The sequence below is a fragment of the Sminthopsis crassicaudata genome, chromosome 5, assembly GCF_048593235.1.
Source record: "Sminthopsis crassicaudata isolate SCR6 chromosome 5, ASM4859323v1, whole genome shotgun sequence".
Classification (NCBI taxonomy): domain Eukaryota; kingdom Metazoa; phylum Chordata; class Mammalia; order Dasyuromorphia; family Dasyuridae; genus Sminthopsis; species Sminthopsis crassicaudata.
Window position 1 is genome coordinate 174686209 of NC_133621.1, and position 72089 is coordinate 174758297.

Consider the following 72089-nt stretch of genomic DNA (forward strand, 5'->3'; position numbering starts at 1 on the left):
AATATTAATTTTTGTTCCCAGAAATCTTAACTCAGAGAAATATTTAGAAAAAAGCTCAGTTGTAAGCAGAAGTCAAGTAGAAGTGTTAAATTTGTTCCATTAATGGATTAAAATTTTAAATAATCAGCCTGTAATGATGAAAAACTTCCTAACTGCTATATAAATAATCTACCTATTAGAAACTTTCAAGAACACATGTCTTTCCTTATTACTGAAGAAACGGAGGCAAGTGGGTCTCTTGAGCTGCTTCTTAGATATAGTAGGGCTAAAGTTGATTAACAAACTCTTTTTTTTTTTACCACAGAAGATGGAAAGAAGAGCAGTTTACAGAAGATGGGTATGAGTATAGGCAAATCATCTAAACTAATATTAGGTTATATTATTTGCCATTCTGAATGGTTAATAAATAAAATAAAACAAAATAAAAGCATAAGACTGCTACTTACAGGGAGATAAGGCCATGATAATTGGCAATGGAGAGAAGAAAAAGCTATTGAGTTTTTATTTTACTTCTTCTGGCAAGAAGAATGATCTTGGGACATCAAGTTGGCAAAAGAAACATGGTTAAGAGAGAAATAATACTTCAGCTAAGTCAGGAGCTAGTAAGATAACACCTAGATGCCATAGAAGACTTTATTACCTGACTAATTTTTATGTCCTTTGGTACTGAATTGTCAGATATGATCTTTAGAAGTTAAAACTATAAGCCAATACGTTTGACTTTGATTCATACAAAATTTCCAGAATGAGTCATAAGAATATATAATGTAATTCCAGAAAAGAAAGTGAAGATTGCACTGATCAAATAAAGCTTCCCTAAGAACAGGACATTCTAGATTATTAGCTGCATTTTGTTTTTGATGGTATCACAAAGAATAAAATCTACTAATAAAAATTTACCTAGATTTTAGCAAAGTATTTGGTAAAGTATCTCATTATTTTTATGGAAAATATGAAGAAATCTGGACTAGTAGTATGGTCAAATGGATTCTGAATTGACTCAAGGAGGAGTCAATGATTGATTGTCATACAAATGGAAATTCTCCCATGGAGCCCCTAAGATCTGCACTTATCCAGATGCTGTTTAGCACTTTTATCATTTGTATAAAGGCATTGAAAGAAAGCTTATAGAAAATACAGATGACAGAAATCTAGGAGGGATAACAAAAAGGATGTGGGGGAAAAGCTGTATCCTACCATAGGATGACAAAGTCAAGCATTTTCAAAAATCTGGAAAGGTTAAGAAGATGCAAATCGATAGGAAAAAATGTAAAAATTTTCAGTTAGACTTAAATAATTAGCTTCTTAGGATATTTTGCTATTGTTCATTCATTTTAGTCATATCCAACTTTCTGATCATATTAAGTGTTTTCTTGGCAAAGATATTGTGGTGATCTGCTATTTCATTTCCCAGCTCATTTTATAGATAAGGAGACTTGCAAATAGGGTTAATTGATTTGTTCAAAGCTACACAGCAAGTAAATAACTGAGACTTTGGACTCAGGTCTTTCTGATTCCAGATTTGGTGCTTATAGTTATTAAGTATGATTATATAGAATATTGTCAAAAATAATCTAGGGTTTTAGATAGGTTGTAAACTCATTATAACTTTTCAAACTCATATAATTTTTTTTGTGGCAACCACAAAAGTTTCCAGGAATAAAGAGGGGATAGTTTCTCTACAGTCTTCCAAGGTCAGATATCAGGAATATTGTGCTCAATTTTGGGTGCCTCAATTCAGGAAAATCTCCCAACCAATCAGAGCTATCCAAAAGAGGAATGAGCTGCCTCAGAAAGTCTTTAAGACTTGGGAGTCTTCAAGAAGAGCTCAGATAACAATTAACAGGATGTGTTTCAGTGGGTATTCCTACTTAATGTTGACTAGACTAAATAGATGTATAGATCCTATCCAACTCAGAAATTCTACTTTATAATCTCCACAGTCTCATCATTGTTGGATCAATTGCCCACATTTTTGACATGACTTAGAAACTTCTAATATTTCAGCATAGATTTTAAAAGAAATAGACATGCTAGTCCTTGTTCACATGTATTAAATTTGAGTCCTAGACAAACAATAGATGTTCAAAATATTGAGTAAGAAATTGAATTTAAGGAAGAGGGGAAAAGTTTCTGGTCATGTAACTACAAAAGAGCTGAATAGTATAGATTTCAGTGTACCAAAATAAAAATTACATTTAAGCTGGGACCAAGAGTGGAAGTTTTAGATCAAAAGGACAATTTTAGAAAATCATGGTGAGAGAATGAGAGCACTAGTTTATTGAAGAAATCATTTTACTGTCTTAACCAATGCTCCAAATCTCATACCTATAATCTCTGAAAATATGTAGTCATTTATCAGTTCACATATCCGCCAATTTGTTCATTCTTTCTTTCACCTGACAGTCTTATTCTTCTTTCAAAAAAAAAAAATAAGACATCAAGAACTTTGCTGACATGTGGAAACATAAGATCTTTTATAGTGAAAGAAATCTAAAGATCTGGTATGAAATGATTATATAATCAGTTAAAACAAAAAATACTAAAAAGTGAGCATGATATCAGTGACCTCTTTTATGCTGGATTTCTTCCTGTAGTTTGTTATTCATCATAATGGACAGTACAACTTGCATAAATTACATCAAATGAATTTAAAAAGATAAGGGTTGTCTGATGACCTCTAAACTCTCATAAAATATAATGAAAAACCATTGAATTCAGAATCAAAAGGGCCAAGTTTTTGACATTTATCTGCTGCATGACTTTGGGTAATTCAGGTAACTTCTCAGGATGTCAAATGAGGAAAATATGTATCATAGATACCTTGCAGGGTTGTTGTGAAGAAATGCTTTCTAAACTTTAAAATACTCTACATTTTGAAGAAAAAAAAGATTATTATAAAGAAGCAGTGTGACTTAGCAGGTACATAGCTGATCTGTGTTGAGAAGATTTAGATTCAAGACCTGAATCTGGCACATGCTGGATTACTCCCACCATCTGCTGTATTTTCTCCTACTTTCAGGCTGCTGAATGATGTGGGAGAAAAATGTGAAACAATGTTTACTGGATCCACTACAATTGAATGTTACATAATCTCAGTGTATCAAGGCAATCATTTTCTACCTCTCTAATATAATAGACTCACTATCTAAGTCACTGCAGCAACTTTTCTAAATCTTTTCATCCCTTTTCATATCTCCTAGAGCTCTCCCTCCAACTGCCCTCTCAACTGAAAACATTGCCTCTTATTTGAGTGGAAAAAAAATTGAAGCCATTTGTTGAAAGTTCTCTGATCCCTTCTCCTCATCTCCCATCTTAATTATGACTTTCTGACACTATTTTTACCCCTATCTCACATGATGAGGAGGGCCTTCTCCTTTGCTGAAACAAACCCTTCTATATGCACAAGTGTTCCCATCCATACTGTCACTTCCAACAGATTTCCTTCTTTATCATATCCACTTTCTCACTTATCTTCAATCTCTTTTTGTCTGTTGACTAGTTCTACTTCTTAAAATCACACTGCTGTGTCCTGCAGCTTCAAAGCCCATTCTTTGATTCATCCATCCTGATAGCTATCATCCCATATTTCTCCTTTTTAAAATTGTGAAAGCTGCTTACAGTTGATGTTTTCATTTCCATCTCTTTATATGTCTCCCTCTTTTTGTGTCTCTTTGCATTTTTCTGTATGTTTGAGGCTTTTTGTATCTCTCTGTCTCTGTCTCTGTCTCTGTCTCTGTCTCTCTCTCTCTGTCTCTCTCTCTCTCTCTTTTTAATCCTGTTTAGTCTGGCTTCCAACCTAATCATTCAACTGAAAATGCTCTTTCTAAAATTACTAGTAATCTTTTAATTGGCAAAACCAATGACTTTTTCTTATACTTCATCTTTCTTGATATCTTTTCAGTTTTTGGCATTCTTGATTACCCTCTTCTCCTTAACATTCTCATTTATAGTCTTCCAACCTAACCCTTCCTTCTCATTCTCCTTTATTAGATCTTCATCCAGGTTATGTCTATTTACTGTGTGTACCTCCAAGGTTTTTGCTTTGGCCCTCTTGTTCCTTTTGTGTTATTTCACACCATCTTTCCTTAATTCCCATGGTTTCAGTTATCATCTCTATGTTGATGATTCTCACATTATTTAGTGCTAAGCTTTGCCCTCCTCCAGTTTCATTTCTTCAGCTGTCTATAGGATGTCTTAAACTGGATCTTCTATAGGCATCTTAAACTCAGTTATTTCCAAAATTGAATTCATTTCCTTTCCTACAACTTCCTTTTTCTAACTTCTGCATTGTCAAGAGCACTAATATCCTCTCAGTCTCTAAGACCTATAACCTAAGTGTTATTTTTTTTAATCCTCACTATTTCCCACACTACATATATTCAATCTTTTACCAAATGCTATAATTTTTCCCTGGGCAACTAGGTGTCACAATGGATAGAATGTTGGAATTGGAGTAAAATACTAATTTTTATAATTTTAAATTTAGCCTCATACTTCCTAGTTGTGTGTCCTTGAACAGTTAATTTAACCTTGTTTGCTTCAGTTTCCTGTAAATTTTCTGTAAAATGAGCTGGAGAAGAGAAGTGCAAAGCGCTCTATTATCTTTGGCAAGAAAATTTCAAAAAGTCCAAGTAGAGCCATGTGACTGAAATTATTAAACCACAATGATAAATAAATTTTACCTATGTAATACCTCTAGCATATGATTTCTTCTCTCCTCTGACAGAACTGCTATTCTGGTCCATGCCTCATCAGCTCATGTCTGGATTACTGCAATCATCTGCCTGTTGGTTTTTCTACCACAAGTCTCTCCCTGTTGCAGTCTATACTCCTCTCAGATTTCATATTGATCTTCCTAGAGATCAATTTTGAGCACTTCATCTCCCCCTTCCCAAGCCACTCAATGAACTTCAGTTGATTATTCTCTGTAGCTTTGTAATTCAAATATAAAGTCTTCTATTTGGTATTCAAAGCTCTTTGAAAGCAAACCTCCTCCCACCTTTCCAGACTCATTTTACTTCCTCTCTTCTAACTCACCCATCATAATTGATTCCAAACTAATTGCATTTTCACTTGCTGAATCTCAAGCCTGGGACTCTTTCCCTCTTGATATCCACCTTCTCGCAAATCTGGTTTCTTTAAACTTTGGGTAAACTCATCTTCTGCAAGAAGACTTTCCCAGTCCATCTAGTCCCCTCTGCTTATTATCTATTGTTTATATGTGGTTGTTTGCATGCTGTCTCTTCTAGTAGAATATAAGCTCTTTGAAAGCAAGAAAAATTTCCCCCCTTGCCTTGTATCTCTAGTATGGCACAGAGAAATTGCTTAATTCATGTTCATTGCCTGACTGACTACAAGAAAATATTCTCTTATTTGATTCTTTTTTTTTGGGGTGGGAGGAACCATATATGTGATACATTTTCACATTTTAGCTTCTACTTATATTGATGTTCTGAAAGTCACTAAACTTACTGTGGACAAATTTGAGCTACATAGAAAAAAGTCATTATTTTTGTTAAGTTTATAATATAGATTTTTTCTATTAAGAAAAAATTTCCCTTCTTTTAAATTATTTCACTAGTATATATGCATGTTAGGAAAGTGTGTAATAATCTACGATTTTATATATTTGAATAGGAAAAATATAATCTCACATTGAATGTGTAATCCTTCTAGTTTCCCTTAATTCAGAGTTTAGGATTTCTTGAAATCTTCCATTAAACAGTGAGTGACTTCATTGATAATTCAGAGTCCAAAATCAATGCATGTAGGAGAAGGACATAGCTTCAACCTTTCCTGATTCAGCTAAACAACAAGTTTGGAGAAGATCCTACCCAAAGTACAGGTAGAATTTATCATTTTTAATATGAGACATAGAAATTCAGGAAAAGACTCAGAGAAGACTGGGATGCTTCTGCCTCCTTCTGTAAATGAGCTGTCATTAGCTGGAAGAAATAAGAGACCCAGATGAGTGATGAACACATCTACGTATATATACACAGCTTGATTCATTTTAAAAAAACACAGCTTTTATTTCCCCCCTCCCAAAGGCACTACTTTAAATAGCTCTTAAGATAACAAGTGAAATGTAATTGATGATCTTATTATTTACTTTTCAAAAAAAATTGTCCACAGAATTTAAACAATTCTTGAGCTGGACTGTTCAGTCTGACTCCTGTATCAGTACAATCTGATGCCAAGCTATGACTTAGCAGGCGATGCTACGATTCTATGAACAAAGATCATTAGTATAACTTGGCTAGCAAGAGCTTGCACAATTGTCCATGTCTTGCTATTTCAGTCAGAATCAAGTTTTATAAACTCCAAATTCATCTCTCCTTGACACACCTCTCAAGAAGAGGGAAAAAATTTCTCCAAAAGAGCACCTTAGACAATAATATTAAATGACTTGATTGCGCCTGTACAGCTATCATTCCTGAAGTGGAAAAGATGCTTTTACAGTGGACGAAGGAAGTTTCCCGAAGTGACCAAGTCCAAACAATTTTAGGCAACCTTACCTTTTGATATCTTATATATGAACCACTCCCTCCCTGTTTTCACTCTCTGAACCCAGAATCCCTTTTCACAGAGGAGTAGCAAAGATTAACTGTGTTGCTCCTGCTTACTCACCAACTGAAGTTCCTTTTTGTGACTTTCATTGTGAGCTCTTTAAAAAGCCATACAGTACAGTGACAGACACTATCATATTCAATTGGACATGCTTTCTGCGGATTTGTTAAGGATTTACTCTACACATTTGTAGCATTTAGTTGCTATGGAGATGACCTCAGTAACAGCCTTTAGGTTGGACCTAGACATTCCTTTCATTTCCATTTAATTTGATTTGACTGCAAAATGTCACTTCCATTGCATTGATTAAGCTTCATTGCTGCCACAAGCCCTGTTAGAAAGGTTAAAGGGCAGGCCAGCCACTGTCATTTTGCTCCCCTACCGTTTTCTGATATCAATACAGATGGGCTTTGAAGATGAGAAACTCCTTCACTGAATTGATGCACGACTGATTTTCCTTGCCCACCTCCCCTATAACCTCTAAAACACAATAAAACAAATTAGCCTCAGTTATTTCTAATTGCTAGAAGTCATGCTTAAAGAAACAGAAACAAAAACAAACATTGTTTCTATTATAACACTAAGAACTTGTATGGGATATAGTAGCTTGAATGTTTTGTAATGCAGCTCTCATCTAAATTTTTTTTTTCAAGTATATGCTATTCTTATTTTAGAGTGGAAATGGGTGAGGATTAAATTGGGAAATTTAGTCATATGTTTGAAGGATTGTTGAGAGATTGTAAGGTGTAAGAGTTAGAGAGCTAACCTCAGAACCGCAGTCATTCCTTTGACATATACTGGCAAGTCTCTAAGTTTCCATGTCTTAGGAAATTGTTCCTCTTATAGGTTACAGAAAAGGCACTGCTTTGCATGGGTAGAGGGAGTTATTATGAATAAAATCACAGATTTGGTCCATTCCCAAACATTTGAAATAATTATTCTTCTTATTTGAAAAAGGTATTGCTTTCTGGGATTAGAGATAAAGAGTTCTAGGTAATACTGTGAAGGAGAGAATTTTGTCTTTGATATGCTTGTTTACTTCTCCCTTTCAGTATCTGTAAGAACCCAGGATTCTTATGCCTCTAATAAGAGAATGACATAATCTTATATTTAGGTGTTAGTGCCTTATACTTTCTAAAGGAAAGTGATTATATTTAAAAACAAGCAGAGAGGATATTCTATGAATATTAGAAGGCAACACTTAACTGAATTGTAAAAAGTAGTGACTCAAGGCTAAATTAGGGAGACATTTTGAAAGGAAGGTCTGCCAAGCCTCAAGTTTCCCCTATTGCATGTTACTTTCTCCATAAAACTATTTTGGAGAATTTCATCACAACAAGGGAATGGTTTAACTGAGAAAACAGAGGGAACAAGTATTTATTAAATATCTACTCTGTGCCAGGTATTGTGCTGGCTTTTAAAAATTAATATAAACAAATTAGTATTAATCTTAAAAATATATATAATATTAAATGTGTAAAAGGATTAACATAATGTTTGGCATATAATAGGTGAACAAGAAATGCTTATTCTTTTCCTTTTCTCTATTATACCGCTCTGTTCTTATGATGGCATTATGATGATTCCCCAAACAGTTGCACAGAGAAAGTGGCCCAGTACAGGAGAAACTGATTTGAGGATTTATTGATATTTTCATAATGTATTTAAATTTCTTAGTTGAACTGAGAATTAGCTTATACACAAAAGTTTTTTCTGTGTGTTCCTGGTATATAGTACAGGGTCCTGAACCAATTCAATATTCAATAAATACTAGTCTGATTGGATTTAATTGTAGATGTGTAAAAAAGTATTCTGAGATTATTAGGCTACACTTTAGAATTACTGGTTTAATACTCATTCCATCCCCTGATGCCAATTGTAACTCCTCTATGGCTTACTAGTTTATTTTCAATTGAGACAGTCAAAAAATTCATTGCTATGTGGCCAAATTGGTGATGAATCTCTCTAAATTTAGCTAGGTTGATCTTCATACACCACCAACAACAGAACAAAAACCAACCAACAACCAATAACAATAAAAACAAAAACAAAACAAGGTGAATGAAATCAGAATTAAACTTTGCATTAAATTCACTATCATGTTCAGGTCAAATGGTATGGGTCAGGCAAGAGTGACTGTGTATTGTGGACTGGGAGAAAGGCCAACACCAAAGTTACCAGGGGAGAAGAGCAAATTGGTTGATATGGCAGGCAGCTGAGGGTCTGAACCATGGCATCAAGGCAAGCTCAGTTGGTCTGTCAAAGACAATGATAAAGACTTTGTGATTACATGGAAGTAAGTCAATGCAGATGAAGGAACTAGGGTAGGGTGAAACATCGATATGAGCCAAAAGGTCAGAAGCCAGGTAAAAGAGAAAGAAAAGCAGGAGGAGAGCTTGTACTGAATGACAGATTTTATTATGCTCATATCCTCTGATATATTCCTTTGACTGAAGAACCAGGCACAATATTGGCCATTCCCTACCCACTATCCCCCCCCCCTTTTTTTTTTCTAAAGTAGTGCTGTCAGACATCACAATTTGCAAAAACTACTTCACAAATACATAATAACAATACCACCTCAGATCTTAGAATTTTTTTATTTTTTTTAATGAGGAAGCAGGGTATTTATTTTATCTCAGGTAAAAACTGAAGATTATAGTCTGAATTTTTTGGAATAATTTTATGATATGACACATATCCACCACCTCCTTAATTGTTTTGGTAATACTGAAAACCTTGCCTAACACAAAACTGTCCTAAAATTAAACAACTAAGACATAATAGCAAATAGATAAGATGTATTGTTTTATATTCTAGTACAACAAGGAAAAAAAAGTTTCATCTTTAAATACAGGAAATAATTAGTTTACAGTAAGACATGTGTCCCTTACATTTCTTCTTTCCATTTGTAAAATTCACAAACTGTCATTTTTGTTTTGTATAGAAATCAGTGGCTGTCTTCTTAGAAACTGTTGCAGTGCAAAAATTGATTGTGTTAGGACAAAAAGATACAAAGAAAATAATTTTCACAAAAAAAGTAGCCAAATGTTCTATCTTACTATGAGAATTGATCCCAGAAGATGAGAAAATCTTATATCTATATAGTCAAACAAGAAATATCACCAGCTTTAAAATAAACACAGATTAACTAAAAAGTTACACAGATTTTTTAACTGTATTTTTAATGCCTATTGGTTAAGAGATTGCCATCATTCTTTAATATAATCATAATTATAATACCTCAAACTTATTCAATATGTACAAGTTTGCAAACAATATTCTGCATCAGTTCTGCATTTGTTTGAGAGAATAGCCCAATGAAGTATGCATGGATAATAGCAAGCAATATCTATAGTGAAATCCCCAAAATCCATTTTTTTCAAGTTAGCATGAAAAGTAAATCATTAACATTATTAGCTCCTTCTTTTAACTGATTCCTTCCTTAGCATCTTTGTCACACATCTGGATCGTTTATTAGGAAGCAGACATTTCCTATGCCGGGACTGAATGCAGTGATTTGCACTTTAAAATGTGGTGTTGAGAACTCTATTTGGAACGTGTTGCTGTATATCAGATTGAGCTTTAATAGTGTTATATTTCAATCTATAAATAACTTTGCTTTTCTATCAGACATTAAAACAATGTATGGTATGTGGCAAAAAGCAAACTGCCAAATGACTTCTTAAGTGCCTTGTTAAGGCACGTCATTATAAATTTTATATACTGGCTAAAAGACTATAAAAATGGATATTATGCATATTACATTTTTAGCTTTACTAATCTATCAGCATAAATGATTTATTTTTATACCATGAAGTTAGAATTGCTAATCACATTCTATAAAGGGTGACATGATTTTTGTTTTAATTTGTATTCTGTCAGATTAACAGTTAGATGAATCATAAGGGAAACTAAATGTCAGGTAATGAGAACAAGGTGGGTCATTGTAAATGAGACCCTATCCTTAATAAATAGAAGAAAGAAAATGGAGGCAGTATGACTGAATCAAAAAAGGCTTGTCTACTATAGCCTTCCCAAATATTTATTCTCTTGAGAATAAAGTTTCTGGAAACTGCCCATTTAAACATAGTAGGAATGATGGACAGAATTAAAACTTGACCAGACCTGTGCTCAAATAATATTTCTTTCCTATACCATTTAGTTAATATCCTTTTTAGGAAGTCAGGGTATTAAGAGAAGAACACTGCTTATTTTTCTTATGTTTTTGTTAGCTTCCTGACAATTCAAATATGAGACCTCAGTTTTTTTTTTTTTCTGGATTTCAGTTTCCCCAACTATAAAATGAGGAGTTTTGACTAGAAGAAGACCTCTTAGCTCTCTTTTACCTGAATGATTTTTGTATGTGGTAGGTAGAACCATATTCCCTCTCAGTGTGAGAAGCCAGAGATATACCAGGAGTTCTAGTACATGGCCTAATTATTGTAGTGTACAAATAACCTACTTCAATAACAGAACAGTAATCTGCAGGGCAAATGGTTTAGAGATTTTTAGCCTCTAAAATGGATTATTGTTTAATAATGGAAGTTGAATTTAACCTCCTATTTTTGAATTTAATCAAAATACTTTAATCTGAATTCTTTGCTAAGCTATGTGCAAGATGAAACTTTATTTCAATTTAATCTTATTTTCACTGATGTCTTTTGTTTTAATATTACACCCATTTCCAAATCTTTGTCTCTTTTGTGCCTAGACTTTCTAGTGAGACATTGCTTAGAGTCGAGAATAAAAAAAAAGAGAGAGCTAAAGCAATTTAACAAAATTAACTATTAGATTTATCATGTGTGACATAAGAAATATTCCATATCCAATTCCAAACTTATACTAATCAATAGTACCTCATCTTTGCAATGGATGGAGGGATACACATTTTCTTAATTCTTCTCCAGGGCCAAGTTATATTTACACAAGATTCAGTTTTGTCTTTTTCTTTCTATTAATACTGGTTTAAACTCTTAATTATTAATACTGGTTTAATCTGTCAGGTAGAACAGTGGATAGAGATCTAGGTCTGGAATATGAAGAGTTCAAATTTAGCTTCAGTCATTTATTTAATTGAGGCAAGTCAATTAACCTTGTTTGCCTCAGTTTCCTCATCTGCAAAATGAGCAAGTGAAGGAAATGGCAAATCATTCTACTATCTTTGCCAAGAAAATTCCAAATAGGGTCATGGAAAATAAGACATGACTAAAATGACTAAATAAGAAATCATGTATGTACTATTTTCAGAAAAGAACAGTCTTTAAAAATATGATTTCAAAGGATTCTTATAGTTGCTTTTTTATACATCATAAACTAATTTTGTCCTGTGGAATTTCATTTGTAATTATAACTGAAACAAAAAGTGCCTAAGTACTGTACCAAGCATTAAGAAAAAAAATCAGATAATAATCCAATAAGCCAGCAAAAAGTCAGCAAACTTTTGAACTTCAAAAAAAAAAAAAAAAAAAAAAAAAAAGATTCAGTTCAGGTTCTGTTGCAGCTTTGCATATAGGATCAAACAGGCCCTTCCTGCATCTACACCATTTTGCCCATCTTTAATTAGCTGCTTGTCTTTCAAGTTTCAGGATAGCATGCTTCACAGATGACGTGCTGTGTATTAGCAGCCTGGGCTGAGACCCTGCAGTGAAGCTATTTTATGTGAGTTGAAACACAGGCACTATATGGATGAGACCATCAAGAAGATAAAACTAATTCTAGCCTATATTTCAGGAAGTCCAAGTGTATTCAAAATATCAGTGCATTCTTTCAGTGACAGTATTAGAAGGAATAACCCCTTAGTGCCCTGAAAATGGAATGTCAAACAACATATAATCATCTTCTTTATGTCAAAGAAAAGAGGGATAAGTGAGAGAGGAAGGGAGGGGGAGAGAATGAAGGAGGAGAGAGACAGAGAGAGAGAGAGAGACAGAGAGAGAGAGAGAGAGAGAGAGAGAGAGAGAGAGAGAGAGAGAGAGAGAGAGAGACAGAGAGAGAGAGAGAGAGAGAGAGAGACAGAGAGAGAGAGACAGAGAGAGAAAGACAGCGAGAGAGAGAGAGAGACAGAGACAGAGAGACAGAGAGACAGAGACAAACATACAGAGAATAGAGAGAAAAACAGAGAGAGAAAGAGAGAGGTAGGTTTCTCTTTGTGTCAGATTTTTGATGTCTTAATATTCTTTTATGTCTAATTTTGTAGAAAGTGATAATAGAGTTCCTGTCAAATTAGAGGTGATGGACTTTTTAACCTATGTCATGGGAAAAATAGTTATTATCATAAACATAATTCAAATAAAAGTTTATTTGTAATGCCATTATGCTGTAGGGTGCATTCCAAGCATATAATTGTATTCATTATAAATATTAACAATTCAGAATGTCATTAGATTGAAAGAGAAACATTTTTTTAAAGTTTCAAATGCTTGTGTGTGAGTATTTAAACCATGGCTCCTCTTCAGGAGGGATCATTGTTTTTAGTTCTTAAAAACAAAGCAAAACAAAACAAAATGGGAGTGATTATTGCAAAGAGATACAGATTTGAGTAATAATATTGTTAGCTGAAAGGTAGGAGGTGATTTCCTCTTGTCATTTCTCATCTTTTACATCAGTACTTATGAACCAGAAAATGAAACATACATATCAAGAAATTGTCTAGTGAGAGAAGGAAAGTTCAAAGAGATTTCAGGAAGGGACAAACATTTAGTTGATTTTAAAGAAATGTCAATGAAACAGTGACAGTATTTCTGAAACTTGTTTGGCCATCAGTCAAAACTGCATCCCTGAATACAACTCTTCTATACTAAGTGGGAAAGGAGATGAAAAGGAATGCTATTATCAATCTGCAGGAATTTTTCTAGACCTTTAGTGAAAATCATTATTGCTTAAGTAGTTATTTCAGTATATTTTCTGTAATTCAATGATCAGGAGATACATTTTCACACATTCTAAAAAAAAGTATTTACAGTATCTATTAGGATACTTTTTGAGGGGTGCATAAAATTATATTACCCATTTCCAACAATAGAACCAAAGAAAGAGGAAAAAGACTTAAAAACAGATAACACAGAACCTTGAGGAAAAAAACACATTTCTTCAATATCACCATTTCCAAAATTACCAAATTGGGTCACTGGATAATTAGATTAATTCAGCTACTCTTTGATTTTATTTGGAAAAAATATTTCTGCTCCTAGATATCCACAGGATAGCATAAAATGGAAATACCTGGCTTTTTATAACTAAAGAGCTATTATCATCATGCTGAATCAGAGAGAACTAGACACTTTTGGAGTATCGACACCTGGAACCACTTTGTTAAAAAGGCATGGCTTGGTACAGCTAACTAAAGGTCACAGAGTGGGAGTAAAAATTGGCTCTTGTTTACCCATCTTAGCCGGCTACCAGTTGGTTCACTTTAATTGGCTATCATGTCCACTTACCAGAAATTGGCTCTGTTTCACAGCTGTTGGATGTTAGAACATAGCCACTTGGAACCAATTTATCTGAAAAAATATTTTGCACAATGTTCTGTCTGCCAGAATATTGTTTCAGATTACCATTCTTTCATAGAAAAATCACTAATTGTGCATAGTAATATCAGCAACATGAGTACAGCTCTAGGACCTGAGAGTCTTGGCTGATTACTATATAAACAGATAATTCCTAAGTACAATGTAAGAATAGCATCATAGGGGGCTGAATAGTAATTACTGTAATTGAATTTAGAGGTACGTTATGACAAAGGGAACAGGAGCAGACTTAGAATTAGGACAATTTAGGTTCTTTTTTCCTGACATATTAGCTCTGTAACCCTAGAACAAACCATTTGACCCTCTGCAGAAAAGCTGCTGATCTTCATTGGAAAAAGAACCTTCACTAGGAGTTTTCTACCCCAGTGAAATCAGTTTTGGAATATGATGACTATTATGAGCAGCTAGGTGGTACAATAGATATGATTCTAAATTATAAGGATTTAGATGCTAATTAATTATATAATCAGAATTTCAGGATGGAAAATGGACTGAAGATCTTGTCTGTATCTGAACAAGAAATACTATCACAATATGGTTGATGAGTAGTTCTGTGGCCCTTGCTGAAAAAGCTTCACCTATTACCTCCCAAGCTAGCATATTTAACATTGTGATACTATGTTAGGAAGTTTTCCCTTATATTGGGCTTAAAGCTGTAATGTTTTCTAGAGGCTATTTCATGGACCATTCAGAAATGTTCACTATTCTAGGAAAACTAACTATAATAGTTTAACTTTCCTTTTAAATTCTGTAGATGCCTCATGTCCATATTATTCATTTGGAATATGTGGCTTGTGTTATATTTTTCAATATTAATAACATGAGAGATGAAAATATATTGTAAAAAAATTAAAAACAGACAAGTGGAAAACTTGGGTTCTGGTCCTACTGTGTCACAATATGGCCAGGTAACCACAAATAACTTATTATTATCCATGTTGTTAGTTTCAGAAAGATTAACTGCTCTAATAGTTGCAGAAATTCAGGATTTCTTGTTGTTCATCTAACTTTTTGTAACCCCATTTGGAGTTTTCTTGGAAGAGATACAGGAGTTACTGTTTCATTCTCCAGCTCATTTTACAAATGAGAAACTGAGGCAAACAGGGTAATGACTTGCTCAAAATCACATAGCTAATAAGTGTCTAAGGCCAGATTTGAACACAGAAAGATGAGTTTTCCTGATTCCATCTCTAGTATTCTATATAATACATCATCTACCTTCCCAGAAACTGAGGCAGATGAGGGTTAATTTGCCCAGAGTCACATACATAAAGTGCCTGAGGCCACATCTGAACTAAGACCTTCCTGATTACAGGCCCAGTACTCTATCCACTGAACCATCTCACTACCTCCTCTGTGAGGAACTATTACTGCCAATGGATAAATAGTCATTAAGTGCATACTGTGTACTAGACACTTGGGAATTTTAAAACAAAATTGAAACAGCACCAAGATTCAAGGAGTTTATATTCCAATGGGAGAGAAAATGTACATGTTCTGTTCATTTATTAATACTGAATGATATACCTGAATCAATACAAGGTGTTTTGAGGATGAGCCTATAGTTGGGCAGAATTATTCAGGAAAATCTTCATGTGAATGGCACTTGAACTGTGTTTTGAAAGAAATGAAGGTTTCTAAAATGGAGAAGTGAAAAGGGGCTACATTCTGGGCTTGAGGCCAGTGGAAAGGCACAAAAATGAGAGATGAATCACCATGTGTGTGGAACAGCAAGCAGGCTAGCTTGGTTAAATGGCGGGATATGTGAAGAGGAATAATGTATAAGGAAATGTATTAAGGGGCCAAATATGCCTGACTTCCCCTTCTAGAATTCAGTTTCTTGAGTGGTAGGAACCATGGTTCATACTGTTAAAGAATATGTTATCTTAAGCATTAAAAAAAATTGTGGGGCCAGTGTAAGGATTTCTTGACATGTAAATTATTTCCACTGACAGAGATCTGCAACTTATCTGTGATTTGTGGTCTTAGGGAGTTGCTTATGGCACTAAGAGGTTTAGTGACTTGCCTGTCATTACACACTGAATATGTGTGATATGTAGGATGCAAGACTTAAATCCATGTCTTTCTGGTTCCATAACAACCCCATATCTACTATGCCATGCTGCTTTGCACATGGGTATTTAGTAAATGTATTGTAACTAATTGACTCATTTAGCCACTACTCTCAATTAACTCTTTTGAGTATCAATCAGAATGAAACTTGTCCAACAGAAAGAAGAAAGTAAATAGTTCTGTGGTTTTCATGTATCTAAAATATGTTGGAATATAATGAGACATTAAAGTTCTTTTGCACCTATTACAATAAATACTACTTACCAAAAGCAGATTGCAATACAGATGACTCCTTTATTCCATTGCCACAAATCATTGTCAGATTTTTTAGATTTATGTCTAAGTTCCTCTACAATTGAGCTCCAATCTGCCTTTACAACTTTGACTTCTAATTCCTCTTCAAAACATTAATATTCAGGCAAACTGGATAACATTTTTCCCTCAAACATACCCATTGTTTTCTAGCTCCCATTATTTTTTGTAATATTGTTTTATTTTCTCAGTGATTTCCTATCCCTCTTTTCCACCTCCTGTATACCAGTTAAAACTATTGCATTCTTCAAAGTCTAGCTGAAATGCTAACTCCTCCATGAGGCCTTCTGTGATATTAACGTTCTAGCTGGCAGCAATCTTTCCCTCATCTGACATCATAATACCTTATATTTCTTTTGTGTGATTATATTCTGCCTTTCATAATATTTTGTACCATTATATTAGATTATAAGTTGATTCAGGATAGCAACTATACTTTTTTTAAAATTTTTCACTGAATATTATACAATGTTTTGAATACTTCTGGGACAGATCTCTTAGAACTTACAACACTTACACTTTTCTCTCTGTCTTTCTCTTACTATTTATCCATTCATTTAGTTGTTTATTTTTGCAACTATCTAATTTACTTATGTAACAGTATGTATGATCCTTACCTTTATTTCTATTTTTAATAATAGCTTTTTATTTTCAAAATACATGCAAAGATTGTTTTCAACATTCACCCTTGCAAAACCTTGTGTTCCAATTTTTCTTCCTCCCTTCCTCTCCTAGATACATTCCAATGTATGTTAAACATGTGCAATTCTTCTATTTATATTTCCAAAATTATTATGCTGCACAAGAAAAATCTGATCAAAAAAGTAAAAAATGGAGAAAGGAAACAAAAACAAGCAAACAACAAAATACCATGTTGCGATCCACATGCAGTTCCCAAAGTCCTTTTTCTAGATGCAGATGGCTTTCTCCATGACAAGTGTATTGGAACTGGAATAAATCACATTGTTGAAAAGAGCCACATCCATCACAATTGATCATCACGTATTCTTGTAGCTGTATACAATGTTCTCTTCTATTCATTTCACTTAGAATCAGTTCATGTAAGTCTCTCCAGGCCTTTCTGAAATCATCTTGCTGGTCATTTCTTGCAGAACAATAATATCCCATAACATTCATTCACATAACTTATTCAGCCATTCCTCCACTTATGGACATCCACTCAGTTTCTAGTTCCTTGCCACTACAAAAAAGGGCTACTACAAACATTTTTGCACATGTGGGTCCTTTTCCTTTTTATGATATCTTTGGGACACAGACCCAGTAGAGACACTGATCAAAGAGTATACACAGTTTAATAGTCCTTTGGGTATAGTTCCAAATTGTTCTTTAGAATGGTTGAATCACTTCACAACTTCACCAATAATGTATTAGTGTCCCAATTTTCCCATATCCCCTCCAACATTTATCATGATCTTTTCCTGTCATCTTAACCCATTTGCCTTTGTTTGTCAAATCCTTTTCCACATTGAAGGGACTTAAGATCATAGAAGTAAAGCTGGGAGGAAGTTGTTCAGTCATTTCTGTTGCTACTGACCCTTCTTGACCCCATTTTTCATTTTGAAGTTTTCTTGGTAAATATACTGGAATGGTTTGCCATGTCCTTCTCTGATTCATTTTACTGTGAAGAAACTGAGGCTAACAGGGTTAAGTGACTTGCCCAGGGTCACACACATAGTAAATGTTTAAGGTAAGATTTAAATTCAGGTCTTCCTGACTCCAATGATGGACACTTTAGACACTGCACTGCCTAGTTGCCCAGAAGAAAGACTTCTCATCAATTCCAAGGACATAATTTTTGTAGATGAAGAAAGCGAGTTCAAGATTGGTACAATAATTTTCCAAGCTTCACAGTTACTAAATGGTGGATCCAGTATTTGAATCTGGGGACCTGAATCCAAATGCTTCCTTTTTATTTCACTTTTTAAAAAGGTTGCTAAATAGCTAGAAACTTAGAACTACAGTCAGGAAAATTTTAGTCTCAAGACAAAATGATATAAATTTTGTAAAATTTTTTGTTTTGGTTTTTTACTGACTGGAATATCTCATAATTTATTAATTTTTTAATTGGATAAGAGAATTCCAAACTAAAAGGTTTTATGGCCATTAAATCCAACACGATTGATATACAGATGAGAAAACTGAAATACAGAAAAGTTAAAGGGATTATCTTGGATAACACACAATGGTATATTTATAACTAAAAAAAAATCATTCATCAGAAAAACACACAAATAAAATACTTTTCATTTTATTTTGATAAGTGCTTATTTTTACAGTTGTTGTTGCTGCTGCTGCTGTTACTACTACTGCTACTGCTACTACTACTTCATTGTTTACCCTAATACTGCACTGTTTGGGGGATAGGAGATGTGTTTTATCTAAACTTTTTTTTTCTTTTCTTTCTTTTTTTTAACATTTAGAAATTAGAGCACAGGTCTCATTGTGATGCTTCATTTAGCACATGTGAATTTGTTAAAAATCATTATACTAAACAATGTCAATTCTGATTCCTTTCAAAGTCTGCTAAGGTTTTGATGAATAGTCTTCTAGGAAGAATGTTAGTAGTACTCAGCTAGCAATGATGTGTAAACCTACATCACTAAATCTCAGTTGCCAGGGGCCATAAACAAGAATTGGATCCTGTAGAGCAGGAGGATCAAATTACTTAAATGTGAGTTCAAACTACAAAACAAGGTGCAAGTCCAAGAAAAGTGACCTATTCAGGGACCAAAAGGACAGTTTCCCAATGAGTCATCTATAAGATCTAAAGGAGAGGCAGGAAGTAGAGTCTGCAGTCAATCTATGGCTTCGTGAAACAGTGTCTAAAAAGTTCCAGGCATGAACAGAGTTCTGATACAATCCACATAGTGAAAGGGTACCTGCATCTTTCTCAACTTGAGTCTATGATTTCTTGCCTTTGTTCTTCTGAGTGAGTTTTCTCTTTGTAGCTCTTGGCTACTGCAGGTGATTTGTACGTGGGAAATAACTGTGCCCAAGAGTCAATGGAAACATAGTCGGCTTCTGCTGCTATTTAACTAAATAGGCACTGTTTTATTTTTTCATATATACAAACCTTCTTTCCTCAAGATTTCCAGTCAGTCTTTCAAGAAGGCATGAAGTATAGAAGAGTAGACTGGGAAAAGCTAGCAATCCTTGGGGAGTCTGGGATCAGATTTTAGAAACACTGTTTCATGGAGTAAGCTTAATCTTCTGAATATTGCCATGTAATGCGATAGTATTCTAAGGACTTAGATATATCCAACTTATTTAGTCATAGTTGACACTGAAATAGTATGTTTTTGCTGCTATTGTCCTAAATACTAGAATGAGTGTTGAAAAAGCTGTCTCTTCTTGTTCATTCAAATCTGATTTCCCTGCAAAAGAAATGTACATCTCAATCGGTTACATTTAGAATACACAAAAGCAGTTGATTTAAATCAATACTGATTATCATGTTGCCTGGCCTGCTAGAAGATGTTATCCTTTCAGCAGCCAGTCAGTCTTAATATAATTTATCAGATATCTTTAATATTATGGTGACTCATTCCTGTTTCAATACCTGAAGTATGCTAAAAAAAACAGACACTTGACTGATGCCATCAGTGAATAGTTTATTTTTAAATATATATTATATACAAGCATGGCTTATCTTTATAGTTAAAATGTTTCTTACCTGAAATAAATTGGTTCAATATATTGAACTGTTGAAATTAATTGGTCATTACTTAAAATCAGTACATAATATTCAGAATATTAGATGGAATTTGAAGGTTTCATGGGGTACTCTAGGGAATTCCTGAAAGTGTAGTCATAGGGTGCATTTGTGGCTATTTGGTGACCTCTAGACATTAGGAATCTACAACATGTAAGGTGGTGAATAAAGATTCCATGATTTGAAGAATTTAGAAAATCACAGTAAATAAAATCATATATTTAACATTTCATATATTTCTACAAAACTATATATGTAGCATATACATTTTATAAGGAGGGCTGGATACCTGAAAAGCATAAATAAAATAAAACATAAATAAAAACTGATATCAAAACTAAACACACAAGACTACACTTCTACTTCCTACTATAAATCAATGATGATTAAGCTGATAAGGGAGGGGGAAAAACAATGCAATATAGATGTAAATTAGTCAGTTGCTTTAAAATGGATATTATTATACCATTTTTAAAAATTGCAATGTAGCCAGGATAGTTCCCCCCCCAACTTCTCTCTCAGCAGCTATTTTAGACTACTTATTTTGCCGGTAGCTGCATGTACTCAATTTTTCACACCTTGTTTAGACTTGTATGTTTACTATACTACCACTGTTTTAAGTTTCCTACCTCCCTAAATCCACAAAACACTTAAGAAAGGATTTCCATGTATTATATTTTGTTCAGAGAGCCTTATCTCAAACTGGCATATTTGCCCATTTTATTTTTTAAATATATTTGAGAATTATATATGCACAGTTCTGTTTTCATAGCCTGGGTTAGGATCTCTCTGTGAAACTCCATTAAATAAAGTTTTCCTTAAAGCAGTTAACAATGCACAAAAAATGCTGATACAGTATTTTAGCACACTTAATTATTTCTTTTTTTTTTCATTGTTTATCATTGTTTTCTCAATCTTCCATGTCATTACCCACAATGCTTTGTTAGGTTTTCTTTGAAAATTCCTTTCCTCTGAACTTACTATGAACTTCTGCCTGTAACATGTTGCCATAGAATATCATAGTCACTTTTTAAAGGAAAAAAAAAGTTTTCAACAATGGGGATCTGTTGTAAAGCACAAATCAAACCAAATTCCAGGTGATTTTAAATAAATAAAAAAGTATTCACTTGTTAATATTAGTCAATTTAAAGATTCAATGTCTGATGAATAAGAAAAGTAGCATAATATATCCTAGACGTGGAATATAAGCAGTGTACATATAACATCCTTTGTTTTGTCTTCTTTTTTTCTTTTCCTTTTCTTTTTTTGTGATGACTATTGTGCTGATGCTGTGGAAGAATAGTGACACAAATTTGTAAATGGAAGGGGAAGAGATGATGGGATTATGCTTCAAGAGATGGAATAGGCTAAAGGAGATGATCACACACAATATTAGTGTTCATAAAGTATTGGTGGAGGTAGAAGATTGCTTACCTGATGTAGAACAATAAGATGAATGAACATTTCTGATTTATGGATACATACAATATTTTGTAATTATAATTATCATATTTAACCAGCCCTATCAAAGAGTTACTGTTATTTTGACAAGCTAACATTTATATAGAATTTACAATGTGCCAAGCACTTTGTTAAGTATTTTGCAAATACTATCTTATTTGATCCTCATAATAACCTTGTAATTTAGGTGCTATCATTTCCCCCTCTTTTACAAATGAGGAAATTGAGGCAAATGAGCTGAAATAACTTTTCATACATAGCTAGAAAGTATCTACTTTTAGTCAAGTTTTCCTAAGTCTAAGCCCAGGACTTGGTTCACTGTGCCACCCAATGGCCCTTTCAATAAATAGTTACAGTGAAAGAGACAAATAATTTTGATTCAAAAGACCTGGATTCTGTTTATAGACAGATAACTGATTAACATTATGACCTGAGACAAAACATTTTCCTTGTCAAGACCTTAATCCCCTCATTGGCAAAGTAAGTGGGTTGAACTAGGTTATCTTCAAGACCCCTTCCAGCTTTAAAAAAAATATATGTGGCTTTTATCATGTTGTCACATTATTTGCACTTAACTAAACATAATAAATTATAGGTTAGTGTACAAAAGAAGTTCAGAAATAAAAATGAACATGTCATACTTTTTTGCATATTTTATAGAACTGCTTCCCCTCCCCTCCTTTTTAATAAAACAAAGTAGCAGATGAATATAGAAAATAGATTTGTATCTAAATTTGCTTTGGTCTTATATATTATGGTATTGACAAAAAGTAATCCAGTTTTTCTTTTCATTTTTCAGTCTTGTGCATGTTCTGTACAACCTGAATAGTTTTCTTTTCTCATTGGAGATTTCAAAGGTGTGCATAAGTCAGAAGCTATTGGAAATATATGGATAAGGACAGGGATTAGAGTTGGAATTTCATTGTGGGAGGGAAATCCAAGTGAGGATGATCTCTTTAACAACTCAATCTAGCCTTTGTAATCATTATCTTTCCAGATCTCTCTACAGCTTTGAAATGTTGAGTATCCATTTCTCTTTGATATCTTCTTCTCCATATATATCTCTGTCTCACCAATCTTTCCTGCTTCTTGTTTTATAGTGTGAATATTCCTTCTCAGTCTCTTTTGCTATTTCTTTACTTCACACTCACTAAAGGTGGATAACCTCTAGGGCTCTGTCTTGGTCACTCTTCTCTCCATATACCAATTCATTTAGTGATTTCCATCAGCTCTTATGGTTTCATTTATTATCCCCTTGCTGATTATTTTTAGATCTACTTGTTTAGTCATTTTTTTTGTCATATCTGACTCTTTGTGACCCCTTTTAGGGTTTTCTTGGCATCTCATTTTACAGGTAAGGAAAATGAGGCAAATAGGAGAACATCCACTCTCTGTTCATTCACATGTCTGTGAAGGAAATTTGGAGAGCCTGAAATTTTCTAACCTACTCTTCCATCTTCCCAGAAGCTCCCCTCAAAAAGAGAGAGAGAGAGAGAGAGAGAGAGAGAGAGAGAGAGAGAGAGAGAGAGAGAGAGAGAGAGAGAGAGAGAGAGAGAGAGAGAGAGAGAGAGAGAGAGAGAGAGAGAGAGAGAGAGAGAGAGAGAGAGAGAGAAAGAAAGAGAGAGAGAAAGAGAGAGAGAGATTTAAATGACTTCTCTAGAATCACATAGCTAATCTTTGAGGCCATATTTGAACTCAAGTCTATATGTTCAAAATGAAACTCATGATCTCTCCCTCCCCAAAGTCCTCCCCACTTTTGAATTTCTCTATTATTGTTTAGGACATTACTAATCTTCTAGACACCTAGGCTTGCAAACTAGATGTTATTCTTGTCTCCTTACTCTCTCCTCCTTGTCCCCCCACCTATTTTGTGTATCAAATATGCTGCCAAGATCTGTCAAAAATATCTAAACATCTTTTGAATGTTCACCATTCTCTCCTTCACTGACAGCACTTTACTGGTTCAGGCTCTTTTCCCTTCCCAATTGAACTATTGCAATAGCTTGTTCTCCCTGTTTCATGTCTCTCCCCACTCCAGATCATTCTCCAATCAGCTATCAAATTAATCTCCCCAAATATAAACTTGACCTTAAATTCCAGCAATTCCCAATCACCTCTAGCATCAAATATAAAATCCTCTGGCATTCAAATCTCTTTATAATCTGGCTCCCTTCTTCCTTTTCCAGTCTTCTTACACCTTATTCCTTCCTATATATACTCTGTAATACAGTGGTACTGGCCTACTTGTTCCTTACATAAGATGATCCATCTCCTGACTCCAAGCATTTTTACTAGTTGTTCCTCATGCGTTGTAAATCCTTTCTCACTTCCACCTTCTGGTTTTCTTTATGTCTAAGATAAAATTGCATCTTGTACAAAAAAAATTTTTTTCCTAACTTCCCTTAATGCTAGCACTTTCTCTTTAGTGATTACCTCCAATTCATCTTATATTTACCTTGTTTGTATATTGTTGTTTCTATGTTGTCTATGTCATTTGGCTGCAAAATTTTTGAGGGCAGGAATTATCTTTTGCCCTTTATGTATCTCTTATGCTTAGCACAATGTCTAGCACTTAGCAGGAATTATTTATTGACTAATCTGGAGAAGTGGGTCTCCAACTTTTGTTTTCAGTATCTTTAAACTTTTAAAATTGTTGAGGATCTGTCCAAAGAGTTTTTGTTTATGTGGGTTATCTTTATATATGTCCATCATATCAGAAATCAAAACTAATTTTGAATTTATAGGTCCTTTAAAAAGATTTTATACTCTCCTAGGATTCTGTGGACTATGCTTTGAAAGCCATTGACCTACAACACTAAAAGTTTCATTGAGTTGATCAGGGTCACACAGATATGTCACAAGTGAGACTTGAACCCACTTTTTTCCTAATTTCAAGTCCCCTTCTCTAATATTATATCCCATTGCAGATACATATATAAATAGAAACACATATACATATACATCCATCTATTTGTGCATATATATATATAAATATATATATATACATAGATATATCATGTAAGATATATACATATTTTAGCATACATCTATATTATAATGCGATTAGAAGGTATATGATTTATGTACAGTATAAAATGAAATGGATAAAAATAATATAAATAATAATATTATATTACTGAAGGTAAAGTACTTCCATGTACTTTGAGCCTTGCAATTTTATTTTCCAACTATACCACTCTGCTGAACTCATATTGTTCTAAGGCTCCCTATGATCTCCTTATCACTAATTCCAATTGTCTTTTTTCTGTATTCATCAATCTTCTCTGAAACATTTCCTCCAACTTTATTGATATTAATATAATATTAATAAACTATAAATTCCTTGGAATTTACTAGAAAAAGGTCTCAGTCATCTTGTGATTCTAGTGCTTAAACTAGTACATTGTTAATAGCATATATTAATTTCTATTAAATTTTGATTGACATGATGCTGAAAGCATCTTTGTTTATTTTTCTTGAAATAAAGTACATGTCTTATAGAGAAGCTTATGTGAAAGTTGCTATTTTTGTTTTCTATATCCAGTGTAACAGTGCTATGTAATTTAGAAATTCTGTGTAGCTCCTAACATGTCCAGAAAATTCATAAACTTTTTCCTGACTCTTAAACCACCCCTTTTAAATGTCTTTTGTTGATTCTTTTTCTCCCTTCTTCTACATAAGAATTTGTACAATCTCTCTCTTAATTGTGTTATACACTTCCATTGCAACAGTTAACACAACTCTATAGATGATTCAAAAATATATACCATTCCATAAATCTTCCCTAATTCTAGTCTAATTGCCTATTATTTGCTAGCCATATCCATTTATATATATATATATATATATATATATATATATATATATATATATATATATATATATATATATATACATATACATATATATGTGTGTGTGTGTGTATATATATATATATATGTGTATGTGTGTATATATATATATATATATATATATATATATATATATCCCAAATTCCTCAAAAATCTTTGTGTCTAAACCTGAATTCATCATTTAAATCCTCAAACTTATATTCCTCCCTAATTTCCCAATTTCTTAACCTGTTGTTTTGGGGAAGAAAATTATGATGAGTGCCTATTTTTGTTGGTAGAATTACTATTCTTCTAGTCATAAAATTTGAAACTTTTGGAACAACAGTGATTCTTTACTCTCCTTCATTACTAGATGCAATCAATAGTTAACTGTTATAGATTTGACCTATTATTTTTATCATTGACATTATTAATAATAGTAATACTTGCTGACTTCACAGAACAATTTCTTTTTATTAAAGAAATACTTTTATTTTTATACTTTTATACTTTATCTCACATTAACCTTATAACATCCTATATTGTAGGTATTGAAAGTATTGTTTTACTCAGTTTTTTCTTTGTGTCTTTCTTTTTTCTCTTGGGTCTTAGAATTTGGAAGAGATGTCATAAGTCATCAGTTTCAAACTGTATTTAAAGAAGAATCTCCTCAACAATATAGCTAATGGAAGGTCTTTCATATTTTTTAAAGTCCAAAAGGGATCAGGAGGCCATTCACCCTTGAGGCACCCATAATACTTTTGAACAGTTTTAATTGCTTCAAAAATTTTCCTTAGATCAAATATAAATTAGCCTCTTAAAATTATAACTTGTTTCTACTTGTGAACAATAGAACAAAAGTGGTAAATCAAATCTTTTTTCCTACATAACTTGTTTGAAAACAGTTACCATGCTCTCCATAAATCTCATCACCTACTAAATATATCTAGTTTCATTTATCATGACCTTGAGGCCTTTGATCATCCTGGCAACTCTTCTCTAAATGCTCTCTATCTTTTCATCCAATATATCATTCAGTCCTTTGTGTTTTGCTTCATCCTCAAAGCTAATAAGTAATGTATGCCCTATCTTATTTATTGACCAAAATAACAGCCCAGCACCAAACACATTTCTTAGCATTTTTCCACTAGAAATTTTCTTCCAACTTGATGTGGAATAATATTGCCTATTTTTGAGATTTGACTACTCAAATACTTTTGAATTTACCTACTAATTAATTGCATTCATATCCTTTTTTCATTCCATTTTTTCACAACAGTGACATGAAAATTTTTTATAAATATTCTGTTAATTTCAAGGAGTATATATATGTAACATGCATGTGTTACATGTATATGTTTCTATATAATTCTATATCATTATATATAGAACTACATATAATTAAATAACTCTATGGATTACATAACTAAATTAACTATATGTACTTTATATATACAATCTGTATACATAACCAATTTGTATATATAAACTATATATATAGTTAATAGAGTTATATAATCCATAGAGCTACATAGTTTTGTTTTTCTTTTGACAAATTTGGAAATTGTAGAATGTTAAGGAGATACAAGTGTAGTGAATTAGCAGATAAATTCAGAAAAAATTGTAAATGAAGTTATATTTTATTTTTTTTCATTTAACAAGCATTTATTTTTTCTCCCCCAATGAAAAAACAAAAAGAGTATCTTTTTAAAAATTAATATATATAGTTAAACTAAGCAAATACATTAGCTATATCTAGAAGTATATATCTCATTCACCATCATGAGTTGGTCTTTTGGAGCTAACTACTATATTATCATTCCCCTGGCTGATCTTAGCATTGATCAGAGATTTCTAATCTTTCAAATATATTTGTTTTATTGTGTATATTGCTTTCATTATGTTTTATATTGCTTTGTAAAAGTCTTTTCAGGCTTATTGATATGACTTGTTCTTTTCTGAAGCTATGCTAGGTTTTACTATCCAATGATTTCTTTTTTCAGTTGTTCATGATCTCGCTCTTTAACGATATTTTCTAGAATTTTGCTAAGAACCAAAGTAAATCTCATTGATTCATAGGTAGTAGACTTTATTTCTTTTATCTTTTTCAAAAATTAAGAAAATACTTTTCTACAATACTCTGGGAATAGCTTTGCATTTATTTTATTATAAGCTTAAATCATCAAAAAGCTGAAACATTTCAAAATACAAAGAATAATTAAGAGGATTGTGTATTCTTCATCATCTTTCATTAGTTCAACAGTTATGTTTGTAAATTTTTTAATAATCTATGTTATAAATGTGGTTCATCAAGGACACCTAGATGCCTTTTAGTATATTCCTTTTTATCCTATTTATCAACTGCCTTTAAATTATTTTTGTTATGTTTTTTCTAGGCCAAATATTTTTCTAATTGGTAAAGAAAATAGAAGCCAAATCAAAATTGAGCACCTCTGCCTTCTCACCATTATTCACTGATTGTCACATCTACCTTACATAGTAGTCAGATAGCTTCATTAATCTTACTTTTCCCTTGAATATATTAAAAGCATCCCTTCATTTTCCTTTCTGGTGTTAGCTCATTATTAGTTTTAACATTCCTGATACTATTTTATAGAAGAATAATATGAAATATTTTTATTTAATACATGTACAAATACATGTAAAAATTTTAATTTTTTATAAAGTTGTGAGTTCCAAATGTTATCCCCCCATTTCCCCTTATCCCCTGCCTGCAGCAGTAAACAATCTGATATAGGATATATATGTGCAATTATGTAAAACATTTCCATATTAAAATGATATGAAGAATTGATCCTCCATTAGTTAACTTTACTTCCATGTTTTGTACGCCTTTTAAAAATCTGTGGTGAGTTCCCTGTGCATCCACATAGATCTCATTAGACAAATTTCCTTTTTAACTCAGACTTGGAATTGTTTCTTTATGTCTTTAGAATTACAATCTTGAATGTCTTTCACCTGTTATTTTAAGCCTATGGAACTTGATCTAGCCTTCCTCTGAATTCAAAAACCCAGACTTCATTCCAGAATTTTCTTAGCTTTTTTCTTTCTTTCTTTCTCAGACATTTGAAGATGAAGTAATCTTTTTCCCTTAAAGTTTCCATCATGTTCTGCCCAATAATATGTTCCTCCTTCTTGGTAAGAATCAGATCTAGAATATATTGCTGCTTTTGGGTTGAAACAATTTTTTTTTCTTGAAAGAAAAATTGCTCCTAATATGATTTATTTTGGGCAGAAAGAGATCTCTATTAAATTTCTGGCTCATTTCAGTCTCTGATCATAGCTGAATCATTCCTCTGTGATGGGTTTATTTTCTGTTTCTCAAACTCTTTGTCTCTGTATTTCTTCTGCCCAAGTTGTAAGATCAGAGTGTTAGAGCCCATCATGCTCAACCCTTGACTTTTACAAATGAGAAAACTAAAGCACAGAGATGATCATTAATTTGTTTGGGGTCACCCAATGAGTACCTTAGAAGTATTTCAGTTCAGGTTCATCTTTCAGTCAGTCAATAGACATTTAAGTGCTCACTATTCCAAGCACTGTGCTAAAAATACTGAAGATATGAAAAAAGACAAAGGATAGTCCTAGCTCAAAACGTGCTTATATTCAAATGGGGAAGATAATGAAAAAAACTCTAGGTAAATACTATCTATCTGTTTTTCTATCTTCCTAGATCACTCCAAAAATGTTTCTTAAAAAAATTTCCCCTTCTTCTATGATTCTACAGCATTTTGAACCTATCAAATATTACTGTAGTATACTGAAATTTTAATTTCTTATCCATCTATTGAAGGAGATATAAACATACATGCAGATATATACATTATATGCTATTTATCTGGTGTTTATATATTGCTTCCTCCATTCAGGTGAAATATATATATGTGTGTGTGTGTGCATATATACATACATACACAGTATATACATATATTACACATCTTATATGCAAGTGTATTTATATATATACATATAATATATATTCATACATGTATGTATGTATATACATACACACCTATATTACACATCTTGTATATATACACACACATACCACACATACACCACTACACCACTCATATGTACGTGTTTTATATATATATATGTGTGTGTGTGTGTGTGTGTATAATATACATATCTATATTGCATATCTTATATATATATATATATATATATATATATATATATATATATATATATATATATATATATATATATATATATATATATATATATATATATATATATATATATATATATATAGACACATGTACATATGTATACATACACATTATCACTCTGTGTCTGTGTGATGGAAATTAATTTGAGGTAGAAAAGCAATATAAACTGGGAGGAAGTTCAAAGACTTCCAGCAGAAGGTGAAATTTGAGTTGTATTTTTGAAGAAAGCCAAAAAAACTAAAATGAAGATGAGGGGCAGAGCATTTCAAGCCTGGGGAATAGTTAGTATAAAGGCAGAGAGATGGGAAATGGAATGAAAACAGAGCTGGAGAATAATGTATGCAATAAAATCAATCTTGTTAAAATGATAAAGTGATGACAAAGGAAATGAGCAGAATAAGGAGAACAATTTATATGATAATATCAAAAGATGGTTTTGAAAGCTGTAAGAACTATGACCAATACAATGTTCACCCATGTCTTAAGAGCACTGATGATGAAGTCTTCCTTTTGACAGAGAGGTAATAGATTTAGGGTACAGGGTTATATAGGCAATTAGGTAATTGGTTTTCTTTCACTATGTACATTTGTTGTTAGGAATTTTCTCTGTTTAATATGTAATGAGAATTGGTAGGGAAAGGAAATTTTTTATTGTTAATAAAAAAACAATTTTAAAAGAAAGTGTTTAGTGACATTTGCTGCAGGCATGGAATGTTGTACATTCTTTCAGATGAGGTTACCATATTGTTAGTTTTGCTTAATTGTTTTATCTTGTTATAGGAGAGCACTTACAGAGTGAAGGGTGATCTGGAAATGTCTGCAATGTAAAATACATCAGCAAAACTTTAAATCCAAGAAAATGAAAGGTCATGTTTGAGGGACCAACCTTTCATGTTGTTGAAAGAAAGAACACATGTAAAAGAGTCAAGTGGGAGAAGGGTGGAAAGGTTGGAAGAGGCCATTTTATGAAGAACTTTAAATAGAGCTTTAAATACAAGTTTATTATTCATCCTTTGTATTTCTCTTTTCCAATGTAGAACCTTTGGTTGAATTTCCAGAGTATGTTAGTTGTGAGCTATTCACATCTAGGAAAATGATCTAATATTCAAATTCTTTAAATCATGTGTACAGAAAGTCAGACTCTTGTTTTTCAGTTTTTATTTTATTTTATTATCCTTTTGTCTCATTCTTTTAAAAATTATTTATTTTTAATACACATTTTTATGACTCATATTGGGAGAGAAAAATCAGAGCAAGATGGAAAAAAAAAACAAGAAAAATGGGAGAAGAAAAAAAAAAGAAATAAACATAGCATATGCTGATTTATACTCAATCTCTATAGTTCTTTTTCTAGATGCATATGTCATTTTCTGTCCAAAGTCTATTGGGATTGTTTTGGATCACTGAACCACTGAGAAGAACCAAGGCTGACATAGTTGATCATCAAAATTCTTGCTATTATTGTGTACAATGTAGTGATGGTTTTGCTTGTTTCACTTAGTATTTGTTCATGTAAATATTCCCAGGCCTTTTTAAAATTAGTTTTTCAAAAATTTTTACAGAAATTCCATTACCTTCATAAACCACAGCTTATTTAGTCATTTTCCAATCGATGAGGATCTACTCATTTTCCAATTCTTTGCTACTGTAAAAATAATTGCTATAAACATTTTGGCACATGTGGGTCCATTCCCTTCCTTAATGATTTCCTTATAATATAGACCCAGTAGTGTCACTTCAGATCAAAGGGTATGCATACTTTTATAGCCATTTGGACATAGTTTGAGATTGCTCTCCTGAATGATGGGAACACTTCTCAATACCATCAATAATGCATTAGTGTCCCAGTTTTCCCACATCCCCTCCAACATTTATCATTATCTTTTCCTGTATCTTAGCCAATTTAAGAGGTATGAGGTCATACTTCAGAGTTGTTTTAATTCAAATTTAAAATTTCTCTAATAAATAGTGACTTAGAGCATTTTTTTCTTATGACTAAGGATGGCTTTAATTTCATCATCTAAAAATTGTGTATTCATATCCTTTGACCATATATCAATTGGGGAATGATTTGTATTCTTATAAGTTTGACACAGTTCTTTATATATTTTGGAAATGAGATCTTTATCAGAAATACTGGTTGTAACAGTTTTTTCCCCAGCTTCATACTTCCCTTTTAATCTTGGTTCTGTTGGTTTTGTTTGAATGAAAACTTTTAAATTTAATGTAATCAAAGTTATCTATTTTGCTTTTCATCATGTTTTCTAGTTCTTCTTTGGTCATAAATCTTCTCTTCTTTAAAGATCTGATAGATAAATTATCACTTACTCTTCTAATTTGTTTATGGTGTCATCCTTTATGCCCAAATCATGTATGCACTTTAACCTTATTTTGGTATGAGATGTGACATATCAGTTTATGGCAAATTTCTGACATAATTTTCCATTTTTCCCAACAATTTTTGTCAAATAGTGAGTTCTTATTCCAGAAACTAGAGTATGGGAGTTTATCAAATACTAGACTATTCTAGAACTTGATTTGTATCATATATATCTAATCTTATTCTTCTGATCCACTACTCTATTTCTTATCCAGTAGCAAATGGTTTTGATGAATGTGCTTTATAATATAGTTTTAGGTTTGGTACTGCTAAGCCACAATCCTTTGTATTTTTTTTTCATTAATTCCCTTGATATACTTGACCTTTTGTTCTTCCAGATGAATTTTGTTATTATTTTCCCTAGATCTATAAAATAATTTTTGGCAGTTTGATTTGCATGGCATTGAACAAGTAGATCAATTTAGGCATAATTGTCATTTTTATTATAGTTCAAACTTTCTTCTTAAATGTGATCTTTGTAGCCAGCTAGTCATTTTTAGCCAGCAAGTCATTTTTAGCCAGCTAATCATTCCTCAAATTTGGCTTTTTTAAAAAAAATGAACTGCAGCCTAGTTATGCATTCTTCCCATATCTATATTTATAAGATAATTATAAAATATATTTCTAAAACTTGATATTTTATGTGCATAGTAATGATTTACCATTTCATGAGAAATGTTTGCTCATATCTTTTGACCACTTTTAATGGATTAAATTTGATCTATTTATATTTAGCCCAATTTTATCTTCTTTTTGGATTTTGACTGTTGTTTAGTGTTCTAACTAATTCTAATCTTGAGTCATTGTTAGATTTAACAAACTGATTTTATATCTTTCCCCAATATTAAACAGCACAATACTGCATAAGGCCCTCTAAAGTCTCTTGGAGATTTCCTCTTGAGTTGTCACAGAATCATGACTCACTACTCTTTGAGTTCCTTAATTTTACTGATTCCTAAAATGGGAGATTTTTAAAATTTTTATTTTTTAAAATTTTAATAATAATAGTTTTTATTTAGCAGATATTTGCATGGGTAATTTTATAATGTTGACAATTGCCAAAACTCTTTTTTCCAATTTTTCCCCTCCTTCTCCCACCCAGATGGCAGGCCGACCAATACATACATGTTAAATATATTAGAGTATAAATTAAATATAATATATGTATACATGACTAAACAGTTGTTTTGCTGAAAAGAATCAGACTTTGAAATGGTGTACATAAAATAGGAGATTTTAAAAGAAACATTTTTTTCTCCTCTCCCTACAATGTGGAGAACAGAGAAGTACTCTAACAATTTGTTTACATTTTCTTCTAGGTTGAAACTAAACTACACTTTGGAAACAGAAAAGTGATCTGATCATGGCAAAAATATAAATATTTTGTAAGTTCTTATTTTTATTTTTGCATTTTCAATGTTTAATGGTACATAATGTTTGTTGAAATTAACTTCTTGGACTATATATTCTGATGTTCTTGGAAGTACCCATTCAACACATATTTATTGAGTCCCAAACAGGTATAAAGCAGAGCAATGAGTTTGTACAAGATAAAGACATAGTCTTTGCCTTCAAAAAGTTGATAATCTAATAATATCTCAGATTGCTGTTGAATTTGCAAAACACAGATTGGTAATGTTAAGTGTTACAGACAAAAAATCCAAAACTTGGAAAAAATTAGGTAACTGGCGCAGAGTAACTAAGATATTATCAGAACCCAGAGCTTAAACTCAGCTTTTTTTTGACTCTGAATCAAAACTGTCTTAAGTCCAATACATTGATAAGAAATTAAAAGTACTGCGTACTATAGAGAATATTTGATAAGATATATATATAATATATATATATATATATATATATATATATATATATATATATATATAGTTCAAAGTGCTGTAGGGATCACAGAAAAGAGAGAAATCTTTTTAAGAAATTTGGCATGATCAAGGAAAGCTTCACTTCTGAAGAAGAGAAAACTTTGACAAGGAGGAAATGTGAGGAAGAACCCCTTGCAGAGGGAGGGGACTCAAGAGATAAATAGAGGGAAATTCAATGTTTGTTTTTAGAATAATAGTCTAGACCTGGCTGAAAAGATACATCATGACAAAATTGTGAATTGCCTTGAATGACTAGCTAAAGAAATTCATATGTATTTGGTAATTTTAAACTGAAGAATATTATGATCAGAATGATGCTTTCTGTTATTGATGTGAAGGTATGTGAAAGAGACAATAAGAAAGAGAGAAACAAAGACAAAGAGACACAGAGAGAGAGGCAAAGCGACATACACAGAGAAACAGAGAGACAGAGACAATGAGAGACACAGAGATACACACAGAGAGAGATACACACAGAAAGAGACACAGGCATAGAGAGAAACATGCAGAGATATACAGAAAATCACACATAAAGAGACAGAAAGAGAGAAAGGCAGAAAAAGAGAGATAAAGATGGACACAGAGATAGAAACAGAGAGACACAGGAACAGAGACATAGAGAAAGACATAGAGAAGGACACAGAGATAGACATGGACACAGAGACAGACAGACAAGGACAGAGATAGACACAGAGAGAGAGAGAAAGGGGGACACAGACAGAGATGGACAGTGAGAGAGAGAGAGAGACAGAGAAAGACAGAGAGACAGAGGGACAGAGAGACACAGATATGGACAGGAAGAGAGAAACAGAGAATGAGAATAAAAGTCAGGGAGAACAGTCATGAGTGTGTGGCAGTTATTTAGGTGTGAGACATTAAGGACCTAAGTTAAAAAGTAAGTAATGGAAATGAAAACAGAACTAATAGGAAACATATTGTGAATTAAAAATTTTTAGCTACTGGTGACCTTTTAGGACCTACCATATTTGTAAGAGTAAAAACTTGATGAGGATAATCCAGTTAGGGTTTGTTTTGGATTTTAGATGAAGTGAGAGTTTAGTAGGCAGATAAAGAGTCCTTCTTTATTTAAATGAGGAAGGTAAAGGAGAGAATATTTTGTAAAGAAATGGAATTACAGTATGCTTATGCATCATTATAATAGTTTCATAGTTGTAGGTTCAAGTAGAGAGGATTTGTACAGAGGTCACCAGAGGGACAGGGACATGATGAAGAGTGCTGCTTCAGTTTTTATGCCTCTGGCTAGATAAGGGATTTCAGTTTCTATTACTGTGATTTTTTTTTTTTTTTACCTTTAGCTCCTACCAGCATGATTTTCTTTGCTTAAAAAATCACAGGTTTCAATATACAGCAGTTAATTACAGCATTACTAGCTTTAATCAAATTTTTAGACTTAGCTCTGTACAATGCCCAACTCAAGAAGGATCATCCCATTCTTAAGTGAATGCCCATTAATTTTGAATTGTTGCCCACAATTTAGACATACATAAAATCATTCACTGCCTGATTCATAAAGCATGTGATTTTTAAATGTTTCAGAGGCCTATTCAGCATTAATATTTGTTCAGCAAAAATGACAGGAACATCAGTGATTTTCCAATTCTTTTTATAGAAACAATAAATTTCCTTGGCTCCATCCACTTTGAACATATGATAAAATCATGTATGTAGGTATATATACTATTAAAACTTTTATATTTTTTTTATTTTTCACTCATGTGAGACAAAAAATAAAAATGTTGAATATCTTTTTAAAGATGCTTTCAAATTATTTTTATTCAGGACTTTATGGTTTAGGGTTCGGTCCCTTCCGACACTGAGATTTTGTGATTCTATGACTATTAAGAGAAATTCTAGAACTATTCTGAATATTCACAACATTGAATTCTAATTTTAAAGCAATTAGTTATATATAGAAAAGGCTTTCAAAACTGCGCTATTTTAGGAGGAAGACAACATGAAAACTATCTGATAATTTTGCAGAAATTATGATGAACTTAATTTTTTTAAGGATAAGCAGAACTGTAATTCAAGATGAGTAAAATATGCATGTTAGGCCCTTTGAAAGAAAGAGCTTAGCAAAGCAGAGTGAGATCCAACCTCAGAATTGGTTAAGTTCAACTTTGACAAATACTGGTAATGTGACCCTGAGCAAATACAACTTTCACAATAGACAACTAATCACAGAAAAGGTAACTTTATATATTAGAAGAGAGAGTTTCTTTTTTATTTATAAGATATATGCATGGGTTCATACTCATTTCTCAGAGTTCTTTCTATGGGTGTAGCTGGTTCAATTCATTACTGCTCTATTGAAACTGATTTGGTTCATCTTATTGTTGAAAATGGCCACATCCATCAGAATTGATTGTCATATAGTATTTTTGTTGAAGTATAGAATGATCTGGTTCTGCTCATTTCATTCAGCATCAGTTCATATAAATCTCTCCAGTCCTTTCTGACATCGTCCTGTTGGTCATTTCTTATAGAACAATAATATTCCATAATATTCATATACCACAATTTATTCAGCCATTCTCCAAATGATGAGCATCCACTCAATTTCCAGTTTGTGGCTACTACAAAGAGGACTGCCACAAACATTCTTGAACATACAGGTCCCTTTCCAGAAAAGAGAGTTTCTTAATCCAGGAATTCCCTATACCAATGAAATTACACTCCCAGTCATCATTCCTATATTCATTCCTTTTATTTCTGAGGTGCTAGTACATTTAATTTAGAAACAAGAGGTCATCATATAGACTGTGTTTTAGAATTCCCTATGCCAATGAAATCACACTGCTAATCTCCATTCCTATATTTGTTCCTTTTATTTCTGAGGTGCTAGTATGTTGAATTTAGAAACAAGAGGTCATCACATAGTCTGTGTTTTAGATGGAACTTAATGTCAAAAGTTTCTCACTATGTAATTGTCTTTTTACATGATTTTATCTCATATAATGATTTTGATTTTAATAGCCTATAGTAGCATTGGAATTATGTGGCATTTATGGAGAAAATCTCTTTGAAGATAACTCATGTGATGTTATATTTTCATATTATTTTAAAGAAATATACCTGATCTCGTCTTATAGACAAAATATGAATTTGCCACTTTTCATAAAAGCCTTTTGAAAATTGTGTAGTCCTTTAGAGACAGAATGTATGGAACCTTTGCCAATGAGTAAACGCCCATGATTAACAGCACGGATGGTGTGATACTTTTGGAGTCTCGTGAAATTATGCTATAGGTTTCCTTAAAAAAATAAGTCACATATGTTCTGTGATTCCAGCCCTTTAACATGCCCCAAATAGGCTGCGTATACTGTGCACTTAAATTGTTCCTCTAAGCTTCCAAAATGTGATTTGATGACTGATGATGATGCAGATCCTGAAAGAGAGAAGGGGAAAATGTCAGGAAAAATTGATTTTAAATTTTTCTTAGCATCACTTAAAAGTAAACTATATTTTATTATTGTTGAAAATCTGATAACCAGTCAGATATATTCCATTTGATTGAACTGAGCAAATTTAAGGACTATAATAGTGTAGATTGTGAGAATGCTTAAATATGATGTATTTGTCTTTGTGTAAATTGTATCAAGTTATAAAGAGTAGGCTGTGTTTAGTGTTGAAATAAGAGTCTACAGAATTCTCTTGTTTATTATGTTATTTTCAATAAAATTATAGGGAAATACAAAGCAAATAGATGTCTTATGCAAATACTTCTGACTTTGCTGAGATTCAACTCTCAGAATAACTAATAATAAATGATTTATTGGACATAGCTAGAGGCCTTGGAAAAGATAAATCTTTGAAAATTCAAGTAAACATTTAAGTATTTAATATATACAAAACACCATGTTTTTTTCATTCTAATTCTTATCAAAATTTGCTATCAATGATTGATGAAGACATAGATGACATGCATATGCAAATCAAAGAAGTCACAGAGAAGTTAACACATTGGATATAAAACTGAGAACCAAAAGTTGAAAAAAAAAAAACTTGACAAAAAGCCATATTGATGGATCATATCTAATAGGTGGGAAATGAATATGTCTTAAGTTCTGCATTTAAACTAGGGAAATGTTAGTTGATCAAAAATATTTCTCTTCACTGAGTGAGAAATTAATAAATATTTAATGTTGAGGTTAAAAGGGAGTTGTGGCTTGATACTCCATGTAAAAAAGATAAGTGTAGGGCTGTAAAGTGGTCAGGAAGATTGCATTTGGATTGAGAGAACATGAGTTCAAATTCATGATTTATCCTTTACTAGTTACTAAACTTTTAGACAAATCACCTGGAGCCTAGTTTCTTTATCCCCTAAAATGAAAACAAATTTGACTAGAATAACTCTCTAAGCTTCTTGTCAAGTCCAAATTTGTGATTCTATGTCCTCTGACGGGATATGAGGAGGAAATTATGGTATGTAGTCTCAATATGAAGTTAACAGTGTGAAAAAATAGCTGAAGCAATGAATTTGGTTTTAAACTACAAGTAGAGAATCCTCATGTTGAGGATAACAATGGCTCTCTCCAGATGACATACAAAATATTTTGATTGTTTCCAGGTACTACATTTTAGGAAACTGCAAAGCTATATACCTGGATGCTGATAGACTTGAACCATGTCAAAGAGGGGGGATTTGGAATGATTGGAATTAGGAAAATTTAGCCTGGAAAAGAAAAAAAAAAGTATAATTATTTTGATGTGCTATATCATATGGGAAAAAAAAGGATGAGATTAGTTTCTGTTTTGGCTCCAGAGGTCAGAAGTAATTGCAAAGGCTGTTGAGAGGCAGATTTTGGTTCAATATAAACAAGCCAAGAAAAACAAAACAAAACTAAAAATATTTTCTCACAACCAGAGCCACTGAAACTAGCTGTTTAAGAAGTTGATACAGTCCAAAGGAGAAAGGTCAGTGATCCAGGATTTTGACTATTGGGTATAATCTAGTTCAAGTACAGTTTGGACTAAAATATCACCAAAATTCCTTCCAACTATAAGGTTCTTTGATTCTATAGCCTCTCTTAATTATCTCATCCTTTTGGGTCTCAAATGAACCTTTTCTTTTTATTTCATCTAATTTTTTTAAGGGAGAGTAAATCCAAATATCTAAATACAGCAATATAAAGATTAGATATTGCATGGCCCCTAATATCATAAAGCTTATAATTGAATAGGACCAAAATATTGTTTGAGGTGTTCAACTGATTTATAAATATGGATGTGTTTTGTCATCCTAGAAAATAGAATTGGAAGAAAAAACTCTGGTAGCATTAATCACTTATAATAGTTTTCTACATAAAAGATCTGCATGTGTGCTTTTCCTCCCCCGTTTAAGAAATGTTGTTTAGCCAATTAATTTCTTTTCATGTTCTGGAAGTTATCTTCCATTTGGTTGCTCTCTTGCTGAAAGGTCCGATTAGAATAATTGTTTCTACACTTGTTGTACTTACAAGACCAACAAAATGAGGGGAAAATTAGCTTAAAACAAAACAAAACAAAAAAAAAAACTTTAAAACAATTTAAAGTCTTTCAAAATCTGAATCTCTGACCAAAAGAAGAATTACCCTTTCATGTCTGTTTCCATGAAGATTTACAAAAGTAGTCTCTTTTGCTTGTATAGTCTATGGAGATTGAAGCTTTCGATTACTGAATTGTAAAAGCTAATAATGGAAAAGTCAACTTTTCTGAGTCTTTCATATCAATTAGCCTTGCATAAACTCAGAGTTATACATTTCTCTTTGGTTTCAAATTAAATCTTTTGCTTTTCTTTACTGATAATTATCAGGGAATTTTTTGAGGGGTGCTAAAATATAAAATGCATAAAGAATAAATAGAATGGTTCCCTTCTCAAAAGCGTGGATACTCATTTTAATCCTCTTCTTTCAAGATTTTAGAGCAAAGAATACAATATTTGGAGGATTTGTCAACACAGATCTTCACTGTTTGTTTTTCAGTCTACAATCAAAATGTCCATAGTCCGCAGCAAAGCCCTGAACAAATAAATATTTAGGTTTTCAGACTTCCTAATAGGAACATAAGGGCAGTGTTTTTTGCCTTTTAATTTGTTCTTGATATTTCCTAGCTTCCTGGACTTAGTTTTCCCAAGATTATAAAGAGCAGAAAATTCTATCAACCCCTAGTGAATAATTCCCGTCACTATTGCCTTTTGCTATCACACATTCACACTTTGTACATTTTGCTTCTATAGAAGAATATCTGAGGTAATTCTGTGGTTGAAAAAGATCTCAAAGAGATAGAAGATGGATTTGATATTTCCATATATAGAAAATGCTGTAAATAGAATGGCAGCTGTACTCATAGCATATCGAATACATATGCTGAAAAGACAGATAAATGATCATACTGAATTTATCCTTGTTAACAGTAGCCTTTTAATCAAAGATTAAGTGATCCAGATTCCACCATGAAAACAGATACTATATATGTGTTCATGATACATTCCCATGTTTTGAAGATGACTTATTGAAGGAGTTCAATTGAATGTTAACCATTTTCAGTATTAAGCAGATGTGTAAGATTTCACTTACCTGCTTATGTTTTACAGACTATTATGTTTACTTTTAAATTTTCTCTAAGTATTAGTTGAACTTTGCACTTACTTTTCCTTCATTTAAGAGCAGTGCTTTCTTTTTAACTTAGCCTTCATATAGGTATAAGATATTTACAGATGAGAAAACTTAGATATTAAATTACTATGACCAAATTGGTGGCCAAATAACTTCATATTAAATGATCCTAAGTTTTCTCATCAGTAAATATTCTGTTTTTTCATTAATTTTCCACATTTTATTTTTTCACATTTTAATATTGCTTTGGGAACCAAAGATGGATGAATAATTAATAATAATAATATTTGTGTAGTACTTTAAGGTTTGTAAAATATTGTACATGCTATTTTATGGGACAGTTGGATTCAATCCAGCAAACATTTGTTGGATACCTATTGGATATAATATACCTATTGGTTCTCTGGATTCAATGATAATAAAAGGCATAATCATAGTTTAATAGGTGTGAACACCAAGACAACAGAGAGACAATCTAATTCAAAACTTTTATTTTACAAATAAGGAAATTGATACCCAAGGGGTTTAATGGCTTCCTTAAGATCACAAAAGTGAGTATCAGAAGCAGGTTTTTAATGTAGGTCTGATAACTTTCAAAAGAAAACTGAGGATTAAAACTTGAGCCTTCTCATAAAATAGCTCAAATTTCACTAATGAACTCTAACTTTTTGAAAACAAATTTTTAAATTTTTTGAGGTAGATGTGATTGCATAATTTTTACTTTTCATAGAGACTGATGGATAAAAAGATTGAGACTTTGTTAATATCATATAAGTTTTTTCCACCCATTTTTCCCCCAGTATACTATATTCCATTCTAAAAATACCCCAGAACTTTTGATGAGTGAATGTCATTTTGTAGATTAGAGTTCTTAAATCTTTCAAAGTTATTTGTCTTCATAATGTTATTTCACAAAGAGCTTTTGGGGTTTTGTTCATTTCACTTCATAGCATTTCATTCAAATCTTCCTAGATTTCTCCTTTTATCTTTTTTTTTTTACACTAGAATTGTATTTTATTATATTCATGAACTATAATTTATTCAGCCACTTCCCAATTGGCAGACATCTCCTTTGTTTTGCTTGATTATGAATGTTAGAAAGAATTTAATTTTTTTTCCAATGGGAAAAGAAGTTGGGAGGAAGAAAAAATAAATTTTGGTAATTTAAAAAATAAAATTTAATAAAAAATAATGACATTCTTTTTTGCTACGTTGTGCTCCAGTTGTCTATATTTTATAAGGAGGTTATACAATGCCTTGTAGTTTATATTGGCTTCATGAAAAAACTAGACAAAAAATACCTCATTAAAAACAACAATAACAATACTTGCTTCTAATTCAGGCTTTAACATTAACTAGTCCTATAATCTTGGGCAAATCACTTAACCTTTTTGGGCTTCAGTTTTCTCATCTATACAAATGAATACATGTATTTAAAATTCTGCAGTTTCTTTCTCATTGAGTGAGAAATTATTTACTAAAAGTACCTTGGTGATCCAAAATAATTTAGGCAACATTCAGATAGATTGTGTCTACCTCCAAATAAATGGTTTTTATAGTAGCATAATGTATTTCAGTATTCCTTATTTTTGGAAATACTATTTAATTGACAAGTACAAATATTTTCATTAGAGAGCCACGTGGGAAACAGGAATTTTCAGTCAAGGATTTGAAGTCTTACAGAATCTGTATTCAACCTAACAAATGATTCTTTTCTACAACTCTGATGGCCAAAAAACACCTTTGAGTTTAGCTATGTAAGCCATTTCCAATGTCTCCAATATGTACTTATTAACTCTTTATCACTCTCCACAGTGGCTTTTCCAAAACTTTTCATCACTTTTCAAACTTCCAATGCTGCCTTCCTTCAGTGTCTCAGTTGAGAACCTTTCCTCATATCTTATAGAAAACACTGAGTCCATTTACCTTGATCTCCCTCTTTTCTCTTCTTCCTCCTGTCACATTACTCATATGACCTCTGCCACAATATCTTTCTCACCCCATCTCACATGATGAAATGACCTTACTTCTTACCAAGAGTAATTCCTCTATTTGTTCAAGTCATCTCATTCTCTTCCATCTTCTCCAATAGATTTCCCTCTCGGTTACTCACACTCTCATTTATTTTAAATCTTTCTCTCTCTAGTGGCACAAGATCCTACTATCTTCAGATATGTATATGTATCCCTTATTTTGAAAAAAAAAAAAAAAAGAACATTTGATCCTTTCATCCCTTCTATTGTACCATATCTCTTCTTTCTTCCTTTTATAGTTAAAATCCTGGAAAAGATCATCTACAATTAAATGGCTCCACTTTTTCTCCTCTCACTCTTTTCTTAACCCCTAATAGTTTTGCTTTTGAATTATCATTGCATTGAAACTACTTTATCCAAAATCACTAATAATTTCTTTGTGCTCAAATCCAGTGACCTTTTCCACAGTTCTCATTCTCCTTGACTTCTTTGCAGTCTTTGACACTGTCAATCACTTTCCTTGATGCTTTCTTCTCCTTGGTTGATATACTACTTCCTATTTCTGATCACTCCTTGTCTGTCTCCTGTCCTGAATCCTTTCCCAGATAATCAGAGGTCTGCTTTGAACCCTCTTTTCTTCTCTTCTCCCTCTATTCTACTTGGTGAATTCATTAGCAACATACATTTAATTAGCTTCACTATGCTGATGATTTTCAAATCTTCCTGTCTCATTCTCTCTTCAAACTTCCAATTTTGCATTTCTCACTGCCTTCTAGACATCTCAAATTGGATTTTTTTTATAGATATCAATAATTCAATATGTTAAAAACAATTCATTTTTTTTTTTACCATTAAAGCTTCTCTCCCACTTCATTTATTACTGTAGAGGGCGATTCTACTCTCTCAGATGCTCAGGTTCCCAACCTAGGAGTCATTTGGAATTGATCATTATTTCTTATCACCTGCCCATCAAGCTATTGCCTGTCAATTTCACTTTTGAAATGTTTCTTGAATATACATCTTTCTGTCCTCTGACATTGCACCACTCTACTGCAGACCCGCACCACCTCATGTGCAGATTCTAATAGTTGCCTGCCTTAAGTCTCTCCCCACTTCAATCATCCATTTAGCCTCTACAGCGGTTTTAGTAAAGTTCAAGTTTTATCATGTTACTACTCCGCCTCAAGATTAAATACAAAATGCTCTATTTGGTATTCAGAGTTTTTCATAATCTAGATTCCTTTCTATCTTTATAATTTCCTTATACCTGACTCCCTACCATGTAGTCTTTGATCAAATGACATTGCTCTCCTGACTTTTCCCTGGATGATAAACTCCATCTCTACTTGCCTCCCATTCCTGGAATGCTCTCCCTCTTTGGTTCTGACTACTGACCTCCCTGGCTTTCTTTAAATCTCTACTAAATCCCACCCTTTATAGGTTTCACAAATCCTCTTAATCCCAATGAGTTCCCTCTGTTAATTATTTTTCATTTATTCTATATGTACTTTACTTTTATATGTTTGTTTGCATGTTGTCCCCATTAGTTATAAGTTCCTTAATGTTCCCAGTACTTGCCACAATGCTTGACATGCATGTTTATTATAATTGTTTATTTATCAATTGATTGTATATTAGTTTCATATTCAAATCATAGATACAAATGAGCCATGGATCATTTGTTCATTTTCAAGGGTTTGTATCAATCAATCAACCAACAAATTAACACTAAGTGATTATTGTCCTAAACTTTGTGGATCCAATGAAAAAGAGAAAACAATGCAGTATCCCTTTTAGGCGATAGTGTTTCTCCATTGCAATGATAAGTAGCATGTTAAAAATATTACTCCCAGGGCCAGCTAGGTGACATAGTGGATAGAGCACCTGCCCTGAAGGATCTAAAGTTAAAATTTGGCCTCAGATTTAACTTAACACTTCCTAGATGTGTGACCTTAGGCAAATCATTTAACCCCAATTGCCATACACACACACACACACACACACACACACACACACGCAATTCCCTTTTACAATTCTATTTGGATGTACAGAAAAAAACTAATTGATCACTTTTGAAATCTTTCTTCAAAGTCTTACTCTGAAAGGGCAAAACATGTGTTTTATTATGAGACAGCTTTCATGTGGAAATTTGACTTGACAGAACTTTTAAAATTTCTTGGTGTTATGTTAGTGATTGAAAAAAACCAAATGTTGTATAGTAAGAAAAACAGTGTTGCCTTCCTCCAATTTAATCATGCCATACCATATCCCTGGGGGAAAATATGCATATTCTATGGTCAACAAATTAGACATGAAGAGATTAACTTCCTGAAAGATATGTAACCAATAAAGTACTATTAATTCTAGAAACCAAAACCTAGAATTTACATGCTAATTCTTCCTTCAATACAGCATTTTCAATTTATATTAATTTTAATATCATTGTGAAATAATAATATTGTATGGCTTTGTACCTTAAGATAAACAATACTATCTCTCCCATTCTCACCCCATTTCTTCCCACCAATATTTTTTTTAAATTTTACTTTCTATTGCTAATCTGATAAATAACTGTTACAATTTGATCATATGATCAAAATTGTAAAAACCAATGGCAGGTAAAGGTATGGCAGGCTAATGTTCTCCTTAGTTTGTCTTTTTATCTTTATTTTCATTATATATTATTTATATTTTTTATCTTTATTTTTACTATTTTAATGACCCCTCCATGATCCCCCCCCCAAAGAAAAACATAGGCAAAAAAAAAAAAAAAAAGAATCCAGTATATATAACAAATTTTGCTAACACTTTCAAAATTGCCTTAAGATGAAAATTCAACATGAAGGAGGATTTGGGATAGAGGAAAAATGAGAGAGGGCATGGGAGAAAAGTGAGAGGAAAAGATACTATGTTAAAAAAGATTTCAGAGATGTAATAGATACAAATGTTGAAAAGACTTCAGAAGTTATTAAACAGATTTGAGTAATTTTTGCTTTTGATGGATTTGCTTTGGGAGGAGGGACAACCCTCCCCCCCAATCAACTGGTTGGATTTGCCTGTTCTTATAACAGACTGAAGGAAGAAGCTCTTGTTTAAACACTAATGTATTCCATAAAAACTAACAATTATGGAATGTTTTTTAAAAAGAAAATTACATTAAAGATGAATGAGTGTATATTGAAATAATTATGTTTTAAGGTGTGTAACATTAAAATATATTGAATGGAATATCAACTGTTTTATAGAAATAACAATAATGAGATTCCTGTCACCTAATCTTACAATAATTGTGTTATTACTATGCAAATGAAGGCATTACTTAAAAAAAAAATAAGGAAAAAAAAAAAAAAGGAAGCTAGTCAGATCCTTGAGCCAGTCCTTTTTCTCCTCTTAAAGTTATGCTGTCAATTCTTTGTTTTAAAATGAAGCTTTTTTTTTTTTTTCAAAACAATTTGGAGATGTTCATTTTATTATTTTTCACTAAAATTCCATTACAGTATTTTTCAGCTGCCATAGGTAGCAGATCAATGGTTGGTGATTTTATATGTTTTTAGTCTCATGTAGAACCCAGAGGAATAATTAAACCAAATAATTACAGCTTACCTTTATCCTTTATAAAAGAAATAGAATATGTTTCCTGGCCCAGATATAACCTATTGTCCTTATCTCCAGTTTCCATGCATACATATCATTGTTGGTTCTAACATGTGATCTTAATGCTTCTCAATAGCCAGCAGGGTCATTTTCAGTTGAGATCCTCTTAGGGACACCTTTTGCCTTAAAATGTAATTCACTTGGTCCTTCCCAGTCATTTCTAAATCAATACCTCTTAGAAGAACCAGGCATTATCTTCATTGCTTATATTCATTTTATGGCACCAACTAAATGAGTATCAATGTTTGGAAAAAATTGTATCTTGGTTCTTGACCCAAGGCCATGCCTGTTGGTGCAACAGAATGGTATTTTAAACTGGTGCCTTAGGGGTCTTGCATCTAAAAAGTTAAATTGTATTTCCCAGGTAGATTAACATTTTTCATTATAATAATTGATATTTATAGATAATTTTTCAGGAATCATACAAAATTCCATTAAAAATTCTTTGCCCATATATAATAGACATATTAAAAGAAGGATAATTGAAAGTGAGTACTTAACTGGTAAAATTCAGCACATTCAGTATTTTTAACTGAGATTTTTAGGCTACCATCTATAAAGAATTTATAGTGTGAGAAGTAATGGAGAGTAGTAGTATGGAACTGTCCTTAGAACTAGGAAGTTGTAAATTCTAATTCTATCTCTGATACAGAGTGTTTATGAGATCATGAATAAATTACTCTCCCTTTAAGAATATGATATAGAAAAAATATGAATCCATATTGGCCAGGAAAATTTCCTCATCGAGGAGTTCTATATACCAAAGAATTCATAGGTCAAGCCTTTATCCCTAATATATAAAGTAATATAATTATACTTAATTTAGTATTGCTTATTATTGATTTAGTTACTATGCACTACTCTATATATACAAAGACTAAGAGGGTTGGAGGAAAGAGTAAGCATTTAAATAGTGATCATATCCATACCAGCTACTAGGCTAATGATCATTTTCCTGATATTTTCACATTTAATCCTTACAAATACTATAAGCTAGGTGCCATTATAAACCTCTTGTTACAATTGAGGATAGAAGTTTAATGACTTGTCTAGGTTCACACAACTATGAAGTACCTGAGGCCTGATTGAAACTCAGGTATTTCTAACTGGGAGCATAGTGCTCTCTCCATTGTATCACTTAGCTGCCCATAGTTCCTAAACCATGAGTTGGTTATATGTACTTATAACACAGATTAATACTGTTAACATTTGATTTTTGGACCATTAATGAAAACAGCTTCATAGTATTGACAATAAAGATCTGAGGTGTTAAATATGAGACTTTTGAAAGTTACTATGTATAATGCTCTTTGCCAACATGCTAACTCTTATTCTTTTAAATAAATAATTTATTTTTACATGTGTATAGAATGTCTCTCATTTTCCCCATAAAGAAATAAAATTCTCCAAGAATTTTAAAGCAAAACAAACCCTCAAATTGTGATGCCCTGAAGTTTTAGTACAGTTTAAAACTTTGAAAGTTTTAAACTATATTGTGATTTGGGGGTGGGATACTCTGTATATGTGTCTATATGAATTTTACATTTATCATCTTTCTGGCTTGAGGTGAGTTGTCTTTTTACACTCCAATCTCCAGGACTTTTGGTTTATCATATTATATTGATAAAAGTTCTAAAGTCATTTGAGATGTTCTTTTCCCTTTCTGAAATTTAGTTTTTATATAAGTTGTTCTAGTACTATTCACCTGCTTCTGCATCACTTCATGGAGGGATTCACATTTTCTTCTGAAAAGCTCCATTTTGTCATTTTCTATGGTACAATAATATCCTAATGCATTCATATACTATAATATTAGTCATTCTCATATAGAAAAGTCCTTTGCCTATTAGTTTCTAATTTGAGACTACTATAAAAAGAGCTGTTATAAATATTTTTGTACATAGAGGTCATTTTCCTATTTAATCTCTTTAGGGATATAATCCTTGTAGTGATATAGCAGTATCAATGAGTACATAATAACATTCAAAGTAGTAGAAGGGTCATAGCATTTGTTTTTATTATATGCAAATGATAAGACAGATAAATGAACCTGGAAATGAGAGAACTCTATTCAAATTCAAACTTAGCTACTTATACCCTATCAGTGTCCCAGTTTCCTTAATTATAAGATGAATAGAGATGAATTAGATGATTTCTGAATCTATCCTATCACAGCTCCAAATCTCTTCTAAAAGTGTTCATTATAGAATGTTAAACCTCAAGAGAATCTGTGAGGTGGCCTTGTTCAACCTCTTGATTTTATAGATGATGAAATCTAGATCAACAAAGATGAAATGATTTGCCTGAGACTACACAGTTATGGCTAAGTCTCCTGATTGTAAGGTCAATGCTCTTTCCAGTATACTCTATCACCTCTCAAAAGCTGAATGCATTGGCCTTGACCCTGGATGCCTGCATAGAAGACAATAATTTTACCAGTGAATCACAATTGATTTTCTATTCATATTGGGAGAGAAAATAACATTCATTTCAAACTCATTGTTTATAATTCATGACATATGAAATATGTTCATATTTATAGATATAGCTATGCCTATATCTATAATTAAATACCTATATATATGCATATATAACATATGATTGTGTGTTATTTAGCAAAAGTCAATAAGTTTTAGTATAGTTTATAATATTTTAAGAAAGACTAAAATGGCAATCAGATTTTTCCCATATAGTTTGAGACATGTACCACTCCTTGAATAGATGACATATTTGGTTTCTTGTTGGTCTTGTTGGGAAAATTTATTTTACAGATCCTCAGAATCCCACTATTGACTTTTACTATCTATAAGCAATTGTCCTGATTATTCTTTTTAGATCTCATATACCACCTCATGATATGTGTGAAATAATACTGGTGTATGATAAATTATCTCCATTAACAACAACAACAACAATAAAAATATTTCTAGTCACTGACTTAACCACCTATCTAGGCTATCACTGCCCATGCTGTTGAACAGGGTTTATTCTGGCCAAGGTCACTGCGCAATCAATCTTTGCAGATGGGGTTATAGTGAGAATTTTGCTGGAAACTGTGGTCATCTTAGAGTCATGTCCTCTCTTTAGAGTTGATGGAAAGTGCTGATGATCTTTTTTTTTTAATCATCATTTTTTTTTATCAGTTTTTATAATTATAACATTTTTTGACAGTACATATGAATAGGTAATTTTTTTTTTTTACATTATCCCTTGTACTCCCTTCTGTTCCGAATTTTCCCCCTCCTTCCCTCCACCCCCTCCCCTAGATAGCAGGCATTCCCATACATATTAAATATCTTATAGTATATCCTGGGTACAATATATATGTACAGAACCGAATTTTGTTGTTGTTGTTGTTCCAAAGGAAGAATTGTATTCGGAAGGTAAAAATAATCTGGGAAGAAAAACAAAAAAAACAAACAAACGAAAATGCTCACAGTTTACACTCATTTCCCAGTATTCCTTTTCTGGATGTAGCTGATTCTGTCCATCATTGATCAATTGGAATTGGATTAGCTCTTCTCTATGTTGAAGATATCCACTTCCATCAGAATACATCCTCATATAGTATTGTTGTTGAAGTGTATAATGATCTAGTTCTGCTTGTTTTACTCAGCATCAGTTGATGTAAGTCTCTCCAAGCCTCTCTGTATTCCCCCTGTTGGTCATTTCTTACCGAACAATAATATTCCATAACATTCATATACCATAATTTACCCAACCATTCTCCAATTGATGGACATCCATTCATTTTCCAGTTTCTAGCCACTACAAAAAGGGCTGCCACAAATGTTTTGGCACATACAGGTCCCTTTCCCTTCTTTAGTATTTCCTTGGGATATAAGCCCAGTAGTAGCACTGCTGGGTCAAAGGGTATGCACATTTTGATAACTTTTTGGGCATAATTCCAGATTGCTCTCCAGAATGGTTGGATTCTTTTACAACTCCACCAACAATGCATCAGTGTCCCAGTTTTCCCACAACCCCTCCAACATTCATCGTTATTTGTTCCTGTCATCTTAGCCAATCTGACAGGTGTGTAATGATATCTCAGAGTTGTCTTAATTTGCATTTCTCTAATCAGTAGTGATTTGGAACACTCTTTCATATGAGTGGAAATAGTTTCAATTTCATCATCTGAAAATTGTCTGTTCATAACCTTTGACCATTTATCAACTGGAGAATGGCTTGATTTCTTATAAATTAAAGTCAATTCTCTGTATATTTTGGAGATGAGGCCTTTATCAGAACCTTTACCTGTAAAAATGTTTTCCCAATTTGTTACTTCCCTTTTAATTTTGCTTGCATTAGTTTTGTTTGTACAGAAACTTTTTAATTTGGTGTAATCAAAATTTTCTATTTTGTGTTCAATAATGGTCTCTAGCTCTCCTTTGGACACAAATTCCTTCCTCCTCCACAAGTCTGAGAGGTAAATTATCCTATGTTCCTCTAATTTATTTATGATTTCATTCTTTATGCCTAAATCTTGGACCCATTTTGATCTTATCTTAGTATGTGGTGTTAAATGTGGGTCCATGCCTCGTTTCTGCCATACTAATTTCCAGTTTTCCCAGTGCTGATGATCTTAATGCAGAAATATTTCTTACATAGCAAGTATGCATGCTTGATTTGTTAAAAAAGAAAATGCCAGAGTTCATTATTTTATTCCATTCAATTTTTAAATATAAAAATTGAATTAAATACAAACAAATAAAAAAGGAGCATGTTTAAGTGGCATGAATATTTTTAATATTACATTATTATATGGGATAGACAAAATATAGGACTAACTTGTTAGGACATCCCAGGTCTAGTTTAGGACACTAATAGTTGTGTGATCTTGGATACATCATTTTACATCTCTGAGCTTCAGTTTTCTTTTCTGCTAAATCAAGTCACTGAGATGCTGTGTCCAAGAGCTATTTATTTTCAAAAACAGATAACAAATAGGAAAAAAAAATCTTCCTCACTGACTGCTTCAGCACTCACTTGGACTTTTGTCTCAAAGAATTCATCATGGAATGTGAGATTCCAATGATTTTTATACATTTTTATATGACTCTAAGTCATCAGGGGTGACAAAGGGGTGGAGTCGAACACTGATGAGTCCAGGAATTTACTGGCAGGGACCATCAATTCGGTTCTGACAGCTTGGGGGTAGGACCCTAAATTCTGATAAATTGGGAGTGAAAGGGGTAGGCACTAGAGACAGAAAGTCTGGAAGAAGAGACAGGTAAGCATATCTCTAAATAACTTATCTGCAATTTATGGCTCTATGAAATGCTAATGGTTAGGGCTCCCAGCCCTAATTATCTCAGTCCTAATGGTCAGGAAAGGAGTTTGCAACCAGGAGGATTGAGGCAGAACAATTGAAGGAAATGATGCAGGACAATTTAGGGAAACTGAAGCAAGACAATTTTGGAACTGAGGCAGAACAATTTAAAATGATATTTCAAGTTGTTATTATAAATATGAAAATAGATGTGTATAAAGTATAGCATAAACTTATCAAACTATTAAAACTCAAAACAAATGTCTTCTATAGTTATTATTATTGTCATTAAAATATATTTGCATATTAGACATGAAACAATCTAATCTGCTCTTTTAAAAATATTTTTAAAGAGGGTATTACTTGTGTATATGATTATGACTGAGTTTGGCATGTTACTTTACAGAGTAGATGCAATGCCTATTGCCTTAACTTCTTGACTGAGAAGTATTTTTCATAGTTTTATTTAACCTACAGGAACTGAGACATCCTATCAATGACTGTAGGTTTTCCTAGCCCTTAGAATTCTGAATCATTTTGGTTTGAACAGTAAACAAAGAATTATGATGGCCTCGTATACATACATATTACATATATATAGTGGTATATACTTATCCTATTGCATGTCATACTTACATATTTTTATGCTTTACACAGTATTTTATAATTGTAACATGCATTAAATCAATTATCTCATTTGATTCTCATATCAACCATACAAGCTAGCTAGGATAATTAGCACTGTTCCTACTTTACAAAGGAGAACATTTAGAATAATAAAGGCTAAAAGGTGCCATTAAGCTCAGACTCTGTGACTCCAAATTTATTACTTTTTCCTACTGTAGTTGATTGTTTTGATTACTATTTACTAAACAAGACCATGCTCCTGGGGCTATGATTTCCTAAATGGCATGATTACACAGGCATGTATATTTTATAAAATGGCCTAAATGTACAACCTATAATAACCTTATATGCTAGAAAGCAAGCATTGCATAATTAATTCTGGATTTACCTTAGAGACTAGAAGATCTGTATTCAAATTCTATCTCCGATTCTTAAGAGTCATGTGACTATAGGAAACAAATATGGCCTCTCAGTGCCTCAAACAACTGCTAAAGAAAGCAAGTTATAGTTTAGTTGCTAATCTGGATCAGAACAAGGAGTTCCCACATCAGCGTTTCCTTATATTAGTAGGATCATTTGTGGATACTTCCCTTCTCCTACCCCCTCACCCCCTAAAATCAACAGATCCTAATGCTTCCTTATATTTATTATTTGTTAACAAAACTTTTATTAAGGTAGTAACAGGAAGTTATTTGTTTACATACATATATATATATATGTATATTTATGTATATAAAAGAATCTAGGTATTCTAAATTTATTAATAGGGCATCTAGGTGATATAATGGATAGAGTGCTAGGCCTGGATTCAGGAAGATTCTTCTTCCTGAGTTCAATTGTGGCTTTATAGACCTATTGGATATGTGACTTTGGATAAGTCACTTAACTCTGTTTGCCTCAGTTTCCTCATCTGTAAAATGATCTGGAGAAGGAAATGGGAAACTACTCCAGTGTCTTTGTCAAGAAAACCCCAAATAAAATCATGAAGAATCAGAAAAAATTACTGAACAACAAATTTCTTTACAAATATATTTTGTAATTTTATAATTATAATTTTATAATAATTAATTTTAGTTAGTGTTTTACAATAATCCTGTGAGAGAGGAATTAGTTATTATCTCAATTTAAAAACTTATGAAACTGGCTTTTGAACTAAGCTTTCCCTAACACCAGTGCTGATATTGTATTACCTATGCCACATTTCTTCTGGTGTTCACTATGTAACAATTATTGACCAAATGTTAAGATCAACTGGATCACATTAATTCTGAATATGAAACAGAACATCTGTCTGAATTAACAAATGAATGAAGGAGAAAGCATGAACCAAGCAGTATGCTAAGCACTGAGGTCTAAATACAAAAGCAAAGTCAGGGCCTGCCTTCAAGGGTCTTATATTCTATGAGGAGGAGACAATAAATTTAGGAGAATGGTGAACAGGAATGGACACTGCTGCTCCTATAAGTTACAGTGACAAGATAAAAGTGGGAACAAGAGAGTAGGTTAATATGTATTAGTTGTCCTGCAGACTTGAAAATAGTGCTTCTAAATACATGGTGAACTTGTGGTTAAAAAGACTGGTGTATTATCAATACTATTCTTTGTTTTATGAATGCAATTCTAATTTCTGTGATAGATTCCTTTGATTTCCCAACTTCAGTGTAAATATATACACTCTTTTGGGGTAGTAATTAATAGTAATTGAGTACTTCTAATAATTACTTCACTGCATATTATTCTCCCTTAGTAACTCCACTGATGCTTACATTGCGATGAGATATGATGATCTGGCATTTAACATTTTCTATCATCTGGACCAATCTATATTACTAGTAGTTCCAAATAAGTAGTTCCTAGCTTTTCACTTCCATATATCCATGCAGGCCATCCCCATATCTAGTACATTCAATCCCTATCATTTCTTAATGAAAACTTTCTTTTACTCCAATGCCCAGTTTATTTGTCATATCCTCCAAATAGTCTTGCCAGAACCTCTCAGGAAAATAAATTTATCATCAAAATTTTTGGAGTGCATACTTTACCTACACTTTTTTTTTTTGGTCCTCATCCTTTTCTATTTTTTAAAAGCATATTTATTTGTGTAGCCATTGTGGCTTCTCTGTGGCATAATGTCTGGCACAGTGCCTCACACACAGAATAGTCAGGGCTTAACAAATGTTTGCTTAGTTGAATTGAACCTACTTTTAATGGGCCAAATTTCTCAAAGGGAAGAGCTTTATCCTTTTTATCATACCATATTTATATTATTCAAAGCTGTCTACAGAACACTTAGCTATAACCTTATCTCCCACTACTCTTACTACATGAACATTTCTTCTTCTTCAAATATACTGTTTATTTACTGTCCCCTAATAAACCCTGTGATTTCTACTATAACAGCAAAAACCACACACACACACACACACACACACACACACACACACGCACACACACACACACACACACACACACACACACACACACACACACAATCCTTCCTACTCTTCCAACTTCACAAGTCCCATCTAATATAATTTTTGAGTTGTAATATCTTTTTCCCTTCCATATCTTCTTTTTAAAAAAATCCAACAGCAGCAACCTTTAATGATTCTCTATGCTCCTGTATTTTGAGTGTCTTTCCAACAACAACATCTGTTCTTAGAACATATTCATTTTATTAATAGTTAATAGAGGTGTTAATGCCCTATTTCATCACTCTTCCATCCTCTTCCTCCTCCTATCTTGGTGTCCGTAAAATCTACTTCCATAAATATCTGTTGGTTTGAGTTTACATGGCTATCTAAAGCTGCCTGAATTAATTCAGACAGAAATTTTGGAACTAGAAAGCATATCCAAGTAATAATGTGAGTTTCTTCTATTTGTGTACTTTTAGCTTAAAATGTTTTTAAAGTTAAATTTTTCCCATTAAAATCATATCTGTAAATTAGACAGATTGTTGGCATTAATTCTTTATTCTATCGCTTTGTCACCTGATGTATCATATTGGAATTTATATTAGTATTGAATTTTATGTTTGGAATTTTGACCTCTCTTTGGATGTGGCCATCAAAGATAGGAATGAGTGACAAACCTGTGATTTCCTTGTTTTAAAGAACTCCTGAATAAAGAAACTTCCTCTGCTTAAGGACACTGGCACCTCTATATTTTATAATCAAACCAATTTGGAACTTAATAATTGCACTTTTAATCTATATGATTTCACTAAACTTTGCCCTTCCTTTCCTTTAGATGTGAGGGACTGTGGATATAGAATATTGCTTATATTGTCTAACATGAGAAATATAATGATATATTTTGCTGAATTGTTTTCATTTTCTTATATTTTATGTTCTTTGTTACAAAAAGTGGGTGATAGGTAATGAATAGGAATAGATTTGGAAAAGAAAGTGGTATAAAATAGAAAAAATTTATAAAAGTATATTAAAATAAATTAAGGTAAACGATAATAGCCTTGTACTTACATGCTAAGCTAGTAATCATTCCTTCTTTTTTTTTCTTTCATATGTTATTTTGTTCTTTCATATTTTACCTCAGTTACATTCAAAACAATTTATTTGTTTTAAAAAATTTTGAGTTCTACTTTCTCTCCCTTATCCTTATCTACAATTAAAAAAAAACACTTGTGAAGTTATACAAAACATTTCCATAAAAGTCAAGTTATGAAAAAATATATTTCCAACCCTAATAAAAATAAAAACCCTCAAGAAAAATTAACTTAAAAAGAGAGACAGAGAGAGGGAAAGAAGAAGAGGCAGAGAGACAGACCGACAGACAGAGACAGAGAGAGAGATAGTGTCTCAGTCTGTATTCATATATGACAAGTTCTTTGGGTATAGATAGGATTTTTCATTATAAATCCTTTAGGATAGTCATGGATGATTGTACTACTAAGAATAAAGAAGTCATTCACAGCTGGTCATCCCAGATCATTGCCATTACTTTGTATGATACATTTCACTTTGCTTGAGTTCATGGAAGCCTTTCCAGTTTACTTTATTTTATCCCTCGAGAGCATCCTGCTCATCATTTCCCATAGAACCATAGTATTCCATTATAGACATATACCATAGTTTACTGATAGGCTAGCAATCCTGTTATAAAAGACTTGCTAGCAGTGATTTTTTTCTTTGTTTGATTTTTTATTTTTGAATCCAGTAGAAATTTTGTACCTGAGACAGACATGAACAATAATGGGAGAGTCAAAGAGGACATCCTAATGTAATTAGGCTGCAGTAGCCACACCTTTATGAAGCAATATAAACAGGTTAATAGTCTGAGAATTAATGTGGAGAATAATCGTGCCACCCTCAAAATGAAGCATGATGCTCAATTTTTGGAGTGTGAGACAGAGTTTCATTCATTCTGCCTAAGTTACAACTTACTTTTTATCACCAGCACCAAATATAGTACATTTATTGAATAAATATTCATTAGATGGTATAGACCTATTCTTGATGAAATCATTTTGGCTCTGTTACCATTCTTTCCTTTGTAGATGCTCACTAATCAAACCTTTTAATAATAACTCATAGAATTTTGCCAAGAATTGAAGTCAAACTCATTAATCTATTTACACAGTTTGTAGATTTCATTCTCTACCCTTCCCCTGCCCTGGCAAGAAAATTTGGACAAGTTTTTGCCATTTTCCAGTCTGTGTGCTCTCTCATTCTCGAGTGTTTCAAATATTACTGACTGACTCAGCAATCAAGCCTACCAGTTCTTTCTCTAGCTAAGGTCTATAACTTTTAGAAATCAACCAGGTGTTGTACTATAATTCCCTTATTTTTAAGGGCATCCGTTGTTGATTTACCATTTTTGCTATATTTATTTAATGATTTTTACAGGGTAAAAATCATTCCTGATGACCAAGAGAATATTAAAAAAAAAATTTCATTAGCTTTACCTTTACTCTGGCATGCATTATCTTTGTACTATAAATTTCTAGCAGTGGTCCTATTTCTTCTTTAATTTTCTTCTTTTCCCTAATATAGCTAAGAAAACCATTTTGGATTTATTTATCATTCCTTGCCAATCTTGGGTCACTTTGAATTTTAGCACTTCTGACTCATACTTTTAACTTTCCTCTTGTAACTATTCTAGCTTCTACAATCTATATGTGTCTTCTAAATAAATTGATTGTTATGTATTCAATTCAGTAAAATAATTTAAATTCTTGCTATGTGCCAATCACTGTGCTAAGCAATGGAGATACAAATAAGAAAACAGTCCCTCATCTCAAGGTACTTACAATTTAATAGAGGGAAACAACATATAAAAGGAAGCTGGAAAATAGTTTTGAGAATATGGATTTAACACTGTCATGTGGGCATTTTGTTCCATGGAGTTGAAACCAGGCAGAACTGAAGTTGGGTGTGAGGGGAGAGGAGTGAGCTAGAAGTCTAATTTCTGTCCTCTATTGTAATGCCAGAGAAACTGAGGCAAGATAAAAGAGGGCAGCTAGGTGGTGCATGGGATAGAGTATTGGATCTTAAGTCATCTTGACTCCCTATGTTCAAATCTGGTCTCAGACTCCTACTAGCTATATGATTCTCAGCAAGTCCTTTAACCCTGTTTGACTCCGTTTCCTTATCTGTAAAATGAGCTGGAGAAGAAAATGACAAACGACTTCAGTATTTTTGCTAAGAAAATTCCAATTGGAATCATAGAAAATCAGACATGACTAAAAAAGACTAAACAATGACAAAAATAATAAAGGAAAGCTTTAGAAGGCATTTAGGACTCCATTCTTCAGTTTTTCAATCAGATATGCATCTGTATTGATCTCTTCAGACAACTGCTCTCTTCGATGAAAATTATTTCTCTCTATGCCTTCAGAATTTCATTCATATTATCTGCTTATTCATCCTAGTTGATCTTCCCTGTAGAATTTTAATCCAATGTTCTTAAATTCTATTTATTCTTTTTCTGAAATATTCCCTCCAAAATTATAGGTTCATATACAACTATGTCTTTCTTCTGCTTCTTCTTGCAATAGTAAGATATAGTTGTCACTTGCTCCCAAGTTTATCATCATTTCTCCTGCAGTAACCAGTTCCAGCTATAATTGCCAAGAATCATATCCAGAAGAAGAGTTAATTTCATTATTTCCTCTTTTCTTTGTAGAACAAAATTATTGGATTGAAAGGAGCTACAAATCATCTCTTCTAAATCCTCTCCCCTCATTTTGTGTCTTCTCAACACCACACAGATAATAAGTAGTAGAATTAGAATTTGAATCCAAGTCCTCTGAATTTAAATCCAATATTCTTCTCAAGGCAATCAGTAAATTCCTCCCAGCTCTATCTCAGATAGTTTCTGCTAATGTTCAAGTAATTGAAGATCTCCATAATTTTTTAAACTTTCCTGGATTAGGATGTTTTCCCATCTGATTTCTGTATTACCTTTATTATTAAAATCAAATAAACAAATAAATGCATTAATACCTCTTGGCAATATTGCCAACTAAAGGAGAACCTCCTTTTTCTTTTGTGTTACATTCACATAACCTCTAATCTTCTGAAAAAAGGTAAGGATTTTCCTGCTTTTTAATTGCTTTTAGTTGAAGCTGTTCTCTCTTCCTCTCTCTAAACTTTTTTTTTTTTAAAGAACACCATTCCACCGAAGAATTTCAAGAATGAAGAAACATTTTTCAAGCCCCTTTGTCTTCTTTTTTTAGAAGGAGACCAATATCAATAGTTAATTGTGAGAGAAAAGAAATATATTTATTCTACTCTGGCTATTGTAATATTTTTTCTTAATTTCTGCAAAAGAAAATATCTGTTCTTTGTCATTCTAGTTTCAGTGATCACCTAGCCTGGAAAATTGCTGTGGCAAAATCTGTGTAGGCAATTTTAGCTTCAGAAGTGTCATTCTCTTTACTTCATTCTCCCTTTGTAAAGCACACTAAACTTATTCTCTTCTTACCAACTTCCCCTTTTCCTCCTGTTCTCTTAATCGGATGATTCTCCTCATCCTCTTTCTTCTCAAGACCTTCTCTTGTGATTTGAGACAAATTCTTGTTCTCTTTTTTTGTTATCTTTTTTTCTTCCACCTTATCATTTAATTTGTTATATTTTAGTCTTCCCAAAATTTCTGATGACATAATTAATCTCTGATGTTTGTAGTTCCATAACACACCAAAATAATTTTTGTACATTATTTTATAATTATTTTCTTTCTTACCCTTGCAAATTCAAACTTTTCCCTCTAAGCCCAGTAGTGAAATATACACATTTGAAAATCTGGACATACTTGATGTGTCCTTGGGATATTTATTTCTATCCAGCTTTATTGATTCTGTGTTTTTGTTTGTTTTTCTTCTTATCAACACTAAATGCCAAGTGTTTTATGGTTCATCTTTTACTGAAGATATGAGTCTGCAACAATGGAATGGAGAACACTTCTTCCCTATTTATAATGTAATATTAATATGGACATATGGAATGACAAAATGAACTTCTCTAATTAACTGTTCATATACTGGAGTTATTATGGTTGTCCTTTGACTAGTTCTAAGTTAGTAGTTACCATATAATTTTTTTTAAGTTCATGAACATCTGGGTAGATCTTCAATTTTATTTTTGATATTGAAAACCACAAAAAACACTTCTAAAATAGCAGGGGAGGAGTTAACACAGTAAGCCAGTGACAAATGTGCCCTTTCTTAGTGTGTTTTGGTCTTAGATGCCATTTGGGGGCTCTTATAGCCCTTCTACAACCCAATCCCCAGGAAGCAAACAAAGATGTGTAATTTGCATCTGCTTTAAAAATGCCTCAGAGATTTTGGCTCTGCAAGTGTCAGGGGATTTGTAATGGAAATACTGCAAAGGAGAAAAAGGCCAGAGTGAAAACTTTGTTGACAAGAGAATTCCATGGGCATGTGGTGAGAGCACATCAATAGATATGTGAATATAGATTCTGAAAATTTTTTTCTCCTCACATTAAAAGACTATATACATATATATATATATATACGTGTGTGTGTGTATGTGTATATATATATATATATATATATATATATATATATATATATATATATATATATATATATATATATATATATATATATATATATATATATTTAAATGATCTTTCTTTGATTCTGATTAGTTGGTATAGGATTGCTGGTGGCTTTGGCCAAGAAGGGGGAAGATTCAGAGAGAGAGCTATAGCATAATGTTTCTTTTTCAGTTCAGATACTTCCTTCCCTTCTCTTCTTACCACTGGTTGTTAGAATAGGCAGATGGCTTTCTGTGTACATGATGCTTTAATGGTGTTCTATTATTTGGCCAGTACACAGGCTTGGAACAGAAGGGCAGTGGAACTCTCACTTCCTTGCAGAAAGTTAGCACATTCACTGTCTTCTGGCACTGGGTCATACAACCCAAGTTAGTATGTGAACCTAACTTTTCCCTGGGGGAAGTGCAATTCGCTTACCATGATACCAGGTCAGCTGTTAAAATCTGATTTTTGCAAGTGGGATCAGGTCTCTGTATAAATTTAGGTAGCATCTAAGTGGAAGCAATTTAGACATTTAATCAAACACAAATCTATTATACAAAAATTATGAATATTTCATTATACATTCATAGGGCTGTGTATTTGTGTGTATTCAAGGATAATAATAATAATACTGGGATACATTTCAGATGAAAGAGATGAGTGGAAATTAAAACACGTACACAGACACACACACACATACACACACACACACACACACACACACACACACACACACACACACACGATGGATTTAAGCCCAAGCAAATGAAACTATTATTTAATTATAGTATCTGACTGTGAATATATATGGATGATGCAGAGCAAGATTTTTTCAGCCTAGCTATTGGAATATTTCATATCTAAAAGAAGTCTGTCACTAAGAGCTGAAGGTTCAGTCTTTCACAAAATGAAAAGAAGAATTTGTGGGCACATTTTAAAATTATTATCTTTCTTTATTGTGCTGATCATCATTTTAGATGTATAGATAGATGTGCTACATTTTATGGAAAACATAAAACTTTGCAGAGTCTGCCTGAGACAAAATTGCATTAAAAGTGAGGATGTGATGTATTCATGATAAAGGTTCTCCTTATTTCTTGCATTATTGGAGAAGTAAAAATGTTGAACCTTGGTTGATGTAGCCTAAAATATCCCAATTTGTCACTGTCATTAAAAAAAATCTGTTGGTATTTTTGGCAAAAGCATAAGTTTAGGCCCCAGTATCCTGACTAAATTCCAACTTAGATGAGTGATTACATTCCATCTGCCATATTCTTTTCCCCATCTTGGTGGCTGTGCTCCAACTCAGAAGCAAAGTGTATCAATGACAAAATGAACCAACTCAATGTCAGCAAATTTTCAAAAGTATTTTAAATATAAAACATAAAGAAAGGTAACACTATATAGACAAGATTTATTTATTTTCTAATTATTGACAGTTCCTTTAATTAGTAAACTCATATTGATCTATTACTTTGGTAAAGAAAATAAGGATAAACAAGTTTTGTTCAGCCTTTAAAGATGAACATTTTTATCTTTTATCTTTTGCTTTATCCTTTGTGATAATAGAATAGTCTAGTAGTATGCTTTCATTCTACATTAAGTTTGGAACTGTGTTTACAAACTAATCAAAAATAAAAATAAAAGAAAATATTCTAAACAATTATAATTTAATCAAAGGTATTATTTGAAATCATACTCTTCTACATCACTTATAAAAGCTTATCTAATTTATTCTCCCTTACCTTTTACTATGTTTTAGTAATAATATATAATATCACATTTAAAAATAATAGTATTACTTATGTATACCACTCTAAAAGGAGAAGGTAAATATAATTCAGAAGGCCAATTTCAAAATTTAAAGGCTTATATTTATTTCTTGTTATTGTTACTGTTTTGGGTTAATTTGTATTTAATTGTCAGTTTTGCTTTCCCAATGTTAGAAATGTAGAGAATCAAGGTAGTAATATGTCAAGATGTAAAAATTACTTCTCCTTTTCTTACTGTCCAACAGAGATTTCACATTAATACCTTAACTTAGTATAAAACACTAAGTATTTTATATAAGTATAAAATACTAAGTAGAAATTCAGGCCTCCCCCCAAAGCAGACATTTATAAAACAGTAAAAATAAAATGTGTTCCTCCTTGTAAAAAAATAATAGTACTACTTAATTTAGTAAAATTTTCAGGAATGTCCAATATGTCATAATATCTGAAATTTGATTTGTTTTTTAATTTATTTTTGCAAGGCAGTTGAGGTTAAGTGACTTGTTCACAGTTGCCACTCTATCCACCATGCCATCTAGCTATCCCTTGCAAGTATGTTTTAAAACAAATCTTCAATTCTAAATCCCAGATAAACATTCCAAAAAGTGTGATAATTTTAAAGATCCTAAATGATCTATAAAATTATCTATCAGTGCCTCACTTTTATATATTGGATTATAGTGGGTTATTAAGTGGGTTATGCCACCTGAATGAAATCATCATAATCAATGCATTAACTTAGGATACCTTTATGACACAATTCCATAGATGATAGAATTATATGTCAACATTTTTTTGCCTTGAATTTTTACTAAGCATCTCCTCAATGCAAATCAATATGCTAGGCACTAGAGAAACAAAGAGAAAGTGTAAAAAAGTAGTTTCTGTATTCAAGGAACTTACGTTTTCCTGGAGTGGATTGCAAATGAGATAGATAGATAGATAGATAGATAGATAGATAGATAGATAGATAAATAGATAGATAGATAGATAAATAGATAGATAGATAGATATAGAATATATATATATATATATAGATAGATAGATATAGAATATATATATATCTATATATATCTATATCTATATATATCTATATATCTATATATCTATATCTATATATCTATATATATCTATATCTATCTATCTATCTATCTATCTATATATATATATATATATATATATATATATATATAAACTTTTGAGGAGAGAGATCTCTGAAAACTAAGGTTGATAAGGGTTGGGGAAAAATCTAAGCAGAGGCTGAGACTTGAATAAAGTTCTAAGAAATGAAGGCGAAGAGGTAGTGCATCCCAGTCATGGAAACAATCTGTGCAAATGCATGAAAATAAGTGATAGAATATTGAGTTTGGTGGAACACAGCATGTGTGAAGGAGTAATGTGAAACAAACCAAAAGTCACCCTGGAACCAGACTGTGAAGGGCTTTAAATGCCAAGCTGAGGAGTTTATATTTTATTCTATAGGCAGTAGGGAGCAATTAAAGGTTTTTGACCAGCTGTCTAACTTTGTTAGTCCTATGCTGGAAGATTATTTTGGCAGCCGTGTGAAGTATGGGGTGGAGAGTTTGGAAACTAGGAGGAAGATTATACTAGTCCACTTAAGTGTTACCAACGAGGGTGGTAGTTATGTAAGTGAAAAAAATAATACAGGAAAAATGTGTAAGTGTTATAGAGGTAGAAAAGAAATCTGATTATCTGTGGGGTAGAAGAAATAAAGGATGATCCAATGATTACAAAGTTAGTAATAATCTCTAAACTGCAAATATAAAGGTCTTTCTTAAACCATCATTTTTCAATCTCTTTGCAACCTTTGTCAGTAAGTAACCCTTTCCCCTTTGGTATTCTTTTTTTCTCCAAGTTTTTTTTGACATCATTGGCTCTTGATTTCTTCCTACCTCTCATATCATTTGTTTTTCAGGCCTTTTAGCTGGATTTTCTTCTAGGCTACCTTCTCCCCCGCCCCGAAATCAGTAGTGACCCTCAAGAATCTATCATGGCACTATTTCCATTTTTCTTCTTGGAGGAAAAAATCTCTTGGTGATTTATCCTTTCATGGTTTCTCTCTATATATGATTTTCAGATCTATTTATCCAGCCCTACCTTCTCCGCTAACTTCCTATCTCTTGTATCTGGATGTCTCAGGGAAATTTTTAAATGTTCCAATCAGAATCTATTATCTTCCCTCTCCCCACAAACTCTCCTCTTTCTTATCTCTTCATTATCATCATCACTCTTATAGTCATCTAGCCTCTCAAACTAAGTGTGATTTTTGACTCCTCACTCACTCACTCCCTTTCTCACCCCATCACCATATCCAGTTTATTTTTGAATTTTACCTTTATGACATCTCTTCTTTATGATTCCTTTTCTCCTCTGACTTTGCTACCACCTTTTATAAGACTTTATCATCTCATTCCCTTCTGATTAAACTCCCCGCCTCAAATGACCCTCCAGTCCAGTCCATTATCCAATCAGCCAACCATGATCTTTAAGCTCAGGTCTGACCATGTCATGTCTTCTATTAAATAAACTCCAGTTGTTTTGTACTATTTCCAGGATCACATATATAATCTTCTGTTTGGATTTTTTAAAAATAATATATTATAATCTAGTTACTTTCTACTTTTCAGTCTTCTTATACTTTCTTTCCCATATACTATGATCCATTGATACTCAGTGGCATGCTGTTCTGAGTATGCTTTTTCATTTATATTCCATATAGTTCTTCTGGTTTTCTTCAAGCCTGAACTAAAATTTCATCTTTTCCAAGAAATTTTCCCTTAAAGCTAATAGCTCTTCTGAAATTAAAACCAAGTTATCCTGTTTCCTCTGTTAGATTGTAAAGTCCTTGAAGACAGAGGGTGCTTTTTTTTTTCTTTGCATCTTGATACAATGTCTGTCATATTGTATTTCACCACAAGAATTTGGACTTCACTTGATTTGAAGGTCATGATTGGATAGATAGAATAAAGTTTGAGAAAAATAGGGAAAAATGGAAGAAATAAAGTTCAAGATAGAGCTATATAGACTTGAAAGCAATTTTCTTATAGATGATGAATCAAGCCAAAGGAGGGAACTGATGAAACTGCAGAGAGATAATAGAGCTAAAACAACACATTTGAGGACAGTTTGTATTAGATTCAATATATAGATGATAAACCAGTAAAGGGGAGTGACAAGGAATAGTTAGCAATGAGAAGAACCAGGAAAGAAAAAAAAACGATGAAGTAGGAGAGGGCATAATCAGGAGAAGGGGAAAATCAATATTGTTCAAAGTAGTAACGAATCTAAGAAGGATTAAGAATGCAAAAAAAAGTATTAGACTTAGCAATGGAGAGATTCTTGTGAAAATATCAACTACATCTTCCAACTCATAGTTAAAAGGAAGCTGTTTAGTGTCATACACCATTGTTTAACTACCTGTCTTTCACACATCTTCTTGAGTAGCATGCGTATCTAAACTTCAATTTGATTCTGTTTGTGCTATTTCATCTCTCTCACCTATTTCCATGGCTAGTTACCTTGACCTAGAGGCAGAATAGTGAAGAAAAGACCTTGATTTTCCATCAGAGTTCCTGGGCTTCATCTCAATTCCATCACTTATTACTTTTGTAAATTTGGGCAAGTCATTTAATTTCTCATCTGCAAAGGGAAATTGGAAATGAGCTGATTAGTAAAGTATCTTCAAACTCTAAATCAATGATCTTTCATATTGCTTTATCATCCTCAGTATCTCTTGCTGGTGATATGTTCTCATTGACTTATCTTATCCCATGTTCATTAGGCTATAAACTCCCTGGGAGCAAACTATTGCTTATTTCATTAATAGCATTATACAATGTCTGTTAATGATGTTGTATTAACAATTTTTGTCTATGACTATATTTATGGGTGTAAGAAAAAAGATTTTCTCTTATCAACATTGATATAATTTCTCATAGTAACTTGAGGAGAAGTGTTTATATATGTGTATGTGTGTGTGTGTTCAGATATATAGACATAAGGACTTTATGTCTAAAGAATATATATATATATATATATATATATAGATATATATGTATATATATATATATATATATACATATATATCTATATATATATATACACACACACATAGACAATTACAAACTCAGTGAAGTTATCAGTAGGGTAACTTTATCCAGATTAGGATATCCAATTATTTAAAACATGTTTTTTCCTTCCTGTATTAGAAATGTGTATTCTTTTTCTGGCATTACTTTGCATCTGTCCATTAGCCAATCTGAACTAAGGAAGTAGTAACATTTTCATATACATTTTTTCCTCCAAGAAACTATTGCATAAAAGTTTCTTTATGGCAGTTCACTAGTATTCTGAACTGCCATATTCTCCTGGTCCCCAGCTTCTGCAGAATTTCCACTCATTTCCTTTTGCTATCCCTTCTGTCCCAATAGGATGCTTTTGAAAATGGGACCAAAAAGCATTTTGCTTCCCTTAGCTACCAGAGGAATCTCTCATTTATCAATTATTAATATCTAACAATTAATTAAGGTCATTAATTTATCTAAACATGATAAAAAGAGAGATTACAATGAAAATAAAAACTAATACCCTAACAAAAGGATCATATTCATGAACCCAAAATGATGGGCTTTTAAATCAATCAAACTAAGCAAGAAATATCCTGGATATATTCACCCTTTTATGTCAGCAGCTAAGAAATGTAAAGCCATGGCCAAAATGGAATAACAATTATAGCTGACTTTTATATGGGGCTTTAAGGTCTGTAAAGTTAATGTTTTCTCATCAGATCTTTATGGCAATCCTATGAAGCAGATAAATGCTTAGAGAGGTTGAATTGGCTATTGTTCCACAGCTAATTATTACCTGAGTTGGGATCCAGATTCTCCTCTTCTTGACTCCAAGTAGTGTTCTATCCATTATACTATGTTGCCTCTTAAAGTACACAAGGATTTGTCAGAAAGAAAGACCAAGCATAATTTTTTTTATGATCCACCTAACTAAAAGTTCATGTTTACTGCTGATTTACAGGGTAATCCTTGTGCTTTCACTTTCTAGCAGTGGAAACAAATTCTGCTGTAATACAAATAACTTTGAATTGAATAAAATCGGTGACACAATCACCTAGGTCAAATCTATATCATACTGTTGTCCCTAAAGATTGTGGTTTGCATTTCTGGTGCTCCTAGCTTATCTTCTCTTCTAACTGTATTATGTGTGGCCTATTTAAAGGAAAGTATACTTTAAATGTATAATAAAACAATTTTCAAATAATGTAAAATAAAACAAATGAAACATTTCCATTGAAATTCCTTCAGGCACTCACTAGATAATGATAATGATAGTTTTGCTTCAGAAGGATGTAAAAATCTGTTTAAACTTCAATAGAGATAATATTTAGGAGGATAACAGATTGTTTTCCATCCTCACTCCCCAATCTTCTATTCAAACATCACTTTAGTGTATCCCATGTGGGAGATAAAACTTATAGTAATAACTATAAATTTGGTTTTATATTCACATGTATATAAGTTGAGTATTGCAGAATTTGATATTCTTTGAGTCTAGAAGATGTTATTATGTTAGGGTATATGATATGCTCTTATGAAATTAAGTTTGTTATGAGAATTACTTGCCCAAGTCTAAATTAATATGTACATACTTCTCTTCTTAATTATTTTAAAGCGATATCCAGGAAAACTGTTTCAGAATATTGGAATAAAAAGAGACTTTTGAATCTAATGTTTAGTTGAACCAATGTTTACATGGACCAGGAACTCCTTTATAATACATCTTGAAAAGTGATCAATTAGATTCTGATTAAGCTTGAACAATGGGGAACTTACTAGCCCCTAAAGCGATTCATTCTATTTTTGGATAATTCTAATCAGGAATTTTTTTTTCAGTTTTTGTCAAATTCAAGCCATATCTTCCTCTTTGAAACTTCTGTATCAAATTTTAAAGAAATAGAATTTTCTTAGACTAAAAAAATTGACATTTTAAGGATCCTTTTAGTCTTGCAAAGCAATTTATTTATATTTCCTATCTTCTTAGATAGTTGAAATTATGAGTATTGATGACCAAGCAAAATAATATAGAGTAAAAAGAATAAATGCATCCAGAAAAGAGTCCTGGGAGACATAAATATTTTGTGGGGATGATATGTATATAGAATCATATTGATGTTGAAATGAAGTTGTTGGAAAAAGAAGAGAAATGGGAAAGTTATGAAGACAAAAGAGAATACAACATTGAAGAGGAGAAAGTAGTCAAGTTGAAAGATGAAGAAGTAGATTCTGATTCTATCCTTCAGTATGTTAACTGTTCTGATGATTCTCATACCATTCACAAATTAGGCAAATGTGTCATGTATTTCTTCTTCAAAAATGTTGAGAAACAAAGCAGCATCTCAAGAATTTCAATTAGAAACCTTAAAATAGAGTTGGACTTTGCCCCTCTATAACTACTATTTGGGTTTGCTCATTCAATCAATTTCAAATACACCTAGTTTTGATATTTCTAACTTATCTCCATCTTACCAAAAGGAAGTATAAACACACATGCTTTGAAAGTATCAACAATATAGAATCAATATTATCTTTCTTTAAGGATGTTGTGAAGTTTATTCAGGAAATCCCAAAGAATGAATAAGACTAATTTAAATAATATACAGCTTTAACAAATTAACAAGGTATAAAATATTTCCAGAAAAATCATCAGTCTTTCCTTATATTACTCACAGAAAAAGTAAGAAATTAGAAAAGAATTTTAAAAATAACAATAAAATTGAATATCTAGGAGTTAAGCCACTCAAATACACTGAAAACTTAGAGAAATACTTATTTTTTTTTATTTTTCACAGAACTAAAAGGGACCCTAAATTTATGTTTTGTTTATGTATGTATAATAAAAATGAAAACAAGCAATTAAGAACAAAGTTAATGATATCCCAATCAAATTACCAAGAAAATACTTTAGACAATTTGAAAAAATATCAGGAGGAAACTTTTTTAAAATAAAAAAGAGAAGATGCTATCATTTTTCCCTACCTCATTACATATTATAAAAACAGTGTTTATTATTTATGGATAATAAAAAACATTGATTTGATAGAACAAAATTCTGCCTTTCAGGTATTTTTATAAGAATGTATTCCCATTTACAAACTGTAAGCATTCTAGATTACTTGGAATAAATAAATAAACCAATTCAATCATTTTTGCTTAGTAAATGTCAAAATATAAATTGGGAGATGAATGTTAACTCTGGGTAATAAACATTGTGATAAAGTAGATCAAGTTCAGAGTCCAGGCTAACGAAAAATTTCCTGTGGATTGTGAAGTGTTTGTGTTTGTGGATGACCTTTTATTGGTTCCATCAAAATTCAAAAAGTTGCAAATCCTTCTGGAAGATATTCATCCACAAAGGGAAATCGATGTGGTAGAAAAATATCTATTGCCAAATTTCAAATATGACTAACAAATTAAGTATGAGTATTACAAAGAATGTAGTCAGCAAGGTGGTACTATGGATAAAAGCACTAGATCTGGAATGAGAACATTCAGGAGATCCTGAATTCAGATCTGGTCTGAGACATTTACTACCTGTGTGACCCTGAGCAGGTTACATAGCCTTGTTTATCTCAGTTTCCTCATCTGTAAAATAAACTGGAGAAAGAAACGGCTCTATTATCTAGTACCACTCTAGTATCTTCGCCAAGAAAACCCTAAATAAGACCACGAAGAATCAGACATAACTGAAATGACTAAAAAGCAACAATAAAAATCAGAGTGCAATCATAAGGGACGTGGTGAGCTGCAAAATATAACCAATGAAAAGCTCTGATGAATGGGAGTAAAGGACATAAAGGACAAATATAATTTGAAGAGATGATGGAATCCTCTTCTCCTGTCTTCTTCCTCTTCCATGTTGTTTCCCTTTTGCTCTGATTTTTCCTCCCACCATGGCTCATATGGAAATATGTAAAAAATGAATGTACATGTATAGCCTTAAAAAAGAAAACAGCATAAAATTAGGAACATAAATCAGAAGAGTAAATTAGATAAACTGAATCAAACACATTCAAGAGTCTATTGTTAGATAAATCCCAGAACACAGAAATAAACATAGAAAGAAAGAGTTGTGAACTGTTACTCAATTTGAATTAATGGACCAAAGTTTGAACTTATGCTCTACTATTGTCACCTAATTTTGAGGAAGTCAGTTAATCTTTCTGAGCCTCAGTTTCCTTCTCTGCAAAATAAAGGAATCAGTCTAGATGGGCCTCTGAGGTCCTTTCTTTTATTTTTCACTCTGGGATACCATCAACCTATAAACAAGAACTGAGAAAACTAGATAGCCTGGTGGAAAAGGAATTTGGTTCAGAATTGTATAGCAGAAACCACAATAAATCTGAAATGAATAAATTATATAAATATTTTAAAATTGTGCCTTAAAAATAGAGAAAATTTAAAAATAAAATTTTATATATTTCACAATTATGCATAATGGGGTAAATTCTTGCTTAGTTAGAAAATCAGGAAAATTTTAATACATAAAATTCAAGAATGATCAGGACAAGAAAAATATATCAAAATTCCTTGTACTAAAAGCTAATATCTAGAATTTTTAGGGATGATATAAACCTCTAAGACTCAGAATTATTTTCCAATATTAAGTAGTCTTAGAATTACAACAATTGATTTTTCAAAAGAAGAAGCACAAATTGTCAATAGTCATCTGAAAAACCCATTAAAATAACCAGATCTGAATTCAGGATGCAATGTTTTCTGATAACAATCATATGTATGCATACATATGAATCTTATACTTAATTAATGAACCAAAACAATAAAATATTAAAATACTTCATTGAAAGAGGATTTGGAAAAACAAGTTCATTTCTCTTTTTTTTTAAATTTAATTTAATTTTATAATTATAACTTTTTTTTTGACAGTACATATGCATGGGTAATTTTTTACAACATTATCCCTTGCACTTACTTCTATTCAGATTTTTTCCCTTCCTCCCCCAACCCCCTCCCCCAGATGGCAGGCATGTTAAATATATTACAGTATATTCTATATACAATATATGTGTGTAGAACCGAATTCTTTGTTGCACAGGAAGAATTGGATTCAGAAGGTAAAAATAACAGTTTACACTCATTTCCCAGTGTTACTTTTCTGGATGCAGCTGATTCTGTCCATCATTAATCAATTGGAAGTTCATTTCTAATGGAATTGTGAATTAATTTGGCCAAGTTGGATCACAATCTAGAATCATGCAAGTACAATTTTATAAATATTTTCTCCACTTTATGATCCCATTACTGCTTTGGACCAGAAATTAAGATTACATGCATATATACACACAAACACATATATCTATATACTTACAAAAATATTTATTGCAATGCTATTTGACATAGTGAAAATGTGGAAATATTATGTGCCTAGTGTTTTTTTTTTTTTTTTTTTTTTTGTTTTGTTTTAAGATATCAAGGAAATTTTATTTATTTATTTATTTTTTTCAGGAATATCATTTAGTTATTTATTTATTTCTTTTCTTTTTTTTTTTTTTTTTATTCATTTTTCCAAATTATCTCCTCCCTCCCTCCACTCCCTCCCCCCGATGGCAGGTAATCCCATACATTTTATATGTATTACAATATAACCTAGATACAATATATGTGTGTAAATACCATTTTCTTGTTGCACATTAATTATTAGCTTCCGAAGGTATAAGTAACCTGGGTAAACAGTAGTGCTAACAATTTACATTCGCTTCCCAGTGTTCCTTCTCTGGGTATGGTTATTTCTGTCCATCATTGATCAACTGGAAGTGAGTTGGATCTTCTTTATGTTGAAGATTTCCACTTCCATCAGAATACATCCTCATACAGTATTGTTGTTGAAGTGTATAGTAATCTTCTGGTTCTGCTCATTTCACTCAGCAACAGTTGATGTAAGTCTCTCCAAGCCTCTCTGTATTCCTCCTGCTGGTCATTTCTTACAAATCAATAATATTCCATAACCTTCATATACCACAATTTACCCAACCATTCTCCAATTGATGGACATCCATTCAACTTCCAATTTCTAGTTACAACAAAAAGAGCTGCCACAAACATTTTGGCACATACAGGTCCCTTTCCACTCTTCAGTATT

General features: G+C 32.3%; 1 long non-coding RNA gene across 1 annotated transcript; it reads right to left on the reverse strand.

Annotated features, from left to right (window-relative positions):
• Window positions 1-36798: 36798 nt before the first annotated feature.
• Window positions 36799-46807, reverse strand: LOC141543493 (uncharacterized). Its single transcript, XR_012482454.1, has 2 exons — window positions 46158-46807; window positions 36799-37373 (listed from the first exon to the last, which is right to left on the reverse strand). It is a non-coding gene; the product is annotated as an uncharacterized LOC141543493 (long non-coding RNA).
• Between the last annotated feature and the right edge of the window lie 25282 nt (window positions 46808-72089).